The 72,089-nt window shown below is 35.8% G+C and overlaps 2 protein-coding genes across 2 annotated transcripts; one reads left to right on the plus strand and one right to left on the minus strand.

Moving 5' to 3' along the window:
• Positions 1-14,533: 14,533 nt before the first annotated feature.
• Positions 14,534-16,822, minus strand: LOC132270567 (uncharacterized). The gene is made up of 2 exons (XM_059771747.1): positions 16,476-16,822; positions 14,534-16,388 (listed from the first exon to the last, which is right to left on the minus strand). Exons 1-2 carry the CDS (start codon positions 16,820-16,822, stop codon positions 14,534-14,536), a joined length of 2,202 nt encoding a protein of 733 aa, XP_059627730.1.
• Positions 16,823-69,762: 52,940 nt separating this feature from the next.
• LOC132270568 (uncharacterized) lies at positions 69,763-71,193 on the plus strand. The gene is made up of 2 exons (XM_059771748.1): positions 69,763-69,915; positions 70,408-71,193. The coding sequence occupies exons 1-2, from the start codon at positions 69,763-69,765 to the stop codon at positions 71,191-71,193; spliced, it is 939 nt and encodes a 312-aa protein (XP_059627731.1).
• The last annotated feature ends 896 nt before the right edge of the window (positions 71,194-72,089 follow it).

Consider the following 72,089-nt stretch of genomic DNA (forward strand, 5'->3'; position numbering starts at 1 on the left):
CCAAACCGCATTACTCCCTTCATAGGAGAAACCTTAAGCAAAACCTGATCACCAACCTTAAACTCCAAAGCACGAGTTCGACGGTTAGCATAACTTTTCTGTCTGCTTTGAGCTGTACGCATCCGATCGCTAATAATAGCGATCTTTTCTGACGTGTCCTTAATAAATTCAGGACCCAGAAAGTTGTTCTCACCAACTCCAAGCCAACAGACAGGAGACCTACACGGTCTGCCGTACAAAGCCTCAAATGGTGCCATACCAATAGTTTTCTGATAACTATTGTTATAAGCAAACTCTGAAAGCGGCAAATATTCCTCCCAATTGCCCTTAAAATCAAGAACACATGCCCGCAACATGTCTTCTAAAATCTGATTAACTCGCTCAGTCTGTCCATCTGTTTGAGGATGATAAGCAGTGCTAAGATATAGTTCTGTACCCAAAGCCTGCTGAAAGCTCCTCCAAAATCCTGATACAAACTTCGGATCTCTATCTGATACGATGGACAATGGTACACCATGAAGTTTCACCATTTCTGCAATATACAGCTTAGCATACTGTTCTGACGTAAAGTTTGAACGAACAGGCAGAAAGTGAGCGGACTTGGTCAATCTATCAACAATGACCCAAATAGAGTTGTGATTGTGCTGTGAAGTAGGTAATCCCTCTATAAAGTCCATGGAAATACTTTCCCATTTCCACTCTGGTATGGGAAGTGGCTGTAACGACCCTGGCGGTCTCTGATGATCAATCTTAATCATCTGACAGGTGCTACATTTAGAGACAAAGATAGCTATATCTCTTTTCATGCCAGCCCACCAAAACTGGCGTTTCATGTCCTGATACATCTTGTCTCCCCCTGGATGTACAGAGAACTGAGAAGTGTGTGTCTCTCTCATCACAACATTTCTCAAATTATCAGCTGAAGGCACAATTAAACGTCCCTTGTACCTCAATCCTCCATCAGTCCCTATAGAATAAAAAGGAACATCTCCGGAGGCTAACTCCGAAACCCGATCAATACACTGTTGATCTGAGAGTTGCGCTTGAATGACCTGATGAATGATAGAAGGAGTTACTACCACACATGCCATAAAAGCGTCTACTAACTCATCAACAGTCTTCAAAGCATCCCACTCTGTTGTAAACAAAGCTGAAAGGCTGACATAGGGTCGGCGGCTGAGTGCGTCTGCTACAACATTCGCCTTCCCTGGATGATACTGAATAGAGAAATGATAGTCTTTCACGAACTCCAACCATCTGCGCTGTCTCATATTCAGTTCCCTCTGTGTGAACAAATACTGTAGACTCTTATGATCGCTAAACAATCGAAAAGTCTCCCCCAAAAGATAATGTCTCCAAATACGCAAGGCAAAAACCACTGCGGCGAGCTCTAGGCCGTGAGTCGGGTAATTAAGCTCATGAGGCTTAAGCTTCCTAGACCCATAAGAAACTGGTCGCTCGTCTTGCATCAACACACAACCCAAACCCTTCAGAGAAGCGTCGGTAAATACTAAATACTCGATTCCACTCTGAGGTGTGGCTAAGACAGGTGCAGAAGTTAACTTACTCTTCAATTCAGCAAAAGCAGCCTGACAAGAATCATCCCATACAAATGGTACATTCTTCTTAGTCAGATGAGTAAGTGGACCCGCAATTTTGGAAAATCCCTGGATGAACCGGCGATAATACCCCGCCAATCCCAGAAAACTGCGAATGTCTGTCGGTGAGGTAGGCCGTCCCCACTCCATAACGGCCGCAACCTTGGCTGGATCTACTGCTAACCCTTCTTCTGACACTACATGTCCCAGAAATTTGACCTCTTTCTGCCAAAATTCACACTTCTCAAACTTCGCAAACAACTGATGTTCTCGAAGTGTCTGCAATACTGTGCGTAAATGTCTGGCATGGTCCTTCTCCGACTTAGAGTAAACCAGAATATCATCAATGAAAACAATGACAAACTGATCTAAGTATTCTCTGAATACTCTATTCATCAAGTCCATAAAGACAGCTGGAGCGTTCGTTAAACCGAAAGGCATAACACGAAACTCATAAGATCCGTACCTCGTGAGAAATGCTGTCTTTGGAACATCTTGTTCTCTGACTCGTAGCTGATGATAACCAGACCTCAAATCGATCTTTGAGAAGTAAGTAGCTCCCTTCAACTGATCAAACAGGTCATCAATTCTGGGCAACGGGTACTTGTTGCGAATAGTGACCTTGTTCAGTTCTCTGTAATCAATACAAAGACGAAGAGATCCATCCTTCTTCTTGACAAACAGTACTGGTGCTCCCCATGGTGAAGTACTCCTACGAATAAATCCCTGGCTGAGCAGCTGCTGAATTTGATCCTTCAACTCTCGCATCTCTACTGGTGCCATTCGGTACGGCGCCTTAGCAATAGGCGTAGTGCCTGGAGCTAAATCAATAACGAAATCTATCTCTCGACTCGGTGGCAAGCCTGGAATTTCCTGGAATACATCCTGGAATTCCTGTACTACCGGGATGCTGTCAAGAGATACCGCAGTCGCTTCCTGTGAGTCCTCCTCAAGAACGAATAAATAAGTGCTAGGCCCTCTATCAGGTTGTGGTACAACAAGAAGATACATCTCCTGTCCTGGTATAGAAAATCCAATAGACTTTTCGTAACAGTTAACCTGAGCATGGTACTGAGATAACCAGTCCATCCCAAGTATAACATCATACGAATGCATATCTAACACTAACAAATTTGCAAGAAATCGAAGTCGGCCCATATCTATAAGGATATCACCGCTATACTCTCGTAAAATTGCGCCAACTCCCAATGGTGTATAAATATTAAGAGGTTGGTCACATAACTGAGTCGTCATACCAGATAAGATAACAAAAGATCTAGACACAAAAGAATGTGATGCACCAGTGTCAAACAGTATACGAGCAGTTCTACCATGTATAGAAAACATACCCTCAATAGCCTGAGGAGCCTGCGTATTATGTGGCATGAAGTTATAAACTCTGCCATGGTGCAACTGCTGTGGAGGTTGTCCCGGAGGAAATGGTGGTGCTGGAAGTGCCGGAAAATTCTGAACTTGCCCACGTGGCATCGGTGGGGCCGGTAGAGGTAACGGCTGATTAGGTCTCGGCTGCCCATACTGTCCCTGCTTAGCTTTGGGACACATCTTGGCCGGATGCCCAATCTCTCTACAGTGATAACAACGTCCCGTAAAAGGACCTGCCTGCCTTCTCTGTTGATTTCCCGACCACTGTTCCTGTCCGGTCTGAGGTATCCCACCTTGTCTACCCTGATTAGGGACTCCATCCCTCTGCACATCTAGGTTTCCTTTGTTTTTCTTCCAAGGTTGATGTCCTTGAAATCTGCCCCGATCATTGGACTTGGCACCACTGCCGCTTCCTTTCTCCACTGTCTGGTAGTCTCGGTTAGTCCGCTTATCTCCCTTGGACTTCCGGTAATCACTCCTCATCTGGCAGTGCTGTAAGGCGGCATTAACCACCTGGATATAAGTAGTATATGCCGGACTACCTAAGATCACCACTTTAATCGGCCATATCAACCCCTTCACAAAGCGGTCTCTCTTCTTTTCTTCCGTATTGACCTCCTCTGGTGCAAATAATGACAAATTTATGAACTTCTGTTCATACTCAGCCACAGTCAGATCTTCCTGTTGCAGATCCAGAAATTCGGTCTTCATCGCTGATCTTACTGACATAGGAAAATACTTGCCGTCAAAGCGAGTCTGAAATTCAGCATATGTCAATCTGGTCCTCTCATCGACAGTAGTAATAGACTCCCACCACTGCAATGCATTGCCTATCAGCATAAACGTAGCCAGCATCTGTTTCTGCACTTCGGTACAGATTACCATCCGAAGATGACGCTCGCTCTCCTGTTTCCACTGATATGCTAACAAGACATCTGTGGACCCCGCAAATGTCGGTGGATTTCCCCGGATGAACGAGTGACGAACTTTGTCCCATGACATTGGCTGTGCCACTGGTTCAGGAACAGGTACTATCGGAGGAGGTTGCTGGTTTCGTAGAGCAGATGCTACTCCTGCTGCCACCGCTCGTGCAATGATATCAGCAACTTGAGGAGAAAATTCCTGATTCTCATTTTGAGTTGGGGAAATACTGCGATGACGGTTCGCATTCCTTGTCCCACGCCGAGACATCCTTCTATTACATTCAGAAAGAATCTAACGTCAGTACATTATCATGGACCGACTAAAAGAATACAAAGAACCCTAATACTTAGGCTCTAATTATCAGAATACACAACGCGGAAGTATAGTAATCACAGATCCCTAAGACACTCGAACCTGGAATGCTCTGATACCAACTGTAACACCCCCACATTTCCCACGCATAAGTTGATCAGGCTTATACACGAAAAACGAGGGATATCAAAAACAATTGGCAATATACAAGCATGGAATACAAAATGATGGAAATAAAAGAATTTAGACAGGAAAGAAACATTAAATAATACAACATCCATCCATCCTTTATTTGATACAGTACTTCATTACAACTTGGAAATCCTACGTCAGGGATCCCTAAATATAACCCTGAGAGTTCAACGTCAAAAGTAGATAAAAACTGAAACTGAAATACTACATAAAACTTCTACCCTGCACTGGATCGTAGGAGTAGATGAGTTCGGATGATGGTCCCACACTGCTAACCTCAGCCTTGAAACGGATACTGACCGTATCCTGAAATAACAACAATGGTGGGTCAACCCCACGAGCAAGTCCTCTCTACTATGACCCAAATCAGAGAATCAAATAAATTAATCATTATGAATCGGATGAGTACTATATCTGTATACATCCTACGGGAACTATCCGATGTATAACATGACCTCAACCAGAATAGACGGAGATCACTTAGACTCACACTAGGTGGTCAAGTGTCGCCTTTCCCTACCCGGGAAATCAGCTATTATACATGGTGCACGGTACTGACAACACAGACTATAACGAACTACACAGTGATAACACCTCGCAAAGTACTGATGAATATACTGAGCATATAAATTAGGCAACACATGCCAACAATATTAATAAATGTACCGAGAATGTCAATTTAGGCAACACATGCCAATAATATTAATAAATATACCGAGTATGTCAATTAGGCAACACATGCCAATAATATTAAACCACATACCCCGACAGCCACACATCTGTCTATCGCAACGAATGCATAAGGTATAAATGAGTCTAAACTTATTAGTCAGCTCACATGGTTCTATATGGCAACACATCCATATAATATAAATGCGACATAATAAACAGTCCATTTATTCCCTGAAATGCACACAGCATAATAATCATGGTTTATATATCAATTAACAGTATAAACATCCTATAAGATATCATGGATAATTTATCTGACTAAAACCATGGCCTTATTTAATTTAACAGTAATGTTTGATACCATTAAATACGATAATAACACTATTTATATTTAACAATGTCGTTAAATAAATCACATTAGTATCCGTACTGCGAACGAGCCAATAAATGCTTAGAAAAGATTAATCGGCCATAAAAATGAGTAACGGGTGTTAAAATAATAATTTCGTGGCCCGTTAAACCCGTAATTACCAACACAGTACCTAAAAATCCAAGTTTAAGGTTCTGGAATTTACAAAACAGGCCCTAGGGGTATTCTGGTAATTTCCAGCAGCTGTAGGGACCCCACACGCGCCCTCACGCGCCTCCCAGAGCCTCCCCACGCGCAGCCCAACCTTCCCCACTCTCCCACGCGCCTCCACGCGCGTCTGGCATCAGCCACGCGCTCCCACGCGCGCGCACGCGCTGCCACGCGCGCACTAAGGGTGCCTTGCTGACGTGTCACTTCCTGGTTGGTTGGCTGCATCCGGATTCCGTACTCGCGTCACACCGGATCATCTCACCCTATCTTCCCTCCATCCAACGCCCACAGATCCGGGTGTACCGCGGTATCATGGACCGCGATGCACCGGATCAATCAGACTCCACTAATGGCCAGGATGCGCGCGTACACCCTCCTATGGTGTGCCGCGTCGCACCGGATCACTCCGGTCGTCTCCCCCACTGCCGGCGACCGGAAAACTCGCCGGAAGGTCGCCGGAAATTGCAGAAAATGCCCGGAAAAATCTAGAAAATTCTAGAAAAATCCCTAAAGTCTTATTTAATTATTTTTAGCCATTATTAATTTCATAGGACATTAAATAAATATATACCATCCTATATAATTAAAATTCCATTAATTTAATAAAATAAAATTAATAATTTATTAACCCCCAAACCTTGGCTCTATGCATAAAAATAAGCTAAACAATTAATTTATTAATTCAAAGGGGAAAAGTAGATAATAACTTGCCTTTTTGGATTTAAAATAAATCCGCCGGTCTGCGCGTAGTCGGGTAAAATTGCCTACACCGGTCCAAGCTTCTTTCTCTTTCTCTTTTCCTTTCACTCTTATAAAATAGCTCTCTAGAATTTATACTTTGCTTCTAACTCCCTTTATTTTTTTTTCTAAGGCAAGCTAGTTAATTTATAGACAAAATATATAATATAAATATTACAAATATCTAATTTATAATAACTTCTCACCCATTTCTCATATTCCTACCTATATGGCTTTAATTCCAACCATAACCATTGATGCAATCCTATCCTAATCTCTAATTTCATCATGACTTTGGTTTAATACTATTATTATTATTATAAATATTATTATTATTATTACTAATATTATTATTAATAAACTTTTATAATAATTATTATTATTATTATATTATTATTATTATTATTATTATTAAACTAATATAATTATTATTAAACTAATATAATTATTATTATTACAAAATAATACATTATATCATCATAATACTATATAACACAAATATAATACTTTAATTAACTAATAATGATTAATATAAGCATAACCAACAAATAAAATTATTATTAATAATACATGCATAAATAAATTTACTATTTTAACATACACAATCACTTTACATGCACAATTAAATGAACATAATATAATAATGTAGTATGCACAAATAAATAAAATTAATTAACCTAACACAAAATTAATTTAAATACATTCTTTAAAATTACGGGGTATTACAAAAGTGGTACCTTCGCAAAAGGGATTTATTTTTGCAATTGAAAATGGTATTATAACCCACACCGCTAATTAGGTTGCACATTACATCCATAAATAATCCATTAGTGCCATAAAGAATACAAACTTTATTCCAATCTATCTAACTTGAGGGAATGAATAATACAAAATATACTCCAACATCACTTAAAACGTTGTTTCTTTGCTAATTTTTTTATTTTTATTTTTATTTTTTTTATTTTTTATTCTATAAGATATCCTAAAAACAATTATTCTCTACCTAATAGGTAAAGAAGCTGCTTTTAAGCCAGTTCCATTATGGAATAGTACTTTGCAAAAAGTTCTCCTTACCTGATTAGTGTCCTTAGTTCTTCAAAGTTTTTCTCCCGGAACGGAGCTCTCAACGAATGCAACTTCCACTAGCGTTCCTTAAGCAATTTGATAGAGTTTTATCTTCCAAGTCTATAATTAGGAGTTATGCAAGCAAATCGTAGCGGGTTGAAGTGAGAGAGGTTAACAACATAAAATATTTTTACAAGGGTTGGCATGAATTTATGGAAGACAATTCACTAGAGTTCGAAAATTTCCTAGTATCTTATTATATATATTGAGGAGATTTCCTAGTATTTTATTATATATGAAGGAAGAACATTTGCTTGTTGAAGACAATGGCAAGCAGCAAAATCCTATACGTCGGAGGGGTCTCATGGCCTCACGAAGTGTCGTGAGGAGTTAAAAATGGAATAGTTTCAAATATGAGGAGTTAAAAATGGAATAGCTTATAATGCTATAATGAATAGAAGCCAAATAATAGCAAAATAAATACAGGGTACATTTGTAGAAACACAATCAAAACGTTTATTGACGGAAAAATAAATACACACTTGAACACATTGAAAAATAAATACACACCAAATCTCGATGGAGGTGACGACGATTATATCCCAGGTTAGTTTTACATAAAAAAAAAAATGAACCATCGATGTGAGGAGTTAAAAATGGAATAGTTTTGAGAACGATTGAGAATGTAAAACAACTACTTTCAATCCATGCATCTCTTAACGAGTACTTTCGTTCTATATACTTTCGGTCCATAGATCAACAACTGAGATTTACTAGTGCTAATGTTATGGTTTTGTGCATATACCATATGTTTATTTATAGAGCCCAATTCACAGACATGTGAATGAATTTTACCCATATCATGATTTGACAAAAGGGACTTACACATCTCTCTCTTTGGCATGATAGGGGTGTCTTCATAATAGTTCTCGTGTTATACACCTAACACCACTATTTTTAACTTTACCCATGTGATGATAAGATGAGAAAGTGGATTGGTTTTGTGTATCTACAAGAGCTGATTTTTTCAATGAGAGTCATATTCTGTGACTAGCCATGTGATTGAAAAAAAAGCCAAATAATTTGAAGTGGCCTTAGACCATGGCAGATAAAGATGAATGGTCACATCATCAAAAAAAGCCTTAGTGTTTGAAAAAGTTATAAATAGTGGCATTGTTGTCATGAGGCAGAGTATTGACATCCCTATTTGTAATTACAATTTACTAATCTAATGTTTTTATTTTAACAAAACTATTATAGTGTTAATTTATTTTTTAAATAGATTTCTAAGTGCACTTTGATTATGTAGTATCTTTATTTTTTCTCATATTTGATCAAAGCTATTAAAAAATCTATATGTCAGATGTTGCAGGAATGAGAGCATTTCCATTGCAAAGAAGATGCATAAGGATCCAATTGAAGTTATTCAAGCCATTACTAATGATCTAGACTTATAAGTTGCTTCAGAGTTGTTAGATTATTCAGATACAGGGGATGATGACTTTGTAATTCCACCTCCCCGTTATTGCTCAAAAAAACTTAGTAGTTGAGTTAAATTTTATGCAGTATTTATATGAAATGTATGAATCTTTACTAATTTTATGCAGTATTTTTATGAATTCCACCTCCCCGTTATTGCTCAAAAAAACTCAGTCCTTGAGATTTACTAGTGCTAATGTTATGGCTTTGTGCATATGCCATATGTCTATTTACAAAGCCCAATTCACAGACATGTGAATGAGTTTTACCCATGTGATGATTTGACAAAAGGGACTTATACCTCTCTCTCTTTGGTATGAAGTGGGGTGTCTTGCATAATAGTTCACGTGTTTATGCACCTAGCACCACTATTTTTAACTTTAGCCATGTGATGATAAGATGAGAAAGTGGGTTGGTTTTGTGTATCTACAAGAGCTGATTTATTCAGTAAGAGTCCTATTCTATGTCTAGCCATGTGATTGAACAAAAAGCCAAATAATGTAAAACAGCCTTACACCATGGCAGATAAAGAGGTATGGTCACATCATCAAGAAAAAGCCTTAGTGTTTGAAAAAGTTATAAATAGTGGCATTGTTGTCATGAGGCAAAGTATTGACATCCCTATTTGTAATTACAATTTACTAATCTAATGTTTTTATTTTAACAAAACTATTATAATGTTAATTTATTTTTTAAATAGATTTCCTCCTATAAATTATTTATATCATTTGGATAATCTTTAAATTATTTCATCCATCACTTTTTCAAGTTGTGCATGAATGGTGTCTGCCTATCACTACAACAAAAAATTCATTGTACATTAAAAAAATTCATCATTTACTAAAGTTCCAAAACAATTCACCATTTATCAATGTTCCAAAACAGGAACAAAATCCATTTGTCAAGAATATCATCAATTTCCTAGCACTGCTGTTTAGCAAATTTATAAACCTTCTACCACTTGAGTTTCAGTCTGCACTTGTCAAAAAATCACCTCATTGTCCATGGTACAAAATCCAAGCAGTAGCTGCATCACACTAGTCTCAAATTCAGTATGCTAATAATAAAAGGGAAAGAACAAGATTGTCATTTATGAATCAAATAGATATCATCATCATTGACAAACAAAATGTAGCGAAGAAACTACTACCAAAACGTACGAACAAAATAACATACATAAATAAACAAAACCAAGATAAGAGAGACTAGTGCTAATTTGGGCATTTGGCAACTTAATTCCGCCTACTCCTGATAAACAATACTGCTTTCCCATACAATTAATTTGGGTAATGGAGGTCTAAATCCCCGTGACCCGCCTAATTTAATTCCAAAGGTTTTGTATTTTCATGTAAATTTTGGTATACACCCAGAAAGACCAATTAATTATATTGGATTCTCAACTACAGGTATAATTTAACTTGATTATCAGTGAACAAGATATGTAAGTAGTAATCGACTAAATAGTAAAGGGAACCAAGATCCAGTATAGGATATTTTCAGCAAGGGGTAAGAAAACATGGTCATAAAAGAACTGGACAAAGAAACTGTAACTATATTTCAAGATTAACAAGTTAAACATCACCTTTTGAGTCTTTAATTTCTTTAATAACCCTACTTCGGGATCACTCCTACACCAATACAGTTTTTTTTTTTTTTTTTTTTTTTTTTTTTTTTTTTTTTTTTTTTTTAGTAGTATCTTAAAGCCATCATCCATACGAAGACAGTTTTTGGTTTCTTTTAATTTTCTAATATAGTTGTCAAATTAAATTAAATTTAAAACGACGAACCGACATTATTTTTGTGGTCCAAAACAAAATCCTCTCTCATTAATTAAGGTCACATAATTCTAAAGTTCTAGCTTGTCTACTGTCTTTAATGAATGGTTGAATTTTAGGAAGCGAATATCTGGTTTCTCACTACAAAATAGGTCAACTTCTTATAATAAGCTATGAAATTAAGTGATTCCTATCAATTATCCATTCCACAACTGGTTTTAGGAAAACACTAACCCCACCATAAGTGTGACTCATCCTCCCATTCCAACCACCTAGTAATGAGATGGTGTCTAGACATTTATAATTCACAGCTACTCATAATTGATCACATAAATTAATATCAATGCACTAGATGAAGCAAGAGTAGGCTCAAATGCTTACACAATAATAGAAGAGACGACATATCAAAACGTATTATGCTCTATAAGTAATTATAACCCTTATACCTAGGGCTGTAACTTGGGCTGGCTAACCCAGCCCAACCTAAGCCCAACTCAGAAATTTTAAAATTGAGGCTTTAAATTCATAAATCGGGTTTATGTTCGGGTTGGATTTTGTCAAAATCCAAACATATTCGAGTTGGGATGGACTCAACCCGAACCCTAAATTTTTTCCACCATTCTAATTACATATTATGGCTTTTTCAGTTTTTTGTTGTTTGGAATCCATATTGTTCATAAGCATGGGCAAGGGACTTGAGGACTTGGGACCTGTTTGGACCTTGTAATTTAGCAAAATCAATGATGGGAAACTTGAGATTAAGCTGAGACTGGTATATTTTGAACATTAGGCAAGGCAATTTAATATTTTTGTAGGTACATAATAAATAAATAAAAATAATAATTCAGTGGGGCAACATGTCTGTGCCGCCAATATCCAAGGCATAATGCACACATATACACCTTGGTCAACAAATATTAGCAATCCATATCAGCAATGTACTCACATTTTTTGACCAAAACAAAAAAAAAGTAGCCTATCTCGAACACAAACAAAACTCCACTTGACTTTTAGTAAAATTCTTTAGCAGCTAAAATCAGTCTTTCATTTTTCTCACTTATTATCGGCAACGAAATTAAATAAAATCTTAAAAACCAATTCTAAACAATGGACTATACTAATTAAATATAATATAAATAAAAATAAAAGTTCATGAAAATATTACATATATATATATATATAGGAATTGATGAAAAAATACATACTCTGAAAATTTTAAGAGTCGTGGCTTAGCATTGATCGTTTGGTTTAGAGAGCGAAATGTTGTAACTAAGAAACCCTTGAGAGAGAGAGAGAAGCGAACGGGGCGTTTTTATGTATGTATGCGTCAAAGAGAGAAGGAAAGAGGAAGACGACGCTAACGTGGAAGAATATGATTCGTTTGATGGAGACTGACAGCGCGGAAGACGAAAAAGGGTCTGCTGATAGGGAGAGTTTAAGGACGAAAAGGGATTGATTTTTGATACGGAATGTTAAAAGACGAGTTTGGACTCTGGCATTCTCTATACTTTCCCAAAAATCAGAAAAAGTTTCTACGTCATTCATTAATACACGTATAGCGTGGGCAACATGAGAACTTGCATTTACGCTTATTACGGTTTAAATGTATGAAGAACGTGAGAACTTACATTAACTCATTAAACAACATATCAACAACTTCTCCTCCACAACAATTAATCAAAACCTCCACATACGATAATCCCATACTCCCATGCTTTCAACATTTTAAAACAAGAAATAAAAATGGCCCCCACATGGGCCGATGTAGCAATAAGGTAATAAAGTTCAAGATACACCATAAAATTGGTCACTTAAAGGCATGTGACCCCCCCGAGTATGAGTATAAAAAGCATTACAAATGTGCAATCATAAAAGAATTTTATCGAACATAAAGACCATATAACTTACAAATTTGATGTACTTGATAGCCATGCAATCGACGCTCCCGTTGTTGTCTTTTCCCAGCCCCTAGTGGGAAGACTACATTTGAAGTACATGCAAATCAATTAAAGAAAATATAACACCAAAATATTGTATAAGTGGAGATGGTTAAATGAAAAAACTCAAAAATAAGGGACATATGAGCAGATAACTTTTTTATTAGGCGCTAGTAACCAAAAGCAAGACTCTAAACAAAATAAATAAATAAATGGGGTAACAGTAGTCAACCAAGATTATAGCAAAATCCTTTTTATTACTGTTTCTTTATTTTTTTACTTTTTTAATTGATTGGACTATTTGGACCACCAAAAATCAGAAGGAAGCCCAAAAATCTATTTGAAACAATTTTTCCCAGAAATACATACTTCCCTTTGAAAAATCAATAAAAAAGAAATTCTCAAACAATTTGCATGAAATCAAGTCCATTGGAAGCTTAAACACACAATTTTTCTTCTATCAATTTAAATCAATAAATTTTCTTACCGATTAAATCAGGTTTGAAGGAAAAGATAGGAAAAATTCTGCATACAAAACAAGGATCACAGCATGTTAAGATCAACTTCAAAAATCCATACTAATTTCAAAATCCAATTAATTTGAGCCAAAACAAAAACCTGTAAACTCATTAATAATAACTGATATCACATAATTTGAAGTGATTATTGTCAATTATGCTCGTGACTTTGAAACGTATTCGTTCACGTGATCTTTTACAGGTTTTGGACATTTAATAGAGAAACAAACAAGTCTTTTTCTTTGTCATTCTATAAAAAAGAACAAGTGATAAATACCAAAAAGTGCCATACATACCTCATCGGTTCGCAACACAACAAATTGGTCTCTGCTGGTTATATGTGACAACACCTCACTTCAGGGACGGATATAAGTCCAAAATCCTTAATAAAGTAGTCCCCAAAGGCTCTAGACATTGCCAATCTGGGGCATTCCTCATTCGGCAGCCAAATTTTGTGCACCACAGGCTTGTCGTTTAAACTGAACACTCTCCCTTTGTACTGATTTATCCATTCAGCCTCATCTGTCAAACAATGTTGATAATGTAAACGCAATGTTCATATAATTTTTGAGACACAGAGAAAGTGAGGAAGAGAAAGACTCACGAGGTAAATTGTGGTTGAAATAACAGTAAGCTGAACAGGCACCAAGCTGCCATCTCCGGTTGTGATAGCCAATACAGCACAAGAATCACTCACATTTGCTATAAATATATGTTCACCCAAAATATTTCAATTTAGGATAATAGGAAGATCAGCTATGGTACAAATTTTGGGGAAAAATATATCTGCAACAATTCTCTATTAAAAAAAATATAAAAAAGATAAACACTAGAATTGAACTTCAAAAAGCTATTTTTATTAATTGACGCTCTCTGGCACGCATACGATAAATTAGACACCTGAGAATAGTTTATGCGAATAAGTATATTGCGTGCTCTGACATTGTGAGGAAACAAGTCATAATGACTTTAATACGATGTTATTTTCCTAGCCTTCCGTAATCATGTAACATGTAAGCCCGTCCATTGTCACATAATCCCATAACCTCCTTGCTTTCACGACCCTCCAGCTGCCAGAAAACTCACACACCTATGATTTTTAAATAACACTCCACATGAGACTCATACGAGGACCCAGGAAAATAATTTCAATACCAAAATAAACCACCAAACGAATAATACAGATTCAACTTAGAATAAGTTACATTATACTTAGAAATGTTTTCTAAATAAGTTAGAAATACTATCACAACATAGTTATACTAATGCAGTAGGGGAGCTCCAAGGAATTAATAGTAATTACAAAATAATTCCATATTTAAGGCCTTAACACCTTAGAATTAGCAATTATATAACTATTCTATCCAGGTATAGGAGCCTTGCACTTTCGACGATTATGACCATTCTCGCTGCATCGCGAACAGTGTAACGACCTTACATTTTGAAATTGTGATTCGATTCGTTTAATACGAGGTCGTCCAGGGGGACGTGTTACTGCAGGAGGCCTAAGATAGGAAGCACCTTCACCGTCAGCAGCAACAGCAGCTGGATTCGGCATATCATGCATGGGGACAGAAGACATGAGATGTTCGCATAGTTTTTGTTGTGTTTCAACCCTAAAGCATGGATCAACCATCTCATAAATATTTAAAGATAATTCATGGATGGCATAACATGCATGCGAACAAGGAATCCCACTCATGGTCCACTTCAAACAACTACAAGAATTTTCACTGCCAAATACCACCCTGAATGGTTTTCTGTCTCGATCATATATTGTACACTCAGTAGGCGAAACACGCATCGACTGAAAACCAAGTGCTAACTCTTGCTCTTTTTGGATTTTCTCCTCAATACGATCCCCAACCGGGATAGTCCACTTCTGAACGTCCAAACTCTTTTGGTATAAAAATTTGCTGAGTTTTTGCATGTGTGTATCCATCAGCCTTGTGATTGAAAAAAGCCTCTCTTCTTTCACCCATGCATTGAAGGACTCTGCTTGATTGGTGTATAATTTATCCCAACGCTTGGAAGTAAACATAGCATTTGACCAATGTTCAGGTGAATTCGCCAAAACCCAATCGCACAACTCCCCTCGAAATACCCGCATGGCAGCTAATGCATTCTCATACTCATCTACAGTTCGAGCATATGCAATTTTATCGAGTAATTTTTTCACATGCTCTTTACCTGAAGCCCTCAATCCTAAACTTTGTCTCCCAAGAATGGATGTAGAAAAATTCGCCGTTAGGTGACGAAGACACCATGAGTGGTACTGGGAGCCAAAAATATCTATAATACAGTTTATTAGGCTCGGATGCCTGTCGGTTAAGATTGTCACAATGCGACCATCTAGAATCTCTTTCACCTTACTCAAGAACCAATGCCAATTATCATCATTCTCAGAAGAAACAACAGCATACGCCAAAGGCCACAAGCCATCATTCGCATCGAACCCCGTTGCACCAAGCATTGTTCCTTTATAATTGCCACTCAAGTGGCAAGCATCGATTGCTAACATGGGCCTGCAATAGTTGATGAAACCTCGTATAAAGCACCCATAAGCTACAAACACTCGCTTAAATCTCCTATCATCCGTACACTCCCACGATGTATTTATCCCGGGAATATATTCTGTTATTCGTTCACACAACCACGGGACTAAAATATAGCTATCCTTGGGATTTCCCTCAATGATATGATGTGCACACTCCTTAGCTCTCCACGATTGCATGTAAGTCATTTTAGCAGAAAATTCACCGTTTATGTCTGTGGAAATAGTCTTGGGGGTGCATTTAGGATTGTCCCTAACCTTGTTCACAATAGCTCGACCTATTTCCTTCGACCAAAAAATGGCTTTATAATCTGAAATGTCTTGAGCAGTGTGAGTGTGAACATCATTAAACCGCTTGATTCTCACTATATCACCACTTCCTTCACAACCAGCTGACAATTTCCATGGACAATTATTAACCTCGCACACAACTCTATAATATTTTCTGATATTGTCCAAGTACTTGAACCGAAAATGATTACGAAGACCAAAAAAAACGAGTGCATCTTTGAAATCATTTGGGCTGTCAAAAAGCTGATCCACGCAAAGAATGTCATTAATGTGTCGGAAAGAATCCCGATGTGCATTTATCGGAGGAAATGAAGACGTTGACGCAACACTTTGCAGAAGACCAATTGGCGATGTGGCTTCAACAAATTTTCTACAAGTGGATAAAAAGGTATATTAAAAATCACATAACCTATGTAGCGCATACATCAATGTATTACTTTAAATATATGTGTCTTACCTCTCACTATGATCAGTAGGAATTGTGCATGATGCAATTACAGGCGCTACATCTTCCATATACACATTTAGCATGGGACCACTCACTACAAGCATCACTCTAAATCCAGATTCTCCCTTCATCCTCAAAAGTTCATTCTTGTTAGATTCGGTGGTATAATATATGACTTTACCACTCATGTTTGAAGATGAACGTTGTTGTAACTCATTTACAAATGATTCATATGTTGTTGTTGTTGTTATCATAAAAGGGTCTGTGACACCGCCGATGTATGTAATTTCCCCATTCTCATTTTTGTCAATTTTCCCATCAAATCGACAATAGCATATAATTTGTCTCTCATCCATTTCTCCAACAACTTCGAAAATTGACTCATTAGTTAAAAAAAAAAAAAAAAAAAAAACTAAATATGAAGTTCAAAAAATAATGAAATATAAAACAATTAAATATCATAATTATATAATGTAATTTAGAGATCTATTTACATCGAAACACTACCAATTCCCTCAATAAGGATAGACGGTGTCAAGATTAAACTTTTCCTAAACACACACTACAGACCTTTTTCAATCAAAATACAACCACAAAATCAATGCCATTGATTACTAGATAATTGTATCACTATGTGTATAACAAGCATATATACAAGATGAGGGAGATTATGAGATGAATAGAGAGTTAAATGGGACAATATAAATTGAAAATAAAAAATTGAGAGTTAAATAGAGAGAGAGCAGAGTGTTGAATATTTTTCACACACATAATTTATATGTGTAAGTCTTGAAAATGGGGAGACAAGTACAAGGGAGTGTTGGAATAATAAATTAACACTAAATACATTTTTTTGATAAATTAATACTAAATACATATATTAAAAAAGCCTCATTTATAGAGTTTGCTAGCTTTTGCATCAATCCTATCATGTGCGTAGATGCCTAAAGACACATTACACAGAGGTATACTCTACATGCCATTTGAGAAAGAGGAAACAATCTTGAATAATTCTTGATCTAAATTGAGTTAGAATAATTAATTATACATAAAAACTAATTGGACTACCTATGTGTTGGTGGCTTTGAATTTTAACTCCTAAATTCCTAGTTAAAGATTTAAGACTATGGAATGAAGAAATAGAATATGTGTGTGTATATATATATGTATGTAATGTGTATATGTATATACACACACAACACTAGATCAAACTTAGAAGAAGTAATTTAAATATATAGAGAATGATATCGTTAACGAAGGTTGGAATTTGAATAACGGACCAACAAATGATTTTCACACATCACCCATTATGACAAAGAAATATTATTTAATATAAAATACCCATCTATTACGTTGGATTATGATTTATAAACGTATTCAAATGAACACTTGCTGCTCATTGTTATCTTTGGAGTTTAGGAGATAAAAGAAAGCTTTTTAAGGTTATCCTTTCCAACTTTTCTATTTCTTATACACTTTGTTTTCTTCTGCTTAACGAAGTATGCCTCCAAGATCACATGTTTTTGAGTCATTTTGACAAATCCATTAAGAGAATAATAATCCACATCAATGGAGCACTGTTTATTTAATTTGCTTTAAAACTGAGGTCCACATTCCACAATGATGAGCAACAAATTAAGATAAATGGGATGATGAAACCTATATGCTACACACTCAGACCAGCAGGAAATGATTGAACTATTGCCTACTTTGGTGTCCAGGGCAGGCTAAGAGGTCTCCATCTAATTTAATTATTTAAAAATTACTAAAATTTAAAGAAATTTTAGTATAGTATTGGTTATCTAATTTTAAATGATTTAGCGACATTAAATAAATAAAATCTAAAGGTCTTAATCCACCAAAATCCAAACTTGATCTCAAATTTTTTATAAGCATTTGATATCAAATTTTTTAGATTTCCATGTTGAGACTAATCCTAAAAGGCTCGTAAACTGATCCAACAAGTCCACCATCAAATACTTATATATGTTTTTTTCTTTTTTCAAAAGCAAAGGAGCATAGATTAATGACGAAAAGAAATAAAATCCAATTGCAATATGTTCAATATATACACACAGATATATATACATACGTGTGCATGTGTTAACGAGTGTGTGTGAAAAAGGAATCAAGACAAATGAATTGAACAGAAAAAGTTACGATTTGCTTACTAATCAGACAAAGGAATCTGAGCCATGTGTTATCATTTAGGGCTTAAGACTTGCTTCGATTGATGGCAAACTGGAGGAGGTTTGATTGAAAGTGTATCAATCTTTAATGAACAATACCACAAACATAAATATGCATATATTTCAGATTCATCAACACAAATAATCCTAGTTAGTTGTTAGGATAATAAGACTTCAAAGCCACACAAGTGGCATAATTCGTAATCCATTTAATGATAATTTATATGAAGTAAATTAAGTTTCTTCAGGTCTCTGACTTTTAAGCTGTTTCTCAACTGTGCCTTAGTTTTATTTGATTATAGGTTTTTTGTTCAGTAGTTGATTAATGCTAAGGATCAGCTGATATGCTGAGTTGGTGGTATGTTGCACCGTGGCAGAATACTCTAATTGGTTTAATATATTATCTTGCACCAGTATGTATTTAGTAGTTCTGCTTATGTGAACAAATGATTCTTGTATGTGAACAAATGATTCTTGGGGACAGGCAGTAAAACACATTACCAATTAGGTTCTACTGAGGATTTAGTCTGCAGTCATCAAAGAGCCTTGAATATATAGCTTGAATGAAAAAAGCTACCAAAACAAATAAAATCATTCTTCTTTGGCCCTCTGACTATGTGGGCATGGAAGATTCCCGTAAATAGTCTGGTTATCTTAAAATTGAACAAATTGTTAAGTTTCAGAATTCTTTCTAATAGGAATCATTTATTGATTTTTGTATTACTTACTTTTTCCACTTCTATTAGCACCCTTCCCCATCCAAGCGACTCAGCTTGAGTGGTATCTCATGTCGCTTCCAAATAAGGATTCAATTTCCATATAAAAAATAATAGTAAAAAATTGATAAATTCTGACTCTTTTTGTAGGAGGATACAGATATAGCTGATTTTACATAGATATTATTTTCTAACGGAGTGAATTGATAATACTCATAGATATCGAGCAATATTGTGGTGTGTATTGGTTGTAACTGACAATGTGAATTTAAAATTCCAAATAGATATAACCATAGTCACTATTAATGGTTTTAACTATATTTTGATATTTCCATTAAAATGGTATCTCTCTTTGATTTTAGATCATGTGTGTGGTTATGAAATTATGTGTTGATTTGTAAGGTTGCTTTCAGATTTTGACGAAAATAAAATGAAATGTTCTATAATTTGTTGATGTAATGAGCTTAAAAATTTAAAATTATATGCTTTGAATATATATCTATATCAGTCCATGGCAACTACTGCTTAATGATAAATAAGCCGTGAAACTACTTTAATCATATGGAGCTTATTAGTTGCATCATGATTACTACTAGTTTTGTGTATGTGTTCCATTATGTACTAGTGAATGTGTGGTATTTAGGCCTATGACCAGTGTGTGTGTGTTAAAATCATGTATAAACATACATATATATGACAAAGTCATGTTATGTTTAAATATTTCAGCCCAACTCTTGTAAAAATCAGAACAAATTCATGTTGGTTTGGATGACTCCTAAAGGTTTTTTTTTTTTGGAAGGTTAAACAAGTATTATTATACCATTTCTCTCATGCCTTCTCTTTCTCCTTCCAAATCGAGGTACGTTAGGGTTTTCTCTCCCCTAATGGCACACGTGTTCTATGGACCTGTATTAGAGTATAGTTCACACTATGATTCTTAAGATTGTTGTGCTTATTGAAGGTCTAGTGCTGTTTCAATCTCCTCCTAACAGGACTTAACATAATCATAAACTAGATTTAGCTCAGCCATTTTGTCTTGAAGTTTTTCCTCAATCTCATTGGGAAGCTATTCATGTAGTGGCTAAAATATGTTTGTTTTTTTATGATCCAAACACACTCAAATAAACACCAAACAGTGACCAATAGCTAGCCGCAGAAGTTACAATAGGTGTAGCTAGCCTATGACAAGTGTGTTTGTGTTAAAATCTAGGTCATACAATTCTTGTTAACAAGTGTAAATCTAGCTCCCATTCTCACGATTTGTTTGTAATTTAATTTTGTTGCTTTTGCGCTCTATCTACCACTTTATGCGACTTAGTATAAAACCAAATATAAATATAAACTTACTGAATTTTTCTGTTAATATCAAATACCATTAAAGCAAACTTACAAAATTAGACCATCCCTCACAAGAAACAAAATTTTAAGAATTTATTAATCATTCTAATCGATTGCAATAGGCTGCTAACATAGTTAATTGAGAGTCGATAATTCAAAGAGCATTTCATTTTATTTTTGTCCAAATCTGCAAGCAACCTTACAAATCAACACATAATTTCATAATCACACACATGATCCAAAATCAAAGAGAGATACCATTTTAATGGAAATATAAAAAAATAAGATGTTTGGATACAATTGAAAATCAAAAAATAAAAGTACATGAAGCACCAGATTTAAAATTGTATTCCTCATAAGTATAAATAATTCTTTGAGAGTACGCTTTCATGAGTACAAATAATTCTTTGGGAGCTCTGAGAATTAGTGGGGTAAAACCATATATATCTCGAATGCGAGAAAAATATATAATGTAGCTAAAAGAGCATAGGCAGATTTAATAAAGCAATCCCCACAAAAATCTCTAAACTCTACCATGTTTGAAGGCTTTTCTCTTAAAAAAGACTTTAGTAGTACTACACTTATTTGTTTCCCATTGAAAACTTTAAATCACCCATTAGCTGTTTTGATTTTGATTTTGATTTTGATTTTGATTCCTTTCCTGGTGCAAAGAGATGTAGTATCCGTATTCACCTTCACATAAAGGTGGTGTCTTTGGTTTGATTGTAGTGCCAGAGTTTTGGACCAAAAAAATCAGATCCACCTTAGAGAGAGAGAGAGAGAGCTCTCATGTAGCCTTTTCAAAACAGAGCAAAATACAAAGAAATATTGTCAGTGTTCCCTCAACCTCTTCACTCCTCATTTATGAAACCTATCTTTCTTTATTTATTTGACATCAAAGCTCTATCAAGTGAAATTCTCAACTCAACTCACAATATTATATATATATATATATATATATATATATATATATATATATAATATGTTTTTGGAGTAAGTGTTGTGATTCTGTACACAATAGGAGATTATTTATTAACTATTATTAGAAAATCGAACAGATAAAATGAGAAACTTTGGGAATACCCCCCCCTAAGGTAGTGTATTTAATTGTGGCATTCATATTAAGTCATCAATTTAATATGTACGTTCCACAATATATTTATATATATGCACAGGTGTAGAATATATTAGATAAAAAAATAAGCATGATGCATCTTAATGTTGATATTTATACAAAAAGCAGTGTTACTCTTCAATTTAGTTCTAACTTCTATTTCTACTTTGATTCCAAATAATGCAAAGAAGTGTCATATTCTGATCTGGTATAGAGAATGCTACTCAAAACCTAATTCTCAGAAAGCTTAATTTCTCTATTAAGCTCTCCCCTTCGCACTTCTTCAGCTCTCACTGCTGTTGGGGAAGTTCTTGAAAAATCAGCAAACTCTCTCTCATCTCCCAGAGAAATGCTGCCCAGAATTGACGAGAGTGGCAGGTTTTGCAGCCCCAGAGCCGCCAGAGAGCTCACCTTGTATGTCCCCCTCTTACCAATTTTTGTTTTTCTGTGTGTGTACATATATAGAGAGTTCGGGCTATTTGTTTTGGTTCTTTGATGGGTTGAAAAGTGCTTGAATTTCAATGTCAGGATAATTATTTATGCGGCGTGTTTTGAGGGTTATGACCCAATTCGGCTATTCGAGAAGAGAATCAACGCCCGAAGATGTATTATTATTACCAATGCTATGTCTTGTTTTATGACAATATGTTTATCTTTTTGGGTTTTTCTGCATCCCTTTTGATAAAACTGAATAAGTACTTAATTTATTTATTTATTATTATTTTTATAACTGGTGTTTAGATAACTACCTACTGCTTTATATTGTCTCTTTTCCATCTCGTTAGAAACTAAATAACTTCCAAAGCATCAGTCTTGGACAGAATTTTGATCGAAATTTACTTCTTTCTTTCATTTTCTCTTTCTTTTCCCGTAAATAAAATTTAGACGTAAAGGTCATATAATAGTTTTCCCATTATTGTTCTTGTCTTGTATTTTCAACTGAATTTGGGCTTAGGTATAAAGCAGCTTGCACTCTTCACCGGTTAGGGGGGGGGGGGGGGGGGAAGAAATTTGCTGTTTAAACCAATTCAAATTTCATGAACAGATGGTGAAGAAATCTTTTCCATTTCTGGTCATTGCATGGCAATATCTTAGACTAAATTTTTTATTCGTTCAAAAATGTTAACATATTCAATCAGTGTACTAAAAAGAATTATTTATCTAATTTATTCAAATGTTGGTAATTATCAGACACCAAGGCCGTCACTGACATGCTCTAAAATGCTATGTTTCCCTAGTGAAAACATTTACCAAAGACTTCCAACCTTGTAAGCTAAGGCACAAATCATAGCATAACCATGAAGATTTGTTACTTCATCTCTGAGTCACAGTCCAAAGATCCAAACAGAGTAGCTTCTTCCCTTTTGTTTTATATTGAGAACTAAAATCTTTATTAGTGATTCTTAACACCCAAGATATTAATTATGAAATTATTATAAAGCATTTTCATTTAATTGAACCAAACTCAAATTTTATATGTAATTACATTTCAACCACTAAACCACAACAAATATAGTATGTATGAAAAACCTGTTTTTAATTTAATATTGTAGAACTAATACTAGTAATCTTAAACAATTCTTTTATCAAGCAAATGCAAATGGGAATGTAGATTTCACAAACATTTGATAACAAGTGTCCCTACCCAAAGACTATCACATGCATGCCTCTTTACAGTTTACATTTATTGATTGTATCATAAGGTCTCCAGAGCAAATGACTTATGAAGACAGGATTTAAGCTTGTTACCTTGGCACAATCTAGTTAGCTAACTAGTGAAATCCAACAAAAAGTCTGAAGGCACCAAACGTACTGCCACTTGCTTCCACATGGTCCTAGTAAATTTAAAGAACATGAATTATTTGGATTTAGGGACATTGAATCTCTACTATACACAGGCAGGCATTAACAGTACAACGTTTAAGTTTTAAGATCAGATTAATGTTCTATAAAAAAAATTCAGCAGGTAAGAATGCGTTATATTGTCGAAGAATAAAGGATATAAAACAAGAAGCTTAAAAAATGCAACCAAAACTTTCAATAACAACTGAGAGGAAGCAAACAAAGAACTCTTGCAGCCCAAGAGTACAAACAATCTCTCATAATAATTTGGGTATGACCCACCCAACTAAGAAAACCCTAATTTTAGAAAACCCAATAGCCTACAATAGGGAAAAAACACAAATTCAAGAACCATTACAACAAAAAAGCTTAAGAAACACCGAATCATCATAACTCAATACAAAATTACAGCCGAAAAAAGAAAAAAAGAAAATTTCAATTGAAACAATGAAAATGCACTGACAAATGTAAGGTTTTGAAGCTCACCGAGAACCCTTGATCCCTCTTCTGAGCCAACTGTTGCTGCACTGAAAAGAAGAGTTGGGTTTCTCAATTCCTAGAGCGATGAAGCTAGAGAGGAGAGAGGGTGGAGGGACTGGCTTAGAAAGAGTTGTTGAGAAAGAGAGAGAGCAACGATGAGAGAGAAACGGCTCTTGCACGAATGAGAGAGAGAATTCAGTGAGGGTTAGGGCAGAGAGAGAGAGGGGTTTGTTGATCGCTGCTGTTTACAGAGAAGGGGGGAGAGATAGGCCGGCATGAATGGAATGTGACGAGGAATTAGGGCTTGAAAATAGGTAAGTGTACAAAAGGGTATTTTAGGCAACATATAAAATAGGAAGAAGGGTATATTAGGCAACAGAAATATGAAACAATATTTTTTCATGTGCCACCTCAGTTTTTAGGTCAAACACATTTTAGGGAAACTTTAGGACTTTGACTCAGCCTCTAAGTAAATATGGTGCCCTAACCCCATTTATATGTAATAATCCCTTAAAAATTTGGTCTAATTTGATATGAAATTCCAATATATATATACACACGATCCGATAATTGAACGAATTATTTCTTATTAAATTTATATATGATTTTATAAGTTAACAAATATCTGATAACTTATCAAATAGAGCTGTATTTTTATTAAAAATATCAAAATAAGTTAAAAGAAAAAAAAAGTTAGAAAAAGAGAGAGAGACCAAAAATATGAACAGAGAAAAAAAAAAAAAAAAAAAGAGAAAAATTAAATATTGATTTCTTAGTTAAAGAAACAATAAGGGAGTGGAAATTTCAAAGGAGGAAGAAAAAAAAAAGTGAAATAACTAAGAGTTTCAATATTATACAAGATTAAACATTATGAAAACAACATTTTTTTATATTAATGTTTCATCAACTGCATACCATATGAGTTATTAAATATATGTATAACGTATTATATATACTATATATGATTAAATTGGGTTATTAATGAATCAAATTGCTCTCAATTCATATCGAATTTGTAAATTATTGAATTCAAATTAATAACGAATTATTATATTAAAATTTCAATTTATATTCAAGTTATTGAGTCCGGATAGAAATTCATTCTATTGATAGCCTTCTAGTGACTAAATAGAATTAGATGAATTAAAGATTTTTATTTTTTATAACTTCTCACCCTAAATGGGTGACTGCACGTGTCTGGCATTATTTTCATAATTATTACTTACACTTGTTTGAATAATTCATGGATTCTGAAAGATGTAAAATAACTTTTAAATCTTGAATTTGTCACGAGGCCAACACGTGCATCCACTTATTTGGTAAGAAGAAATAAAAATTGAACAATTGAAGGAATTCTATTGTTAACTCTCTTTATTGTCCTTTCATCAGTACAAGTAAGAATATGGATGATATTTTGGTCCTCTCCCATCAACACAGATTTAATTTTGCATACTAACACGTTCTAATAGGAGGTTGATATCTTTTATAAACTTAACAAAATACAAAACATGAGTTATATCTATTTTTTTAGGTTAAACCCAATAAATTTATTTTTTTTCCTCTCTTTGCTCTCATCCGTGTATATTCATCTATATGTTTCTTTTTACTTAACCACCAATGTATATTCATCTATATCTTTCTTTCTTTTAATTTTGCATACTAACACGTTCTAATAGGAGGTTGATATCTTTTATAAACTTAACAAAATACAAAACATGAGTTATATCTATTTTTTTAGGTTAAACCCAATAAATTTATTTTTTTTCCTCTCTTTGCTCTCATCCGTGTATATTCATCTATATCTTTCTTTTTACTTAACCACCAATGTATATTCATCTATATCTTTCTTTTTACTTAGCCTCCAATCATTCCAAACCTATATCTCTTTTTATATTGATAAAAAAATTATGCACTCACTTTGTTTATGACAAATCACTTGACTGCATTCCGTGGCTAATTTCTTGGGTTAGTCCAGTGTGATTACTCAAATTTTTATTAATTTGAGTATATACATTGTACAAATAGGGTAGAAACCGTAGAATTGAGTGAAGAAAGGAATAACTTTCATATATAACATGCATAAAAAACACTTGAGGTAAATTTTTAAAAGTGAGAAATAGAAATAATTAGTTCAAATTTTTTAAGGATAGTTTTATATCTTAAGAAAATAAAAAATAATAGAAAAAGCTAAAAAAGACAATTTTCCATGAGTTAATTAAAAATAAAATTCAAAATTGAGTAAGGAAAAAAATAAATCTGTCGGGTTTAACCATTAAAAATGGGTATAACCCATGTTTTGTATTTTTTTTAAGTTTAAAAAAAGTGTCAACCTCTTATTGGAACACGTTAATGTGCAGAACATAATCTGTCTTGATGGGACAAGACTAAAGCATTGTCCTAAGAATATTTTATGGATTCTTGAATTACCATGAATTCTTGAATTACTGTAAACATATGCCAAATAAAAGATTCATAAATTTATTCTATATTTTTCTCAAACTACCAATTTCAAATATTATTTGGCATATGTTTATAGTAATTCTTGAATCTTTGGAGTAATAAAAAAACAACTCCCACATGCATATTCTTTGTCAAATCAATTGTGAGACAACATAGGTCCCATTTTAAGAATATCATTTTATTTAAATTATGTCAAACATAGGTGTATACTTGGTCCACTTTCTCTATCATATTGAAAATGTCTTTTTAATTAATACTTTACTCTCATATCTTTTTAAAGGTAGTTTTGTCAAACAATTTATATTTTTAATATCTCCAAAAATAAGAAATACAGTAATACCATGAGAATTGGCCGGACATGCCTATGACATGATGTGATGCACCTATTTTTTTTTTTTCTTTCTAATATTATATAAGATATCATAATTTTTGAAACCCATTAAAGCAAGTCCTAGTGTGCTTAATAACAGTAATTACATAAATAACTTCAAAAAATTTCCATAAGTTCCATGAAAATGATAACAAGAGCAGAACAAATAGTACCTCTAATTTTTTTCGGTAATTAAGTGGAATAATATCCCCAAATTACAATATAAATGACATAAACAATGATATCATAAAATTAACAACATGGATAAGACTGTCTCCTCACATCTAAGTAAGACTTGATATTGATCTTCTAAATAAGGATGTTAAAAGGACATAACCAAGTGTCCATCCCATATTTGTTCCATCCAAACGGCAATTACCAAATCCGTCCCACTTTTGGTTTATTCTCAAACTAACTCAAAACAAATTAAAGAGTTCAAAAAAAAAAAAAAAGAAGAAGGTTAAAATAGCATAAAGAATAAGATAGTCATTTTATATTATTTGCTTTAGCTTAAAGCAACCAATCTTTTTGAGTATCTGATTAAAGTGATTAGATAATGTTTAACTTACCAAAAATTATAAACAAATTCGGGGATTCTCTAAGTGCTATTGTAAAAAGCGCGAATAACCTCTAACATTTAACTCAACCACTCTCAAAACCCTAATTCCTTAACCTCTAACATTTAACTCAACCACTCTCAAAACCCTAATTCCTAGTCTTCAATTCTCTTTTTCTTTCATCATCATCTACCAAATTTAGCCAATCCGTACAAGTCCTTCCCATCATTCATATTTGATTCAGGTAAAATTAATATATTTTAATGTTTTAAAAATATTTTTGTGTTCTTAAATTATATTAGTTTTGGATTTTTATTTATTTTAAATTTTCTTTTCTTTTTGCCTTTTTTGTAACAAAGTATTTGTAAAGACAAATGGATTTTATTGTTTTGTCGATCAAATAAATGAGGAGATACTTAACTTGAGCGATTGTTGAAAATCAAATGCAACAATTGTTGCGATCTTTTTTTTTTTTTTTTTTTTTATTTATTTTTATGAGCTACATTGATTGGTGGAACAATTTTTTGTGATTGGCTGGAATGGCTTACGGACCAATCATTGAAGGCCAGTGTCTAGCACTCCTTTAAATAATTTGTTGGTTTGCACTGTGAATTTATTTATTTTTCTTCCAAATAAGATGTTCTTGTACTGATTGCTAATTAATTAGGATTAATTATTGACTTGTTTATTTTTCCTCTATATAAGATATTCTTTTATTATATGTAGTTCTATTCTCGTATTTTTAATGCCTTTTAGAACTTTTTTTTCTTATTCTTATTTTACTTCATGGTAGTTGAGTTTTTGGGTTTCTTATAGATAATCATCCATAAAGGTATGAAGTGTTGAAAGTATGATTTTTTGCTTTATGACTTTTTATGGAAGCTAATTAACAATGTGTTTTATAGACATTATTGGCAATAGAAGTGCTACTAGATGTGGCAATACCAAATCGTCATTGAAATCTTGTTGGGTTCAAATTTATGTTCAAACAGATCACAGAGGCAAGATCATCGCGATGCTTACAGAATGGTACATATATGTTATAACATTTTTTTTATTTACATCATCAAATTTCTCAAGATGTGTTATGATTTCTTATTTCTTTTATTCCATATTTAAAGGATGGCGTTAGTGCTACATTTATGGTTACCTTTGTTTTCTCTTTCGCATGGACTTTATACCTTAATTTTTTTTTTTCCTACCCTGGCAAACAGAAAGATCTTATGATCATCAAACCAACAAATACATGAGGAGGAGCACGCTTAAAGCAGAGAGACAATAACAGAAATATGTGGCTGCTTTCTTTGTGTGTTTAGTTGTCACTGTGTTAGACGGGATATGGTGCCCAAACCGAGAGAAGTAATACCAAATTTAAGGTTTAAAAATCAACTTTACGACTTCTAATTTTGATGATGTAAAATTAAAACTGAATACGTGAAGTGTAACTATAGAATATGGAGAATTAAGAGGGACAGAAAATAAACATTTTTGCTAGTAATCATTGAATCAAGGTTAAATGGAGATCGAAGTGCAGCATCCCTGGTGCATCTAGCATGATGTAGGTGTTCCAACCCAAATGCAAATTATTCCCGTGGACATAATCTACTCATTATAGAATTTTGTTAAATAAATAAGAGATGAGTGAAGAAGAAATGAAAAGTAAAGACAAACAAAGCTCAAGGAGTAAGATTGTGACTAATTTGTGATCCATGCAAAGCCTCAGTGAAAGATGTCACTAGGTCTTTTACACCAATAACAAACAGTACCAAGATCAAGTATCAATTACAAAATACTGTTATATGGACATCATGATGCATAATATTTTCCAGCCTTCAACAAGTTCCAAGTTCATTGGATATGCATTAAACTTAGCTACCAATTCCAATTGTTCTGCTCTTCTCTGCTTCTGTGTATAATAGCCATTGTTTGTTTGAAATAGTTAGCGCATACATTGTTAAGCCACTTTGAAAATATATACACTACTAGATGGATGGTTGATCATAGTTATTTCATAAATGGTGATTAAGCCCATTTAACCTTTCTACATTTCTGTTTCCGGACCTGGATCCCATTTAGGCTAGGTGTGCCGCTTTGGGTTGGTCGGACGGACGGTCATTTAGGTAAGGTTCAATGAGTTTTTTCAACCGTAGCATGTCTTCGACATCGTCAGCTCCTCTTGGAGGAAGAGTGATAGTTAACCAAGAAGAACAGCATATTGATAGTGGTCAGAATGATCAGTGGGATACTTGGAATATACCCAAGGTTCCCATTAGGGATATTTACAAATCTTCGACTTTCAATCTCAAAATAGGATACTCCATCAAAACCGTTGAACAAACTATTTCTCTCAAAAACCCTTTTGAAGTCATCCAACTTTTGCAAAAAAGAGCCATAGTAGAACATAAAAAGAAGTACAAATTCCTACATATAAGGCTTGTCCAAGTTGCAGTTAAACCTCTTACCTCAAGAGGACTTAACACTGCTATCATGCTTACTCTAAGGGATTGTAGGCATCTCGATTTTGAAACCTCTTTGTTAGGAGTTTGCCAAACTAGTCTTTTTGATGGCCCACAATACTTCAATTGTTTTCCAAATTATTCAGTAGCTCTTGATGATCCAACAATCCTCCATACTTTAACCCTCAATGTTTCAAGTAGTGGTTATAAAATGATGGATGGAGCTATACCCTTCAATGTTGTCTATAGAATCCACTACAAAGTCTATACACCCAAGTCAGCCCCCATGCTCTTCGTGAGTCTCCCAAAGGAGAAACCTTTCTTCTTCATGCTAGTGACGAAAATTCACAAACTTATGTTCCGAGAACCATCACTTAGAATGAAGTCACCTTCCCGGTAAAGTGGACTCTCGAGCATGCAGCTCCTCCTTCAAAGATCGAGCATAAAAGGTTGGAACAAATATCTCAATTTTTTGATGGCACGGTAAAGGTTAAATTTAATTCTAATAGGCCCAACAGACTTACTATCCAAGAAATAGAAAGATCTAGACCTTCTATCCAAGAAATAGAAAGTTCTAGATCCTCTTTTTCTCATGCTACTTCCTCAAACTATTCAAAAGCCCCTTCCCGAAAATCATTTTCAGGAATGCCTACAAGGTATCCAAACCTCGTTGGTGTCAAAAACAAAGAAGTTGCTAACCCAGTTTACCAGGACAATGTTAGCATACAGACTGAGGAAGAAGACATCCATCCTCTTCGCAGCACTCCTTTACCTACACAAATTAGTTCTGAAAACAAAGGTCTACAAAACCCTCCCCTAACCGAAGATCATCATGATTTCCCTCCATCCCCAAATGATTCTCAATTTGAAGATCCCGATCATTAGGTTCATCAGCTCTATATGATAGAAAAGGTTTATGAGATCGATAAAGACTTCTTACGCAAAGATTTCTACTCTGCGATCAATGATTCCAAAAGACAATGGTATTTCCAAACCTTTTCAGCTCAAAAAACCACCCTTATTAGAGAACAGTGGTATGCTTTCTGCATATAACACAAGTTCTCAGCCCCTTTTTTCACATGGTTTGAAAAATATTGTCTCGACAACAATATTGATTTTCCTTTCTCCACAATCAAATCCTTAAATGTCACAACCAAATCCACCATTACCTGGCAAACATCACGTGGTGAGGCTCTTGAAGCCATCTATCCCCCAGCCGAGGCAATCGAATTCAAGACAAAGGCGTCAGGAACGGTCACACTTACTACTTCTCCTTTCAAGACAAACGCAATCGCCAATGACAATACCACATCCATGACCCGTGATGTCAGAAGCATCATGGAACAAAATAACTACACAAACCAACACCTCTAGACACTTGGCGATCAGCTTTCTCGTGTGGAAACCTTGCTTCAGAAAGAACAAATTATCCCCATTCAATATGATAATGCTTCCCCTTTCATACCCTATGAAATCCCCTTACACTTGTCTAAACAACTATCAAAACGTAGTGCCATTGAAGAAGCACAGGACATGATTAAGCGTATCGAATCCCTTATGACCTCCACAACTACGATTCCTGACACGCCTGAAAGACCTCTTAGAGCCATCAATACTCTTGACTAAGAAATTGGTACTGATACTGAAATTGATGAAATTACTGAGGTCTTCCAGAACCAACACGTCAATACTTTAGAACCAACTTCTTCTCGAAATTATTATCCCAGGCCAACTTTCCCTGACCTCCAGATCGAAGAACGAGGCCAGTTTTCCCAAGCTGCTTATCATGGTGGTACCATTTATGAATGACACATAGATGGCAAAACTGAGTATCATATTCTCAATACACTTCAAGAAATGACAATGGTCAGCACTGCTTACAAAACCAAGAATTACTCTTCTGATCATGCTATAGCACAACTCCTAGTAGGAGGATTCACAGGCCAACTCAAAGGATGGTGGGACAACATCCTTACTCCAGATAAGCGACAAGCCATTCTTAACTCTGTTAAAACAACTCCTGAAGGAACAATTATCAAAACAGAAGAAGGTGCAGATATAGAAGATGCAGTTGCTACTCTCATTTTCTCTATCGCCAAACAGTTCCTCGGTGACCTCTCAATTGTTAGAGACAAGAGCTCAGAAATTCTAGCCAACCTTCGATGTCGCAAACTTCAAGATTTCAGATGGTACAAGGATGTCTTCCTCTCAAAGGTCCTCACCAGGACTGATTGTAACCAAGCCTTTTAGAAAGAAAAGTTCATTGCTGGACTCCCCAATCTTTTTACTGAGAGAATTCGCAAGCATTTCAGATCAAAACACAATGGCCATATTCCTTATGACTCCCTCACCTATGGTGACATCATCAGTACCATCACAGCTGAAGGAATTGCTCTCTGCACCGATTTCAAACTCCAACAGCAAATCAAGCATGAGAATGCCACTAGCCGAAAGGAATTAGGAACTTTTTGCCAACAATTTGGCTTCGAAAACCTAACCCCTCCTTCCAAACGAAAAAGGCACACCCGCTATCGCAAGCCTTTTCCCAAGAGATACGAAAACAGGTCACGGTATAACAAGAGCAAACCCTCATTTGCTGATAAATATCTCTCCTCTGAGAAAAATAGACAGAAAAATGCCCCTCCTCCAAAACATTTTCAAAAGAAACCTGCCACCTCAAAAGTAGATATAAAATGCTTCAAGTGTAGCAAGATGGGTCACTACAAATGCGATTGTAAAGCCAAACAGAAGATCAATGAGCTCGATCTCCCTGAAACCGTCAGGAGCCAACTGATGCAAATTCTTTTAAACTCTTCAGATGAAGAATCCGAACATGATATCAATGGTATTCAAGAAGATGACTATCACACTGATACAAATTATGATTCTGATTCTTCCAACCCATCTTTGGATGACCAACCTATCAAAACCAAATGCATCTGTATGATTACTGAGGACCAAGAATTCATGTTGGAACTCATTAACAAAATAGAAGATCTTGATCAACGCAAGGAATGCTTGACTAAATTCACCAACAGCATTGGCCAAAGAAATGACAAAGCTCCCGTTATTATACCAAATACTTACAACCTTACTGATATCTTTGAAAGATTTGGTACACAACCCTAGATACCAATTACGATTCAAGATCTCCATAAAGAAATCAAACAAACCAAGCAAGAGATTTCATTCCTAAAGCAAGAGGGCAAGGCTTTGAAAGATTCCACTGCTCATGATATTCTTACCTTCAGAAGCCAAATCCTTTTTCAACAATCCCAGATAGATGCCTTACTACCTAAGTCCTCTGCAAAACTTGAACAACAAGTTTATGAAAATCCCACCAAGGACAATCAGACTTACATCAACCTTCTGACCTAGATAACATTTCAGAAATGGCATGTTAATCTAAAAATTGTCATCAACAAAGATTATACCATTCATACAGTGGCTCTCATTGACTCCGGTGCTGATCTCAATTGTATCAATGAAGGACTTGTCCCTACGAAATACTTTGAGAAAACCAAAGAACGGCTTCAAGGTGCTAATGGTTCACGACTCACTATTCAGTATAAGTTAACCAAAGCCCATGTTTGTAATCAGGGTCTTTGTATTAAAACACCTTTCATCCTTGTCAAAGACCTCAATACCCCTGTTATTTTAGGAACTCCATTTATTTATCTTCTTTACCTGTTCAAAGTTGATAGCCAAGGCATTTCAACAAGTCTAGTTGGACAAGAAATTTGCTTTCCTTTTGCTCATCCTATAGACACCAAGGATCTCAATACCATTAAGGATTCCTATGTTACTCAAGTCCCTGCTGTCAACAGGATTGAAAGCAAAACAAAGCATTTAGACTTTCTCAAACAAGAACTAATCTTCAAACAGATTGATGAACGACTCAGTCAAAAAAGTCTCCAAGACTCTATTCAAAGGTTCAGATTAAGACTTGAAAGTCAGGTTTGCTCTGATCTCCCAAACGCTTTTTGGCACAGAAGACAACACATTGCTGAATTACCTTATGAAAAATCTTTCAATGAAAAGGATATCCCTACCAAAGCCCGTCCTAGCCAAATGAGTCAAGAACTTCTTAATTACTGTATGAAGGAAGTACAAGAATTATTAAAAAAATCCCTCATCCGAAAAAGCCGTTCCCCATGGAGCTGTACCGCTTTCTATGTCCAAAAGAATGCTGAAAGAGAAAGAGGTGTTCCCAGATTAGTTATCAATTACAAGCCCCTCAATGAAGTTCTTCAATGGATCAGGTATCCCCTGCCCAATAAAAAGGACCTAATACAACGTCTCGTTCATGCAACCGTTTTTTTAAAGTTTGATCTCAAGTCAGGATTTTGGTAAATCCAAATTGCTGAAAAAGATAGATACAAAACAGCTTTCACGGTTCCCTTTGGCCATTACGAATGGAATGTGATGCCTTTCGGATTAAAAAATGCCCCTTCAGAATTCCAAAAAATTATGAATGATATTTTTATTCATCTTACAAATTTTTCAATTGTTTATATTGATGATATACTAATATTTTCTTCTTCTATAGATGCTCATTGGAAACATCTTAATGTATTTGCTCAAACCATCAAGCATAATGGATTAGTCCTTTCTTTATCAAAGTTAACTTTGTTTCAGACCAAGATTAGGTTCTTAGGTTTCCAGATCCACCAAGGAACTGCCATCCCAATCAACAGATCCATCCCACTTGTTGATAAATTCCCTAATGAAATTAAAGACAAAACCCAGCTTCAAAGATTTTTAGGGTGCCTAAATTATCTCTTTGAGTTTTTCAAGGATCTTTCTCTTCTTTGTGCTCCACTACGCCAAAGATTAAAAAAGTCCCCTCCCCCATGGTCCGATGAGCATACAAAAACAGTCAAAATCCTTAAAAGCAATGCAAAAAACCTTCCTTGCCTATCTATTGCTGATCCAGAAGCCTTCAAATTTGTGGAAACTGATGCATCTGAATTAGGATATGGAGGTATCCTAAAATAAAAAACAGGTGACAAGGAACAATTAGTTCAGTTCGCCTCTGGCACATGGAACCAAGCACAACAAAATTACTCTACAGTCAAAAAGGAAATTTTATCTATAGTTTTATGCATTTCAAAATTTCAAAGTGACTTACTAAATCAAAAATTTTTAGTTCGTGTTGATTGCCAATCTGCAAAAACTGTTTTAAAGAAAGATATTCATAACATAGCCTCAAAACAAATTTTTGCCAGATGGCAAGCTATTCTTTCTGTATTTGACTTTGATATTGAATATATAAAAGGAGAAAACAATTCTCTTCCTGATTTTCTCACCAAGGAATTTTTGCAGGGAAAAGCAGGAGCTTAAGGGCGGTTACTATGCCTCCCAAGACAAGTAGAGGAGCCTCAGTTGCAAGCAAAAAACCCCACAAAACAAAAGATTGATATGCACAATCATCCTCTTCTCAGAACCCTTCCAAAAAAACCTGGTATGATAAAGTCGAGGAAGATGAAGAAGCTATATGTGCTAGTCCATCCCCATTAATTACAAACCAGTTTTCAGCCCTAACCACAATTCCCTAACATGTCATAGACATGTCCCCAATCCAGTATGACCCCATCCAAGCATACTTACAATCCCAACAACCAGTTTTTCCTCCCCTTCAAAAAACTTATGCTGCAATTTCTTCAGCATCAGATAAACAAATTTCCTCAAGATCTGTTTCACAGCAAGAGGTGGTTAACAATCCCACTCTAAAAACCAAATTCATCAAAAACCAAATTCATCAACCATTTGTGTGATTGAAAAAGAACTTTTTAACCAAAACCCAGTTTTACTTTCTAAAAATTATTTTGTCAAAGGTTTTCATTATCCAACATCAGATTTTCAGAAAACACAAAATTTATATGAGTTTATTTTAGTGGACACTGATTCCATCAAAATTCGAACTCATTCAAAACCAAGTGATGAGTCTTTCATTTCTCACACCACATGTACCATTCAAAAAGTCCTTACTCCGGTAGCCTGGGGTAAAAACATCAATGCTCCGAGGCAATTTTCTCAGCCTCCCATCCCTCAAACTTTTAATTACTAGGACTATCAGGATGCCTGGTACAATACCTTTTATTTCCAAAATCAAGATTATAGCCATTCTTGGCTTATCCTTTTTCAAAAGAATTTCAATCTAAATGTCCCCAGATGGTTCATTGACTGGTGGCATATGTTTGGTCCCTGCTAAGAAATCATCCCTGAAACGGTGTCCAAGGGATTTTCAATTTTTAATGAAAAATTCCAAGCTCCTCCTGAGCTTTCCGAATTTCCCAAATCATTCTTATTTTTTACAAATTTCGCATTGTCATGGATAGTTCTATGGCAATTCCAAATCCTCAAAACCCCTTCTAATCTTCCTCCTCTAGGAAGGATTTTCAAAGTCAAATGGTGGGGCCAATTCTCTATCAAAGATGTTACTCCAGAAGCAATTTCTGAATGGTTCTCAAAGCACCCTGCAATATCATGTTCTGGCTTAGGAGAGTCTTCGGCTTTCATCCTATCCAAAAGCCAGGCCCAAGCAAAACTTTCTTCAACAAAATCGCGAGATGAGTATGAAGCCTTCCTCATGGAAGCTTTAGCCCAAGTCAATCCCATAGCCTTCTCAAAATTGGGCTCCAACAGAAGTGAAGGCTTAGGCTTTTTCCATGGTTCCCAAACAGATTTGGCCCAACCCAATGAAGATGACTGTTTTGATATTTTTATTCAACAATTCCAGTAAACAATATTCTCAAAAATCATCATTTCATTTCAAAAAAAAAAAAAAAAATAGCTTTTGACCTCGGTCATTCAATGCCGCTGCATAGCGACAAAAAAAAAAAAAGAGAGGCAAAATCTACAGTTCAAAATTTTATTTAACAGTTCTCCATTTTCAGGTTTTTAGCACCTTTCGATGTTCATGACAGACAAACTTTTCAAAAAAGGAATCCAAGGCAAGTCAGTGGCCATCACCTCAATTCAGCCTGTCAGGCTTTGCACATGGCCTCCAGCATCATTCAGAAGACATCACCTCAAATCAGCCTTTCAGGCTTTGTACATGGCTTCCTGCTGCATCCTTATCTCCAAGGAATCCAAAGCTCCCCAAGGCTCATTCGAGGCCCTATAAATAACAGCTCCTCAAGACATTGGAGGCAGGCTCATTTTTAAGTTTAGATTTTAGTTTCCGTTTCAAAAGTTCTCAGTTCAAATTGTAATTTTTAAGTTTAAGTTTTTAGTTTTACTTCATCCAAGGAGCTCGGCTCAGAACAAAAGTGTTGTATTCAAAGATCAAAGTTGTAAGTTCCATATTTTAATCAAAAGTTCTTCAAAGTTATTCATGTTCTGTTGTTTAATGTTAACTTGCATATTTCCATATTTTATTTCATTATTTCGTTGATTATTTAACCTTTTCAATATTCTGTTTTTCTCATAGTTCATATATATATATTATTGTTTTATAATAATAATTATACATATAATTTCTTATAAAATATAGTTATATATCTGAAATAAAATAAAAATATAAAATTAAAAGAACCTGATTACGCCCTGCTATAGTGCTAACGGACTCAGTGGTGTCTATCTCTCAGGATACAACGGCTTATCTTCCTTCGGTAGTAGCACTGCAAACCGAAGAAATGGGCGAATTGGCTCGATGTAGTACTATCTGACTCGAACTCGAACTCACTGACTAAGGCTCGAACCTACAGACTAAAGCTTGAACCCACAAGAAGAGACAAGGAAGAAGAGAATTCAGAAATGAAAAGAAGATTTCTGAATTGGTGTGTTTTACAAATGATCCCAAGGGGTTTTTTTTTTTTTTTTTTTTTTTTTTGGCAGCAAGGTGCCTTTCTAGAAGGGTGCAACCATTGGTTCATAATGGTTGAGAAAAAACTGAAAGGTGGTTTGATTTAAATTCAAATTGAAGCACTGGTTCGAACCAGGTGCCCACCTTTGACACACTGGTTTGGACCAGTCACCCTTTCAGATACAAACCAATTTTAAATATAAGCCCAGCCAAAATTAAAGGCCCAATTTCATTTAGTAAAAAATTAACCACATTTTACAAGCCCAAGCCCAAGCCCAGGCCCAAGCCCGGACCAGACGGGGTTGGTTGGGGCGCTTGTATGTATGGTAAACGGTTTGGACCCAAGCTTGCCTAGGTCCTCCCCCTCATAAAAACTTGGGTGTCCTTGGACCCAAACCCAAATCCCAAATATGGCTTATTTAAACTCCAATTGGTTTTATCATTTTTTCTATGTGGGACAAGCATTTCTCACATTTTGCATACCCATTTAGGCTTATCAAACACTTCAATTTAGAAGTAATTTCTCATTCACCCAGAAACGGATTTGAGAAAATAAATAAACCACGGGCAATTGATATTGACTTCTGTGAGAGTTGCGTGATGGGCAAACAAAAGAGGGTCAGTTTCAAGAAGAGTGACAGAGAAATCAGAAAGGAAAAACTTGAGCTAGTTCACACAGATGTTTGGGCTAGCCACTGTCTCATCCATTGGCGAAAAATCATACTTTGTGACTTTGATTGATGACCACACGAGGAATGTATGGGTTTATTTTTTGAAGCACAAATCTGAGGTATTTGATGTGTTCAAAAAGTGGAAGGCCATGGTGGAGAATGAGACAGGTTTGAAGATCAAGCGGTTGAGGTCAGACAATGGTGGTGAGTATGAAGATACCAGATTCAAGAAGTTCTATTTTAATAATGGGATCAAATTAGAGAGGACTGTACAAGGAACCCCACAGCAAAATGGGGTGGCAGAACGGATGAACCGAACATTGACAGAGATAGACAGAAGCATACGCATACATCCGGGTCTACCCAAACAATTTTGGGCAGAAGCTGTCAATACAACATCCTACCTAATTAATTGTGGACCATCGGTGCCTTTGGAGTATCGAATAGCAGAAGAGGTATGGAGTGGCAAATAGGTAAATCTTTCATGGTTGAAAGTTTTTAGTTGTATTACATATGCGCATATTAGTGACCATGCTAGGGGAAAGCTCAACCCCAAGTCACTAGAATGCATCTTTATTGGGTATGGTGGAGATGAGTTTGGTTATCGATTCTGGGATAATTAGAACAAGAAAATCATCAGAAGTAGTGATGTGATTTTCAACGAAAAGGTAACGTATAGGGATAGATATGCAACACAGTGAACTAGTCCTGTACAGCGTAAGCCTGAGTTTTTTGAGTTGGATGATGTCTATAGAGCATTGATGCGGAACAGACAGATGAGGGTTCTTGGCCAGAACTTGTTCATTGTCATCTCTCAATAATAATTTAACCACTTGTAATAGAACGATATCGTGTAGGATAGCTCTATGTAAAGAGGATGTCGAACTCACAGAGAGATAAGATTTGATTAGTCTTTAATTTTGTTTATTGGTTTATAGGTAACTTGGTTGAAAAGTTTGTTGGTTGTCACGATTTAATAAACTAAAATTATAGCGAAATATCTAACTAAAGCAAATTAAACTAATTTAAATGATCAGAGAGAAAAAGTATTAGGGCTTTGACTTCACCACAACCATCATATTATGGTTAATTATACTAACTCTGGGAATTTAACAATGATATTTTTCAAAAGAATTGAACTCAATAACATTCATTCAATTCGGGTATTAAAGAAAAATGTTTTACAAGATTAGCTAACTATAACCTATCTGCAGTTAGCATGGACTATCTGCCTATCTACTCTACCTACTTTAACTACTTTGCGAATGAACCACCTTTCCTAAGCATAGATTATGAAAACGTTCTTTTGTAAAAAAACATTGAAGTACCATTATATGACTTCTATTCTTGTGTCCGGCAGGGCTTTGCCAGATACTGCACAACAAGATAAGTTAGGAATAGAGAATAAACTATTACATCTAAGACAAGAGAATAACAGTTTATAATCTATTAAAGCGTGAAAACGACTTGAGTTGTCTCAAGTGCTCATAGTCATATAATTAAGAAAAATAATCATACATTAAAATAATCCCAGAGTTAAAACAATTAAACCATAATATTAGGTTGGGTTACATCAGTGCCCTAAGAGAGGAATTAGCTACTCATGACGAGGCTGGATATCATCTGTGTTGAGTTCATCTCCATCGTCACGGACAACATTTCTTTCTTCTAAGGTTGTAGGAACCCTAAAAGCTACCACACATTCAGCCTTCTGAATAACACCGTCAAAAGAGATTAAAATTTTGAACCTCTTCTATCAAGGCTTACACCTTATTTTATAGAAGAAAATAAGTATTTGGTGGGCTTTTAGGTCTTCTGGCTCAACTGGGATGAGATACAGCTGGTAAAGAGAGTAATCCCGTAACTTTTAATCTGACATGTCATGGAAGGCTCAAGCTTCAGGAACGGATGCTCGAGCTTTAGGGTTCATGCTCGAGCATAAGGAACAAGGCTCGAGCTTTAGGGTTCATGCTCGAGCATAAGGAACAAGGCTTGAGCCTCTCTGGATGGATGCTCGAGCTTCAATAAATGGTGCTCGATATTCACATCGACACTTAGCCAATTTTCTTTAACTATATTCTGAAGCGTTTTTTTCTTCAACACTTAGAGTATTTTTGGGGTTGAACTCTTTTAACATTGCTCGATCCAAGCTTCATAGGCTCGAGCACTAGGTACCTGGCTCGAGCATTTGGGACTCAAGGTTCGAGCATCAGTGAATAATGCTCAATCCTTAGTGGATAGTGGTCGATCTTGGAGGTGAGGCACGAGACCTGGGAGCATAACCTTTCAATTAAATCAACTCTTTTATTTTCAACGCCTCATGCTCGAGCTTGAGGATCAATGCTCGAACACCTTTGGTTAAGGCTCAAGCACCCTTTGGTAAGGCTCGAGCATCAAGGTTCAAGGCTCGAGCATTTGGGGCTTGTTGACTTTTCTTCTCTTCTTTGTTGTGATGCTTGAGCCTCAACACTTGGACTGGAGCTCTAGGGCTTGAATTTCTTCAAAATTCACCATTTAAGCTCTCGGTTTGCTCTGAATGACCGGCAACGACTCTTTAAGCTTCGATATCATCATAAAGTCCAGGTTTTAACCATTTATCTGGGAAAGTACCTACAAATACACATTAAACATAAATTAGTTTAATTATGGATAGAAGTATCACTTTAGGCCTTAACATATACGTATTTAGGGGCTCAAATATGCATATATTTTGCGCTCATCAGAACTCACAGAGCATAGTTTACCGCAGATTCTAACTCCTAAGCCTGCACCCAAAAGGTCCACGCGACCTCATATACTGAATCGGAAATATATGGATTATATGTTGCTCACGGATAATGGTGAGCCTGAATGTTATGATGAAGCATGTCAAGTTGAAGATACTAGCAAGTGGGAGCCTACAATAGAAGATGAGATGAAGTCCCTTATCTCCAACAAAACATGGGAACTAGCCAAGTTGTCTATGGGGAAGAAAGCTCTTCACAATAAATCGGTGTACAGGGTAAAAGAGGAACACGATGGTTCCAAGAGATACAAGGCGAGAATGGTGGTCAAAGGCTTTTAGCAAAAGTAAGGCATTGACTACATAGACATTGTTTCCTCGATTGTGAAACTGAGTACCATTCGCTTAGTTCTTAGCATAGTTACAACAGAGGGGTTGTACCTTGAGCAGTTAGATGTCAAAATTGTTTTCCTCCATGGTGACCTGGATGAGGAGATTTACATGCAACAACCGAAGGGTTTCTCAATCAAAAGGAAAGAGAAACTAGTATGCAAGTTGAAGAAAAGCTTATATGGTTTGAAGCAAGCCCCGAGACAGTGGTACAAGAAGTTTGATGGTTTTATGAAGTGACATGGCCATAACAAGTGCAAAGCTAACCATTGTTGCTACTTCAAGAGGTTTAAGTCAAGTTTCATTATCCTTCTACTTTATGTTGATGACATATTAGTAGCAGGTCCTGATTTTGAAGAAATCAACAAATTGAAGTAGTTGTCTAGTGAATTCGAGATGAAGGATCTTGGTGCAATAAAGCAAATTCTTGGGATGAGGATTAATAGAGACAAATCATAAAGGTACTTGGTAGTTGTCTTAGGCTGAGTACGTTGAATGGATTCCAAAGAGGTTCAACATGAATAATGCTAAGGTGATGAGTACTCCCTTAGCTAATCACTTCCGATTATCTCAAGATCAGTGTCTGAAGACAGAGGATGATAAAAACTTTATGGCTAAAATTCCATATGCCTCAGCCATTGGAAGTTTGATGTATGCCATTGTGTGCACAAGACAGACATTGTATACGCAGTGCGAGCAGTAAGTAGGTTCATGAAGGATCCGGGCTAGCTATATTGGGAAGCAGTGAAGTGGATATTGAGATATCTACGGGGTACCACATACTGATGCCTATGTTTTAGAAGGGGCAAAGTGAAGCTACATGGTTATGTAGATTCAGACTTTGCTGGTGAGGTGAACCACAGAAGAAGTACTACCGAGTATGTGATAACGGTGGGTACAACTACAGTTAGTTGGGTTTCGCAAATACAGAGGATTGTAACGTTATCTACTACAGAGGCAGAGTATGTGGAGATGATAGAGGCCAGTAAGGAGATGATTTGGTTATAAGGTCTGTTGACAGAGTTGGGATTCGAACAGGTGAATAATGTTTTGCACATTGATAGTCAGAGTGCGATACATCTGGCAAAGAATTCAACATTTCATTTAAGGACCAAGCATCTAGGACTTCGGTATCACTTCATCAGATTTTTGTTAGAAGATGGGGTGTTGACACTTGAGAAAATACTTGGCACCAAGAATCCGGTTGACATGTTGACCAAGACAGTGACCATGGAAAAACTAAAGTTGTGCGCAACTTTAGTCGGTCTTTTAGCTTGAAGACAAAGAGAAGCGCACCGACATACGTATGACATGCATGAGAAGAAGATGGAATGGGTTTATAAGTAGTCTAGCCTCCAAGTGCGAGATTGTTGTATTTTTTGTGGAGTCAGATCACGTTATTACGTGAAAAGATTTTGAGATGCTAATTATCTCTATGTTTTGGCCACTGGTGTGTCTGAAATGGTTCTGAATCCTTCTACTGGTTCCACTGAGTGATAGCCAATCAAAGAAACGTTGAAGATTAGCCACTATCCATTGGGAACCGGTAGCCAAACTCTTTACCGGTTCAAGAATCACGTCAGATTCTTCACTGTCTTCTTGAACCAGTTTAACAATCAAAGAAGATTCATCTCTGGATATCCTGAATTGGTAGCCACTTCCTGTACCGGTTCAAAACTGATGATTTCTAGTAAAATTCGGTTTATTGATCTGATTTAACTTCCTTATTGGTTTTGGACTTTACAAAAGGCCATTTCTTATAGGACAAATTATTGGGGGGTATAGATATCAACCTTAATAAGTTTTTAAGGTATGTGAAAATTAGAGAGAAATCATAGGTGTTGTATGATTAATTTGTGCTAACATAAGATAGAGCAATTGAGAGGGATTGAGAGAAAATTCTCCATTGTAATTATTCATCTTCTTCATAGTGCATTTGTTTGGTGTGCTCCATGGACATAGCCCTAAGATTTGGGTAAACCATGTATATCTTGTGTGATTATTTTTTATTCTTCGTGATTGGTTGTTTTTTCCTTGAATAACGTTGTTTATATATTTGCGTTTCCACCACAACAACTGGTATTAAATCTGGTTGATTGTGAAGAGCAACTCCAACACCTTTCTTTTGCTTAGTGTTAGGGGCCTCGCCGATCTTTGCTTGAATGAGATTAGGTTAGGTCGTATCTAGTGAAATGAGGAAGCGAGGAATTAGGGTTAGATTTGGACTTAGGGATGGACTGGTTTGGAACTTTGGGTTGGGTTTGGTTATGAACTGAAATAAAATAAATGGCTTGTGTTATGTGGATGCCCAATTGTATGGATTAAAAAATATATAGCCTTTGTTTGGGATATAGGCATTGGTTAGACTTCTGTTATATGGGCACTCTTTGAGGCCAATTTGATATAATGCATTAAGGAAAATAATTACATAAAAATAAATGTACAGGCGCTCTTACAGCACTCCCGCTCTCAACTAATTTTAAATTCCCACTCCTGCATTATGTGACTTAGATCGATCAATAATCACCTGACGGTTCTTCAGCTTTTATACATGAGTGATTTCTTAAACGCGATCAATAGCGCATCTAAGAATCTCTCGATACTTCCCATGGCTCTCGAACTTCTGTTTGAGGACTATTTGCCGTGGTGGCCGGGTAAAGGTTTGTGATGGTAGTGGTATGACGACGTGTTAGCCGAAAGTGCAGGTGGTCGTTGGTCGGTGGAGGGGATGATGATGTACGATGGTCATCAGAAGAAATGCTGCACAGAAAGAGTAGAGGTAATGAAGTGGGGGGAAGAGGAGATGGATGAAGGGGATGAAGGGGAAGTGGAGATGGACGGAAATATTTTAAGGGTTGAGGGGCATTTTAGCCCTTTAGTGTATGAATCCCGTATTTGTAATTATTTTTGTTAAATTTTTTGTACTTAGTTTCTTTTTCGTATTAATGGTATTTTAAATAGTGTAAAAAATACTTACTATTTTTTAAAAATTATCCCATTATTTTATAAGTGAAATTTGTGTGTATGACATGGTAGATACAAATTATATAATTATTGCAAAACAAAGATTATTTTGTGAAAATCAAGTTAATCACAAAATAAATCCAATTGATTTTTAGTACTATTATTATTTTGGGAATTTCTTATTTTATTCTAAAATGTTTTGAGTTCTTATTCAAAGTGTTTTCTAAGTATAAATGTGGTTTGAATTTTCATTTTGAGATATATTTTTGTAATTAGCATATTTCGGTAACAAAACAAGTCCTAGTCGAGTTGTAATTTCAGTTACCATATCAGATTCGACATTAACTGTGGAATTCAAAGGTTGTTCAGGAGAGGAAAGTACTGTTGATCATCGAAAAGGAAAAAACAACATGTTAGGACATCGTTTCCCACTTAGGACATAAATACCTATATGGTATATTTTCCAGAGTTTCCAAAACAGAAAATCCAAGTTTAAATTGGATTCTGTCAAGTGGGAACCGGTACCTGGATTTGGGAACCGGCTCCAGAAGCTGAGATTCGAGAAACTCCATTATGTCCTTTGGGAACCAGTTCCAAGAATCTTGACAGCAAAAGGTTTTCAGTTTCCTTGTTCTGTTTGATTCCTTTTTTATCCAACTTTCCTTCCAAGTCCTATGCATGAATTTTCCTTTATTTTCAGAAGGAATAGGACTTTGCAAACCTCTATATAAACCATGTCATACATATAGGATTATTAACGGCTTTTATATTATCAGTTTATTATTCTTAAAAGCCTTAGGAAGATTTTTGTCTCACAAATTCTTAGAGAATTTTCTGTTTGTCTTTCTAAAACACATACACATAAACACATAGTGAGTTTAAAGTTGTGGTGTTTCTAATCCTGATCATGATCATACAGTTGCATCTACACTGATCAGACAAAAGCAGATCTACTTCTACATCGAACTTAGATGATTGAAGGACATAAGTAAAAGTGATCACACTTTGAAAGGGTTGGAGCATTCGAGGAGTGTTGTCTGATCTACCTGCAACTCTTCTACAAAGATCAAGCATAAGCCTAAGGTCAAGTTACTGTTGGACGGGGAGTCGCAAAGCCAGATGATTGTCAGCAATTGGTATTTGGTAGAACGATAAGGTGTGAGCCAGAGTCAAACTTCAGTATACTTTGTTTCAAGCATAGTGGATCGGTTTACTTTGGACTGCACAGTCCATGAGGTTTTTCCCATACAAAACTGACGTATTTTATCAATTGGGTTTTCTCCCTAAAAATCCTAGTGTCATCTCTAACTTTATATTTTGATTTATTTTATCTGCATGTGATTAATTGTTTAATTGTTAAAATAAGTAAAGTTGGAAAAGATACAAATCTGTTTTAAAATTATCAAAACTTTCTAAATATTTCGCTGCGTACAACTCACAACATTGGTATCAGAGCCAATCTATACACATTGAGTTGATCATTGTGGAAAGTTTTGATTTATTTCAAAAATTATTTTCATCATGTCTAAAAATTCTAGAAGGTTCCTTAAAAATAGAAAGAATGAAATTTGTAATAAAGGAGATCCTTCTAAATTGAAAGATAAGGAAAATAATAAAGATGCTTTTATTGTTTTTATTGCTCATGTTGATGATGATACTAGTAATAATTCTTCTTTTTGTGTAGGAAATATTACCTAATTTGAGTTATTGAGCAAGGATGTTAAGGAGCAATCTAAGAAGTTAAGAGAATTAGAAAGCATTAAAGATGCCTTGAAAAAGGAAAGAGATACTTGAAGATAGATAATGATTCCTTGAAGAAGAAGGATGAACAAAAACAGAAATTGCTTGAGGGGAACAAATCCGAAATTCAAAATCTTTATGACAAGGTAAAATTCCTTGAGAGGAAGGTATGTCAAGCTAATTCTGCTAGAGAATCTTTTATTGCCAAATTTAATTTTCTTGAACTTGAATTGAAAAAATCTTAGGAAAAATTAATTGCTTTTGCTTCTGGGCAGATTAAGCTTGATAATATGATTAGTATTGGTAAGCATGAAAGTGATAAAATTGGATTAGGTTTTAATGAGGCTTCATCTAGTAAAAAGGGTCAAACTATTTTTGCTAAACCCAAGAACTTGAACGTGCCTATTATTATACCTAAAGTTTTCTAAAGCTGAAAATTTGCCTAAGAAAGACGTAAAGAATGAAACAGAATTTTAGGAAATGAGATTGAGAACTGTTTGGATTAAAAAATCTGATTTGATCAATTATGTGCTTGTTGAGTCCATAGAACAAGTTTCCAAAAGGACTTCACCTTCAAACTAAGTCCTATGAAATTCAGTGATCATGGCTTGTGTTTAATAGAAAATTTTGTTTCCATTGGATCACTTGCTAAGGTTTGGTTTAGGTTTGAGTTACTGATCATAGTCGTCATGATATATTTGAGAAAATTTTTCCATTGAATTTATGATCTATCTTTGAATGCAATTTTGGACACATGATTTTTAATTAAAATTAGATTCTTTGTTTGTAATCTATACAATGAAAGTTGATTTGTATTGATTAAGAGATTTTTAGATTTGAATCTCTTAAGTTCATAACCTTTTGTGCACTAGTCCAAATTTGGAAAAATTTGATTGAAAGTCATTGAATTGTTGACTAGGGTATATTGATCATAAAAGCTATAAAGGTTATTATCCTAAAAAAAATAGGAGCTTGAAAATAAAATGAATAAATTCAGCTTGAAAAAGAAAAGAAAAATCTGAAAAATGCTGAATTCTTTGTTTAGGGAAAGGCTACATATTGAGAAGTGTTTGAAAGCTCCCATTAAACTTTGAAGTGGAGCTAAATGAGTAAAAAGAAATGTGGAGATAAGTTGAATTGGGGAATTGCTGTCTACTCTTTAGAGTGAAAGCCACCTTACTTAGAAAAATTGCTCAAAGACAATTTTATCTTGGTGCTTTTCGATCAATATGGTTTAGACAATGATTTATTGATAATTGATTGAAAATTGATGAGATGGATTGCACACACAAACTTGAACTTGCTAGATTGATTTCTAAATGTTTTATTAAAATTTGCAAGCTAAAATTCGTGTTGTGATTATTCCCTGAGAGTTGAAATTGATTGAATATTCTGTGGAGTTGAAATTTTCATTCATAGATATTGATAAGCACTGAAAAGTGCGTATTTAAATCCCTTAATCTTGAAGATTCTAGGGCCTTTATCTATCTTATTGATTAGAGAGGGATTTTACATTTTGAAGGAGTTCTTCGTTTGTCGAAGGTTTTCCACCAAGAAAAAAAGGAGGAGGTTGAACTCAACCATGGAGAAAGCCCTTGAGGGTTGGATGACACCAATCATGAGTGGCTAGACTATTCTCTCGGGGCTAGAGACAGCCTTATGCATGTTTCTTAGACTTTGATTATTGTAATTAATGGGGATTTGTGTTATAACTATTGTTTTGACCTCTTATATATATAAATCTTGTTTCTACATGATTTGTGTAGTTTAATACTTCCAATTGATCTTTTAATTCTATTCATATGTCTATGTATGTTGGAATGAATGGTCATGTGCTTTACACTTGATTCTTCACATTTGATGCATGTCTATGTGTGTTAAATTGATGGGTTTAGTATGGGTCAAGGTATGGAACTTAATGGATTACTCTTGTGGTTTATTTGATGGTTCATGCTTATTTCTTAATGGATTGTGCCACCTCCTTAGTTTAAGTAGTTTAATTTTTATGTCATTAGCATAGTTGTAGTTTAATTGCGTCAATTTCCTAGATAGGTGGACATTTCATTTTTGTTGTTTGATAATCCATGCTTATGAGTAGAAGTAGTATATTTCTCTAGATTCTTTAGTGTTCATTGATTGTGGGCTTATGAAAGGATTAATGGCTTAATTTGATATGTTGTGCTATTCACTTGATTGTTTAGACAATGTATGCTTACTTGGCTATCCAAGTTTAACATTCCAATCAATTGCACACACCTTGTTTACAACACATAATCCCCATAATTTATTAAATGTTGAATGTCTAGGAAAACAATGCTTAGTGGTGAACTCTATGTCCCAAGAACCTTATCTCATTCTCTACTTCTCACTTATTTTACTTATTTTACATTGCACTACTCTAGTTTACATTGTAGTATAATTAAACTAACAAAACTCTCTTTGATCATTCAACCTACTAATCTAACATTAATTCCGGAATACCTTCTCTTTCCCTTAGGATGATCTCCACTCATTCTTGTTACTTTAGTAGTTAGTAGTGGTAGTGGCATTTTACAAATTTAAGCTTGGCTACATCTTTATCACACATTTCAAGCATTGGTCTGATGACACACCAAGTTTTGGCACCATTGCCGGGGATTGAGCAACACCATATTTGGAATTAATTAGGAATTAGTACTCTTTTGATCTTGTCTTTACTTTACTTTATTTTGTTTACTTATTGTGTTTGTTCTTGATTAACTAGGTATTTGGAGCCAAGGAGGCAAAGCAAAGGAACTTCAAAGCAAAGAAGCAAGCTAAGCTAAGCAAAGCATAAAAAGTAAAAACAAAAAAAAAAAAAAAAAAAATTGCAAAGCAAAGTAAGGCAAAAAACTAAAAATATTTTGAAGTTGCTTAAAGACCTTTTGTGAGCTTTCCTAACTCTCTTTACTTAGTTAAATCGTCGGCCCGCGTGGAGGCAATTCTTATTTGTTTAGTTAAATCGTCGACCAGCTTGGAGACAATTTATTTTTTGCATTAGTTGAAAGCATGGGAGTATAGGATTAATGAATGTGGAGGTTTGTTGTTGATTGACTTGTTGCGAAGGAGAAGTGCTTGCTACTTGCTAGTTGTTGAGTTGTTGTTTGTTTTGATTTGCATTGTGTGTGCGTGGTCATAAGTCTTTGAATCCAACTCTTGTCTAATTGAATTTTCATCTTGAATTAGTTGCTCGGGATCCTAAGGGAAGGGGTAATTCAAGTGACTCCATTTCATCAATGGATGTCCAAAATGAGGACCATGTTGAAGACCTTGGTCACATCGACCAATAAGGCATTCTTCACCCTAATGTGCATCAATATGATAACATTCAAGTACCATTAGGCATGCCTAGACCGTTCATTTCACAACAACAACAAGGCCAAGTTCCAATGAGAATGCTAAGGCCATTCTTTGTACCACCACCCCAACCTCTCGTTGTTCAAGCAAATCATGGGGTGATGAGTGCTGAAAAGTGCGCATTTAAACCCCTTAAGCTTGAGTATTCTAGAACCTTTATCTATCTTATTTTCCCATTTTAGACTAATTTCATGTTATTGCCCTTTTCAGGTGCTTATCCCCAAAATAAGTCAATTCAGCCAAATTTGGGCATAAAAGAAGCTATCTCAAGCTGAATGGAAGAAATGAACAAAGTGGATGTGAAGTGGTAGAAAACAGCAAGTTTCGATCGATCGAACCAATCTTCGATCGATCTCACAGTGATCGATCCAGCCTCACCAAGATGGATCAAACCCCTTGTCCTTATCTTTAAGAATTTCCAATCTTCGATCGATCTCACCATTCTTTCGATCGATCGAACTGCTTTGATCTTATCCCCACCTACCATTTTTGTCTTTATCGCAAAATATCCCAAAAATATCTCAAATTTGTCGTATTCCAAAAAGGCGCCGCCAAGGATTGATCAATCTAGTCATACTTCGATTTATCTGGCCAGAGTTCGATCGATCTCATTAGAATTCGATCGATCGAACCTCCTCAAGTTTGAAATAAAACAGAGTCCAGCTCATTAAAAGAGGGCTCATGGTGCAATCATTAGAAGGGCCCTAGTGCACGAGACCTGACCGTTAGGTGTGACACTTGAGCTACCTATATAAGGATTTTGAGCCATTTTACACGTATACAACAATATACGACTTTAGACATTTACACAATCTTAGAGAAGAGGCTAGAGATTGGAGAGATATACACCATTTGGGAGTTCTTCCATTCATCTAGGGTTTCCATCAAGAAGAAGATCATTCCTACCATAGAGATAGCCCTTGAGGGTTGGATGACTACAACAATGAGTGGCTAAACATCTTCTTGGGGCTAGAGTTAGCCCTAAGCTTGTCTTCTAGATCTTGATGTTTTGTATTTTATGGGGATTTGTGTTGTAATCTTGTCTTGACATTTGATTTATATATGAATCTTGTTTCTACAATGATTTGTGTTGTTTAATACTTCCAATTGATCATTTTATTCTACTCATATGTTTATGTATGCTAAAATAGATGTTCATGTGTTTATCTCCAGGTTTTATGTAATTGATGCATATCTATGTGTGTTGATACTATGAATCTAGAGATTGTCAAGGCATAGTGCTTAAATAGAATACTCTTGTGGTTTGTTTGATGGTTCATACTCATTTCTTGATGGATTGTACCTCTACCTTAGTTTAATTAGTTTAATTTTCATGTCCTTAGCTTAGATGTAGTGTAGTTGCTTTACTTTCTTAGATGTGAGGATAATCCACGTTTGTTGTTTGATGTTCCATGCTTATGAATGCAAGTAGTATAATTCTCTAGTTTGTTAATGTGTTTTGATTGTGAGCTTAAAGGAAGGAATATTGGCTTAGTTTAATATATTGTGCTATTCACTAGGTTGTCTAGACAATATATACTTAATTAGTCATCCATGCTTGTTGATTCAATCAATCACACCTTTTAGTATTACAACACATATTTCCCCTCATTCATTACACATTGAGTATGTAGAAATGTAGTGTTTAGTGGTGACCTCTAAATCCCAAGATCCCTCTCTCTTATTCTCTACCCTTTATTTACTTTAATTGCTTTGTATTGAATTTGTTTACATAGTAGTTTAATTAACCAATCAAACCATCTTTTTATCACTCGACCTACTAATCCAACCTTGTTTCCATTTCAAATACGCAACTAATCCCTTAGGACGATCCCTACTCACCCTAGTTATATCAGTAGTTAGAGGTAGTAGTGGCATTTTATAAATTCAAACTTGGCCACACTTCATTGCAATTTGGGTGCACTGCAACAGCACAAAACCAAGTTTTGGCGCCGTTGCCGAGGATTTGGCAACGCTGTATTTTTGGGAACAATTAGGAATTAGTACTCTTTTGATTGTATTTTTACTTACTTTATTTTATTTTTAGTTACTTATTGTGTTTGTTCTTGATTGGCTAGGTGGATTGAGCAAAGGGAGTCAAGCAAGGGAGAATTGAAAAGTAAGGAGCTAAGCTAAGCATAAAAAGGGCTAAAATTTGAAAAATTGCAAAGCATAACGGAACTTGAAATTGAAAACTAAATTGAAGTTGCTTAAGGACCCTTTGTGAGCTCTTTCTAAACTCAATCTTTAGTTAAATCGTCGGCCCACGTAGAGGCATGTTTTTACTTTCTTAGATAGATCGTGAGCCCACGTGGAGGTAATTTAATTTTTCTTGCATGTTGTTCAAAGCATGGGAGTATGGGATCAATGTATGTGGAGTAGTGTTGATTATTGATTTGTTAACTTATTATTTTTGGAGTCACTTGGGACATGGTTACTATGTTATGGCTAGAGTTTGGCTCTAGTGCAGGAGGTATGACTTCTCCCCAATTGAGATAGTGCGCACTTAGGGTGGTCTTCCCTGCGGGTTAATGCCTGGAATAATTGTTGAGGTCTCGGCAGAATTTCGAGCGTGATGTCCAAGTCCTCCACTAATTGATTTTCCACTTTTAGATTTCTAGTTGATAACCTAAAGAATCTATGTCTTGATGTGTGGTATTAGAAATTCTAATTATACTAAACTGCTATATTTAGTTGATCTCATATTTTAGATTTTTAGTTGATAATCTAGAGAATTTGTGTCTTGATGTGTGGTATTAGAAATTCTAATTATACTAAATTGCTATATTTAGTTGATTTTGCACTTTTAGATTTCAAGTTGACAACTTTGAGAATCTATGTCTTGTTGCTCTGTATAGCATGCATCTATATTGGTTAAATTGCATAGATATGGTGAATTATGCTATATTGTTCAAATGTAGCTTAGGAATGATCCTATAGATTCATTTGGAACATAGACGTTAGGTGGCATGACCCACTTTTGTCTTTTTCGTATTTTAGATTTCAAGTTGATGACTTTGAGAATCTATACCTTGTTGCTTTGTATAGAGTGCTTCTATGTGGTTAGAGTTGCGTGGATAATGTGATTTATGCTAGAAATGATTTAGGGTAGCTTAGGATGCTCCCTGAGTCTCACCCTTGACATAGACGTAAGGTGGCATGAGCCCTTTTGCATATTTCACTTTAAGGTGATAAAATTGTAAAATGCTAGGTCGATGCATGCTCATCTCCTACGAGTAGCTTTATGTTGCTCACCCCAACGTTACTGGGTTATATTTCAGGTGCATGATTCAAGGTTAGAGGTTCTCATTATGCTTGGATGATTTAAGGACTTAAAGGGTTCAATTCTTGTGAAGGTTAGCTTGAAAAGCCGATTGTAACCTTATATGTCAGATGTGTATATTTAGTTCTAAACTTGTAATGTGTGCCTAAGCACACTTTTTGATTCTCATTTTATGTATATGACATGAGGTCAATGGCTAAACTTCTTTCGGAATTACATTTATGTCATGGATGTCAAATCTTGCTTTTAACGAGAATATATGAAAAATCGCGCGTTTTAGTATGCTATTTTGCACCAGAGCGTGCATTATGTGTGAAATTCATCCATTAGCATTCATTTATCATGTAAGAAGTGTGACCAAGGGCAAATGGCATTTTAAAACCATTTCATAATTTTGAGTTCCAAGTTTTCATTCCAAGCTTCATTTTTGTCATTTTGGCCGTTGGGGGGTCGTATTTTGCATCGGCGGTATTTTTAAACCATGGATCATTGTAGCGCGTCCTAATAGGTAAGTTACATCTATGTGCATAGTCGTTTTTGGGAAAAACTCTTTCGTTGGTGAAATGAGCCTCTTATGGATTCATTTCACACTTTTGTTGAAAAATCTTTCTTAAGGGCATTTTGGGGATTTCCTTTGGGAAATAATTTCCGTTCTTGACTCCGTCACATAGAAAATGTGATTTTAGGGGGAGTTTCTTCAGGACATTTTTCCAAAAAATGTCATCTTGATCTCGAAAATCGCGCTCTAAACTCATTTTTCTTTTAAAACACCGTTTCTGCTGCATTTTGGGTATTCTGTTCAAGCTGAACCGGTTCAAGAATAGTTAAACCGGTTCAAGATGTCATTTTGGTTCAGTTTAGGTGTACTTCCAATGCTGAACCGGTTTGAGGAGGTTGAACCGGTTCAAGTCTTCCAGAGTTTTCAGTTTTGGACTTCCAAGTTCAAACTGATGTAACTTCTTCGTTTTAATTCCGAATTGGTCCGTTCTTGAGTCTAAATTGACCGCGTTGAAGTATGCTTTCCAATAGTACCAATTTCAGATTCATATTCTTCTCCTAGCTCTAGATATACTTATTTTAGTGAAGGATGTCAGTTTTGGTTCGAACCGGGATAGGGTTCATTTGGGATTTCTCTTCCTTTGGCCTTAGGACTTCAGGTGAAGTTACTAAAGGATGTTTTTGGATGTTTTTAATCTTATTTGACTTGTTGAAAGTCAAATTCCTTCCTTTTGGGGTAAAATGACCATTTTACCCTTGGTCCTTCTTTTGTAGGGTTTTGATATCATTGTCTCCGTTTTGCTTCCGCTGAGTCTCAAAATTCCTCGAAGGGCCGTTATTATGCCTTAGGGATGATGTACATCTCTAAGGACTTGGTTTTGGTTTGCTTCCGCATTTTGGATTCGTTTCGGGTCATCACAGGACACACTGGGTTGTAAAATCCAAGGTCGTCACAAGTGGTATCAGAGCGTCCGGGTTCGAATACCTTGGATGACGGGCTTTGGGTGCATATCATGCTTTTGTTGATGTACTTTGATATGTTCACTTGCTTTTTGATAACATGTTTACGTGCCTTTTGATAACATGCTCGGTGTGATGACATGTTTTCTACGCTCATATGCTTATGTGTTTAAAAGCATCATAGTTTGATACGTGTTTATGTGTCTAAGTACCTAGGAGTTTTCATTATCTGTTTAGCATGTTGTATAAGCCTATCTGCTTATGCATGATTGTATGTTGCATACATTGATGTGATAATTATTTGATACATTCATTGAGCGAGTTGCATTCGATCATAATAACTCGTGTTATTATTGATCTTGTTTCCTTTTTACACATATAACGTCACAGTCTTGACTCATAGAGAGTCTTCTCGCTAGGGCTCAGGTGAGTGTAGTGTTGTAGTATCCGTCTGGCGAGATGAGACGTAGGCCACGGAGGCATCGTTTCGTCTCATTTTCTTTTGCCTTTTCGTAATGTAGTCATGGTGGTGTTAGAGGTGTCGGTGTTATCTCTTAGGACTTCGTGGTGGTCTTGACGTCATTGATGTCATTGAGATCTTTGTTTCTAACGTCATGGGATGATGAATCAGGGCTGACTCGAATCCTTCCTTTGGGAGTTGGGAAGTTTCTTGTGAGCCTTAGGGCGAGGTTCTCGTGTCTTGCCTTCTTAGGGCAATGGTTTCGGGATTTGGATAGGTGTTAACCTAAGATCCTTCTTGTGTTGCCTTGGATAGCTCTTACGAGCTACGGTTGCCATGTGAGTGGTTTCGTGTAATTAATTGCATTGGTGCAATTAATTACTCTCCCTCGTCTTTGAAGACTTAGGGCATTGTGTTAAGGTTCTGGTAGAATCATGTAGAGTTTCCATCAAACTCGTTGACTTCTTGGTTTGGGGGACGATTCCTTTCCTCGTAGTGAGAGATTGGACTCATCCAGGTTCGGTTTTACGTTTTCTGCGTGGTGTCTTTTGAGAGGCATTCCATTAATTTTTATTGATTTTACGAACTTACCATTTGTATGATCACTTTTACATGTTTATGAGCCCTATTGTTTTTAGGCATGCATTAGAAACATGTTTAGGATGTATGACTATGTGGTAGTCTATGTGAGAATGTATATGATGCGCTCGTTTATACAGTATATGCTTACCATGTTAGTGTCGTTGGTGGTGTATAGCGTTTCGCTATTTAGTTAACCTCTATGTGATAGATGGTTTATTTGGTTTATCTTATGTGTGGGTGTTTAGTACTATGATATAATTTGATTTATGTCATTTAATTTTGCGAGCATATACTATGTGAGTATTTGGTTTGTACTGTTTCATTTTTCCTGCACTTATGTTGGGGTTTTGTGACCTTGGTTGTAGGGATTGCCATGAGTGAGCTACGTAGACTTATGTTTTGAGGTTTTAGTTGTCTAGTATAGGGATTTTGACCCAGCATTTTGTCTTCTGTATGTAGCCTTACAATAGGTCTACTTCAGATCTGTGCTTAGGGTTTCATTCTTGTGGGTCCAATCCATTGGCTTGAGGGCACAGACTTGTCAGGCTGTGGGTTCGGGACTGGTGTTGTTGTTGTAGCGTTATCAGATATGGGGGTCATTAGTTACGCCAGCGTTGGGGCTTTCAGGCCTTAGGCGTAACGGTGCCAATGACATTGTTGTTAGAGTTTTGGGATTAGCTACCCTAACTCTCGTGGATGCCTGGCTTCCGTAGTGCTTTTGATAATGATCATTTCCGACATTGATGTCATTTGTATCGAAAATTTTCTTTCTGTGGCATGTTATGAACTAGTACTTTATACTGTCATGCTACCTTACTGACGAGTAAGTGTGGGCGGGTTCTAGTCATTGTTCGTACTGCCGTGTCATTCTTAACCATCGGTCTTGATTCGACTTGTCGTTGTCTTGGGATTCTCACGGTGATTGACATTGGGTTAATATGCCGATTCGTTGGGAAGTGTCACTCAGTCCTTGGTTTTCGCGTTCCTTCGGATAATCTTCAGGCTTTTGAAGTTGTCCTTTAGCACCTTATGGTGTGTCCTTTGGTTTGATGTTGCTTCGATCTTGTTCGGTTCTCTTTTGTTTGTTCCTGATTTCAGGGATGAAATTTCCTTAAGGAGGGTAGTTTGTAATGACCCGGTCATTTTCCTTCGTTACCTTTTCCTCAGATTTTCACGGATATTTTTTTTCCGTTGCTCTTTTCCTGTCTGAGTTCAGTTTTTCATCACTTAGTGTCATCTCGAGTGCTCTAGAATGATTTCAGAGACTTTTTTCTTTGGATTGACAACTTCCTTTGAGGACTGCGTCATTTCCACATTTTCATTTTTCGGACACTATTAATTTTTCGTCCTTTTTCCTATTTCGTCTTTTCCTCGTTTGTCACTTTGTTGGCATAACCACACTTTTTGTGTTCGGAATTGGTTTTTGGCTTCATGTATCTTCATTCTAAATGGGTTCCATGAAATACGTATCTTTACTTTTGCAGAAAAGTACTCTGGTTGCTCCCGGTGTCCGTAGGGGCACGGATGCAAAGTTCTGTGAAAACTTATTCTTTTCTTGGGATGTTTTTCATAAATATCTTCTGAAGATATTTTATTTTAGGGGTTTCTAAGAAAATATTTTTGGAAGATATTTTCATTTTGGGCTAGTTGTGCTGTTTTCACTTTTTGGAGGGGCCATTATGCAATTAATGAAAGTTAGTGCTAAATGCATTGTTTTGAGCCTGGATCCTCATACGGGATTCATTTTCACATTTCGTCGAGTTGTGTACTCTTAGAATTTCGTTCTGGTCATTTTTCTCCAGTTTCAGAGTTTATGGCCGCGGTTGTCGCCGAACTTGTTCGGGGCATATCTCTCTACTCGGGATCGGTTTTCGATGCCATTTCTCCATTGTTTATATTTTCTCATTTCGATTCTTTTTCATTCACAGAGTTTTTCCATTTGAGCGCGTCTGCTCAAATTTGACTTTTCCGGACCCGGCGGGGCCGATTCGAGGCACTTTTTGAGATTTTCTATAAATCGGGGGCCTTAGAAAGAAAAATCAGATTTATCTCTCTCTCTCCTCTCTCTTGGCCGAATCTCATGGCAGCCATGGCTGCCATCTTCTCTCTCTTCCTTTGAGCTTCTTCCCTTCAACGAAAAGTCATAGTGCCTTAGTGTTTTATGTTTGTCTTGGCGAGACCTTTGATTCCACCGATTGGAATATCGTTTTGGCCATTTCTTGAGTTCGGGTTTGAAGTCAAGTTGTGATTTTCATGGGGCTTCCTTCGGTTTCTTGTTCACCGTGTTGTCCCCGACAAATCCTAGAAGTTTTGTCGGATTCGGAGCCGTTTCATTTCGGTGGGGATTTGAGATTTCATCTTAAATGAAGGTAGGGGATGTTTTAGGATTGTGTATGTGTTTTATTGGGTATTTTCCACGATTATACAACTTATATGTTTGCCTTGTATTAAATCTAGAAAGTTAGTAATAATTATTTCTTTGTATAAGTTTTAAATCACATTATGATGTATAACTTAGATTTAAATTGTGGCATGCTAGAAAGCTTAGTTTTAATATGTTTGTTAACATATATTTAATTGGGATTATTTGAATAAAAGTTGCACTTTTTATTTAATATTTTTCTTTGTGAAAAATTAATTCCCATGGCCGTATCTTGCATGAAATTAAGTTGTAACATGCTTTTAAATTAAGTCTTGGCATGTTTGGTAACATACTTTAATTTGAGAACATTTCGACAAGTATGAAAATCTAGAGATTTTAAATTAAATGACTAATTAAAATCTATTTAATGGTTCCCTTGGCCTAATTAAGTTTTTAACTTGATAATCATGATGACTAGGACTTGTATATTAGTATATATTGAATAGGGACCATTTGAAGTTGCTTTAAAATTTAGAAGTTCAATTATCATGATATAATTAAATTCTACCTTGTTGTACCATTGGCCTACTTGAGATTTTAGTGAATGTGTGTGGATTCCATGCTATGTTGCTTAACATGTATAAATTGCGGGCCATTTGTTTGAGATTTGAAACCTAGGGAAATTAATTAGGTATTTGATTAATTTCCGTTTCTATTGCATTATTGATTAAATCATGTATTTGACATTGATAATATGTTTAAAGCATGATTTTAGACTTATAATGGATTTATGAGTTATGTTTCAATATTGGATTATATTGTTATAGCGTGTAGCGAATCGTACACTGAAGATTCGACAAGTGATGTTATGATAGTGCGAAACGAATCGCGCTCTGAAGATTCGACATTTTTTATCCTATAGTAGTTGTGGATTTAGAGCATGTATTGTGTGGCTTCAACCAACTTGTGCATGAAGATAGTTTTGTGTACTATTTATTGCATATATAAGTTGTTAACTTATTATTTTTGGAGTCACTTGGGACATGGTTACTATGTTATGGCTAGAGTTTGGCTCTAGTGCGGGAGGTATGACTTCCCCCCAATTGAGATAGTGCGCACTTAAGGTGGTCTTTCCTGCGGGTTAATGCCCGGAATAATCGTTGAGGTCTCGGCAGAATTCCGAGTGTGATGTCCAAGTCTTCCACTAATTGATTTTGCACTTTTAGATTTCTAGTTGATAACCTAGAGAATCTATGTCTTGATGTGTGGTATTAGAAATTCTAATTATACTAAATTGCTATATTTAGTTGATCTCATATTTTAGATTTCTAGTTGATAATCTAGAGAATCTATGTCTTGATGTGGGGTATTAGAAATTCTAATTATACTAAATTGCTATATTTAGTTGATTTTGCACTTTTAGATTTCAAGTTGATAACTTTGAGAATCTATGTCTTGTTGCTTTGTATAGCATGCATCTGTACCGGTTAAATTGCATAGACATGGTGAATTGTGCTATATTGTTCAAATGTAGCTTAGGAATGATCCTATAGATTCATTTGGAACATAGACGTTAGGTGGCATGACCCACTTTTGTCGTTTTTGTATTTTAGATTTTAAGTTGATGACTTTGAGAATCTATACCTTGTTGCTTTGTATAGCGTGCTTCTATGTGGTTTGAGTTGTATGGATGATGTAATTTATGCTAGAAATGATCTAGGGTAGCTTAGGATGCTCCCTGAGTCTCACCCTTGACATAGACGTAAGGTGGCATGAGCCCTTTTGCATATTTCACCTTAAGGTGATAAAATTGTAAAATGCTAGGTCGATGCATGCTCATCTTCTACGAGTAGCTTTATGTTGCTCACCCCAAAGTTACTGGGGTATATTTCAGGTACATGATTCAAGGTTAGAGGTTCTCATTATGCTTGGATGATTTGAGGACTTGAAGGGTTCAATTCTTGTGAAGGTTGGCTTGGAAAGCCAATTGTAACCTTATATGTTAGATGTGTATATTTAGTTCTAAACTTGTAATGTGTGCCTAAGCACACTTTTTGATTCTCATTTTATGTATATGATATGAGACCAATGGCCAAACTTCTTTCGGAATTACATTTATGTCATAGATGTCAAATCTTGCTTTTAACGAGAATATATGAAAAATCACGCATTTTAGTATGCTATTTTGCACCGGAGCGTGCATTGTGTGTGAAATTCATCCATTAGCATTCATTTATTATGTAAGAAGTGTGGCCAAGGGCAAACGGCATTTCAAAACCATTTCATAATTTTGAGTTCCAAGTTTTCATTCAAAGCTTCATTTTTGTCATTTTGGCCGTTGGGGGGGTCGTATTTTGCATCAGCGGTATTTTTAAACCGTGGATCATTGTAGCGCATCCTAATAGGTAAGTTACATCTGTGTGCATGGTCGTTTTTGAGAAAAACTCTTTCGTTGGCCAAATGAGCCTCTTATGGATTCATTTCACACTTTTGTTGAAAAATCTTTCTTAAGGGCATTTTGGGGATTTTCTTTGGGACATAATTTCCGTTCTTGACTCCGTCACATACAAAATGTGATTTTAGGGGGAGTTTCTTCAGGACATTTTTCCAAAAGATGTCATCTTGATCTCAAAAATCGCGCTCTAAACTCATTTTTCTTTTAAAACACTGTTTCTGCTGCATTTTGGGTATTCTGTTCAAGTTGAACCGGTTCAACAACCGGTTCATGATGTCATTTTGGTTCAGTTTGGGTGTACTTCCAATGCTAAACCGGTTCGAGGAGGTTGAACCGGTTCAAGTCTTCCAGAGTTTTCAATTTTGGACTTCCAAGTTCAAACTGATGTAACTTCTTCGTTTTAATTCCGAATTGGTCTGTTCTTGAGTCTAAATTAACCGCGTCGAAGTAAGCTTTCCAATAGTACCAATTTTAGATTCATATTCTTCTCCTAGCTCTAGATATACTTGTTTTAGTGAGAGGATGTCGGTTTTGGTTTGAACCGGGATAGGGTTCATTTGGGATTTATATTCCTTTGGCCTTGGGACTTCAGGTGAAGTTACTAAAGGATGTTTTTGGATGTTTTTGATCTCATTTGACTTGTTGAAAGTCAAATTCCTTCCTTTTAGGGTAAAATTACCATTTTACCCTTGGTCCTTCTTTTGTAGGGTTTTGATATCATTGTCTTCGTTTTGCTTCCACTGAGTCTCAAAATTCCTCGAATGGCCATTCTTATGCCTTAGGGATGATGTACATCTCTAAGGACTTGGTTTTGTTTTGCTTTCACATTTTGGATCCATTTCAGGTTATCACAGGACACACTGGGTTGAAAAATACAAGGTCATGACATCACCCTAGCTATATTAGTAGTTAGAGGTAGTAGTGGCATTTTATAAATTCAAACTTGGCCGCACTTCATTGCAATTTGGGTGCACCGCGACTGTACAGAACCATGGGGCTTATGTAGAGCCACCGATTGTGAATCCTCCACTTGCTTTAAGAGACCATTATGCCCCAAACGAGTATAATGCACCAACATACATTCAACTCCCTCCATTTAGAGCACACCATTATGAGATCAAACCACAAATAATTTAAATGCTTCCTAATTATCATGGACTACCTGATGAAGAACCTTATAAGCATTTGGATGAATTTCTAGAAGTGTGTTTCACCGTGAAATACATAGATATGCCAGAAGAAGTTTTGAGGTTAAACTCTTCCCTTTCACCCTAAAGGATAAAGCAAAATGCTGGTTTAACAATTCGAGTCCTTTTTCTATAACTATTTGGGCAGAGATGGAATAAGAGTTCTTGAAGAAGTACTATCCGGTGTCAAAGACCATTGCAATAAGGACTTCAATTCATGAATTCTCATTAGGGGATGGGGAAATATTTCATGAGGCATGGGAATGATTAAATAATTTTCTTAAGAAGTGTCCACACCCTGACATCCCTAAATGGCAATTAGTTCAATATTTCTTTGAAAGTTTGTCGGACAACCATAAAGGTATGGTTGATGCATCTATGGGTAGTTCTTATCTTGATAAGCATGAAGATGATGTATGGCACTTATATGAGAGCATGAGTGAAAACTTAATGCATCGATCTTTATCATCTAAAAATGGTAGAAATGTAGGTGGACGGAAGTATGTAGGCTTGTATCAAGTTAATTCCAATGATATAGTCGCCGAAGTTAAGTCTCTATCCCAAAGGTTTGATCAATTTTAGATCAACCAAAACTCATCTCATCAAGTGTCTTCCTCTCCTAATCATGTTAATTATGCTCATCATCCTTCCAATGAATTCTTGTGTTTTGCATTCTACTTCCAATTGTCCACACGGACATGCGCATAGTGAACACCATGAGCAAGTTAATGCCGCTTTTGTTAACCAAGGGAATAATATTTATGGCACTCACTATAATCCTGGGTGGAGGAAGCATCCAAATTTCTCTTGGAAAAGTCAAGGGGAAGGCTCAAACCCCCCCCCCCCCCCCCCAAAAGAATATGGAGAATTAAGAGGTATAGAAAATAAACATTTTTGCTAGATATGTGATCATTGAATCAAGGTTAAATGGAGATCAAAGTGCCGCATCCATGGTGCATCTAGCATGATGTAGTTGTTCCAACCCAAATGCAAATTATTCCCATAGACATAATCTAATCATTATAGAATTTTCTTAAATAAATAAGAGATGAGTGAAGAAGAAATGAAAAGTAAAGACAAACAAAGCTCAAGTGTAAGATTGTGACTAATTTGTGATCCATGCGAATCCTCAGTGAAAAATGTCACTAGGTTTTTTACACCAATAACAAACAGTACCAAGATCAAGTATCAATTAGAAAATACTGTTATATGGACATCATGATGTATAATAGCTTCCAGCCTTCAACAAGTTCCAAGTTCATTAGATATGCATTTAACTTAGCTACCAATTCCAATTGTTCTGCTCTTCTCTGCTTCTGTGTATAATAGCCATTGTTTGTTTGAAATAGTTTGCGCATTCATTGTTAAGCCAGTTTGAAAATATATACACTATTAGATGGATGGTTGATGGAGTTATTTCATAGATCTATTGTTGTCCAATATGTGGTCTAAGTATACCATATATTATAGTATTATTATTTAAATATTATCTAAAAATATAATATATAAATATATAATTATTATTATAAAACAATAATATATATACATAATTTCTTATAAAATATAGTTATATATATGGAATAAAATAAAACTATAAAATGAAAAGAACCTGATTATAAGTCGAGGCTAGAATTTGATTCTATATCCTTAAGACATATTTGCCCTGCTATGGTGCTAACGGACTCAGTGGCGTCTATCTCTCAAGATACAATGACTTGTCTTCCTTCGGTAGTAGCTCTACAAACCGAAGAAATTGGTGAACCAGCTCGGTGTAGTACTCTCTGACTTGAACTCAAACTCAGACTCGAACTCACTGACTAAGGCTCGAACCCACAGACTAAAGCTCGAACCCACAAGAAGAGAGAAGGAAGAAGAGAATTCAGAAATGAAAAGAAGATTTCTGAATTGGTGTGTTTTACAAATGATCCGAAGGGGTTTTTTTTTAGGTAGCAAGGTGCTTTTCCAGAAGGGTGCAACCATTGGTTCATAATGGTTCAGAAAAAATTGAAAGGTGGTTTGATTTAAATTCAAATTGAAGCACAACCCACAGCTTAAAGCTCGAACCCACAAGAAGAGAGATGGAAGAAGAGAATTTATAAATGAAAAGAAGATTTTTGAATTGGTGTGTTTTGACAAATGATCCCAATAGGGTTTTTTAATAAGGTAGCAAGGTGTTTTTCCGGAAAGGTGCAGCCATTCTTTCATAATGGTTCAGAAAAAACTGAAAGGTGGTTTGATTTAAATTCAAATTGAAGCACTGGTTCGAACCAGGTGCCCACATTTGACACACTAGTTCGGACCAGTAACACCCTTTCAGATTCAAACCAATTATAAACATAAGCCCATCCAAAATTAAAGGGTCAATTTCATTTAGTAAAAAATTAACCACATTTTACAAGCCCAAGCCCAACCCAGGCCCGGACCGGACCGGGTTAGTTGGGGCATGCGCGTGTATGGTAAATGGTTTGGATCCAAGCTTGCCTAGGTCCTCCCCCTCTTAAAAACTTGGGTGCCCTTGGGCCCAAACGCAAATCCCAAATATGGTTTATTTAAACTCCGATTGGTTTTATCATATTTTCCATGTGGGACAAGCATTTCTCACATTTTGCATACCCATTTAGGCTTATCAAACACTTCACTTTGGAGTTAATTTCTCATTCACCCAGAAACGGATTTGAGAAAATAAATATACTACGGGCAATAGATATAAACTTCTGTGAGAATTGCTTGATAGGCAAGCAGAAGAGGGTCAGTTTCAAGAAGAGTGGCGGAGATCTCAGAAAGGAGAAACTTGAGCTAGTTCACACAGATGTTTGAGGGCCAGCCACTGTCTCACCCATTAGCGAAAAATCCTACTTTGTGACTTTCATTGATGACCACACGAGGAATGTATGGGTTTATTTTTTGAAGTACAAATCTGAGGTATTTGATGTGTTTAAGAAGTGTTAGGCCATGGTGGAGAATTAGACAGGTTTGAAGATCAAGAGGTTAAGGTCAGACAATGGTGGTGAGTATGAAGACACCGGATTGAAGAAGTTCTGTTTTGATAATGGGATCGGATTAGAGAGGACTGTGTAATGAACCCCACAGCATAATGAGGTGGCAGAACAGATGAATCGAACATTAACAGAGATAGACAAAATTATGCGCATTCATCCGGGTCTACCCAAACAGTTTTGGGCAGAAGCAGTCAATACTGTAATGACCCGGTCATTTTCCTTCATTTCCTTTTTCTAAAATTTTACGGATAAATTTTTTCCATTGAATTTTCTTTTCTGAGTTCGGTTACTCATCACTTAGTGTCGTCTCGAGTGCTCGAAAATGGTTTCTGAGACTTTTTCCTTTGGATTGGCAACTTTCTTTAAGGACCGAGTCATTTCCACATTTTTATTTTTATTGACACTATTCACTTTTCGTCTTTTTTCTGTTTGTCACTTTGTTGGCACAACCTCACTTTCCATATATGGAGTTGGGTTTTGACTTCATAAGTTTTCATTCCAGTTGATTTCCTCGAAATGCGTAACTTTACTTTTGGAGAAAAACTCACCGGTTGTTTCTTTCTCCCGTAGGAGCGTGGATGAAAGGATTCCTCATAAATGTTGATGTTTCTTGGGGTGTTTTTCATAAATATCTTTTAGAGATATTTTGATTAGGGGTTTTTAAGAAAATATCTTTTGGAAGATATTTTCATTATAGGCCAGTTTTGTGGTTATCCCTTTTTGTAGGGGCCATTGTGCAATTAACAAAAGTTATTACAAAATGCCTCGTTTTGAGCCTGGATCCTTGTACAGGATTCATTTTCACTTTTTATCGAGTTGTGTACTCTTAGAATTTCTTTCCGGTAGTTTTCCCTAGTTTTAAGGTTTTCAGCCCCGATTGGTGCCGAACTTGTTCGGGACATATCTTCCTGCACGGGACTTGATTTTTGACGCCGTTTCTTCCGTTGTTCATTTTTTCTCATTTCGGTTCTTTTTTGTTCACGGTATTTTACCGTTTGAGGGCATCTGCACTGATTCCACTTTTTCGGACTCGGCAGGGCCCTTTCGGGGCCCTTTTAGGGTTTTACTATAAATAAGGGGTTATAAAATTAAAAAGTTGTCTTCCCTTCTCTTCATGGACATCCAACAACATCCATGGTAGCCCAATCGGGGCTGCCACCTTTCTTCTCTCAAATAAACCTTCTCCCTCTTGAATTTTGCCGTAGTGCCTTAGCATTTATCGTGGGCCTTGGCGAGGCGCTCCTTTCCCCCTTATTAGAAGCCGATTCTGACCATTTTTGAGTTCGGGTTTTGAGTTTGGTAGATTTTCATGATGCCTCAAGGGTTAAAGTTGCTTCCTTTGTAGTCCCTGACATAACATAGAAGTATCGTCGGATTCAGAGCAATTTCCTTCCGGTGGGGATTTGAGATTTCATCTCAAAATGAGGTAGGGGATATTTTAGGTTTAAATAAATGTTGTATTGATTATTTTATAAGCTTATACAACTTGTATGCATGTCTTGGTATTTTATCTAGAATTTAATTTAATTATTTTCTTTGTATAAGATTTAATTCTCATGGTTGTATATAGTTTAAAATTAAATTGTGACAAGCTATTAAATTAGGCCTTGATATGCTTATTAACATATATTAAATTAGGAGGATTTGAATAAGTATTGTAACTTTTATTTAATCTTTCACTTGTATGAAAATTTAATTCACACGGTTGTAACTAGCATGGAATCAACTTGTAATATGATATTAAATTAGGCCTTAGTATGTTCTTTAATATATGTGAATTTGAGAATATTCGGAGTTATTTTAATATCTAGAGAAAATTAATTAAGTAGGTTAATTAATTTTATTTTAAGTGTTTTACTCACATAATTGGATTTTTAACTTGATATTGTTGATGAGCTTGGCATGTACTATCATATATATTAAATTGAGAATAATTGAATAGGTTTTGAGACTTTTATTTAATTATTTTCTTTGTATGGAGCTTAATTCATATGGTTGTACTGATAAGCATCAAATATTGCATATGTGCATATTTAAACGCCCTTAACTGCATTAGTTAAGCCCATTATATGATCTGAGTATATAGATTAGCTGCATTTTTATGTTTTTATGTTTTTGCAGGTCTAATTGCAAAAATGGAATAAGAATAAGATTTTAAGTGTTTTTGGAGCACAAGTCATATCGGGCCTACATATCAAGTGGTTTTTAAGGGGAAATGACCTGAATAGGCGATGGATGCAATTAGAGCTAAAGAAAGAAGAAGAAGCCAAAATAGCATGCCTCGCGTCCAGATGCAAGAACTGGCGTTCGGACGCCACCTTTCAGTACCTTGCGCTCGGACACGATATTTGGCGTCCGGATGCATGACCATCAGGACCTCGCGTCTGGACGCCATTCTTCGTGTCCAGATGTAAGACTACGGGCCCCCATTTTAATTAAGTCCGATTTTATTCTATTTTGAGCGGAAATTCGAATTTTGAACGAGTTATTTTATTCTGAAACTTATGTAAGGGTAAAGGAGGGGCAAATGCTTATATGAAGTCAGTTAGTTTTAGTTTTTGAAAAGGAGATTTTGGGGGAAGAGGATTTTCTTAAGAGTTCTTAGTTAATTTTTGCAACAATGGTGAAAGAAGGGAATTTCTTCTCTTCTTCAATCGTGGAGGTTGCTGCCATATCCATGAGAGGCTAACTTCCTTTCTAGGGAGTTGATTTAACCTAGGCCAAGTAAACATGTGTTGATTTGTATATCAATTTGGGGATTCTTATCGTATATATTCAGATTCATAAATTAGAAGTAATTACATTAAATTGATGTGTTTTACATTGAATTGATGTATGTGATTATCATTTGAATATATATTTGTGTTGATTTGTTATCTTGTCTTAGAAATCATATTGATAGAATTATTACACTTGATTTCCTATAGTGACAATGGGAAAGAATTTATGGAATGGTTATATTGGCATGTAATTGAGTATTTATATAGGTTATGCTAAAGGAAGATAGACCATGCTACACCTTTAGATTAATGTAGTTAGGTAGATGGTCCAAACGAACTGAAGATAATCTATGATATTTAATTGATTTCATGTGCTGCAACATACCATTGAAGGACCTTGATAGGCCATACCTAGGGAAGATGGTTCATACCGCAACCTAGTTTAGGTGGATGAACCATGCTAACCAAAGATGGGTTATGCTTAGTCCTGAAATGTATGATCTTCTTGACGGTGTTGTGGTAGTTTTGTGCTTCTACACATCATTTTATATATATAATTGTCTATCCCCAAGTTGAGTGCAATTTAACATATTTATGAGGTTGAGGTGAAGTCAATTCCCTAGCCTTCTCTTTATAAGTTCAATCGATTCTAATCACATTATTTACTGTTTTATGAAATTTAAATTCATTGGTTAAGTGACAAACCAATGGAACTATCATTTCTGTTATCAAATTAGGAAGTAATTTTATAATTCTGTTTGCCATAAACTAGCAATCCTTGTAATTCGACAATCCCCTACTATATCATTAATCTGCAATGATGAATGTGCTTTTGTTTTAAGTGGCATTTTTAAGTGGTACACATTTATGCGCATCAACTTTTTGGCACCGTTGCCGGGGATTGCATACGACTTTGTAATCAGAATTTAAAAATTGCTTTATTGTTTGATTGTATATATATTTTCATGTTTTTGATGTTTTTGTGTTACTAGGGAGTAAGGACTTTCCAGGAGATTTAATTGTGAAATTTGAAGTCTTAAGGACTTTGGGTAAGTTTTTGAAGTTCCTAGTTTATTCCTTGTTTGGCCCTTATCGAGGCTATTGCAATTTCTTGTTTTATTCAGAGCATAGGTCCTTATTGTGGCCAATTTAATCTGTTTTCATTATTGTTGAATTGAGGAGAAAGGGATCAATGTATGTGGATGTATTGGTGAATGGTTGTTGTGATTGTTGTGTTTGATAGTTGATGGTAGGTCGTAGATCATCGTCTTTACCCCATCTTGAGGAACCAATTGATATTGCTTTACTTGAAAGAACTCTTAGGTAACAAAGAAGGAACCTTAGAGATCCTTAAGTTATAAGAGAACTTGAAATTGAAGTAAATAAAATGGCTAATGAACATGATAATCTCGAAAATGTTAATGCTGAAAATGAAAATTTAGCACCAATGACTCTTAGGGTTCATTTTGTACCTTCTACATATACATCTCCATCATGCATTGTCATGCTCGATGTTGAGGCTCATCATTATGAGATTAAATCTACCATAATTCAAATACTTCCAACATATCATGGGTTTGATAATAAGGATCCTTATAAACATCTTGATGAGTTTTTGGAAATTTGCTCTACCATCGAGATCAGGGACTTCCCCCAAGATGCATTTCATATGCTTCTCTTCCCATTCTATTTGAAAGATAGAGCAAAATATTGGTTGAACTCTCTTGTTGCAAATTCCATCACTTCATGGGTCCAATTACAACAAGAATTTCTTAAAAAGTACTATCCTGTGAGTAAGACCAACCACATGCGTAGTTCCATTCTTAGCTTTTCCCAAATAGATGGGGAAATATTTTATGAGACGTGGGAGAGACTTCAAGATTTTCTAAGGAAATGTCCGCACCACCAAATTCCAAAGTGGCAATTGGTGCAACCCTTCTATGATGGTTTAATAGAACCACATAGACAATTAATCGATTCTTCGTGTTGGCGCATGTTTATGTCCAAAAATCCAGATGATGCATGGACTCTACTTGAGAACATAAGTGAAAATTCTATGCTACATAGTTCTCGTAGAACTTCTACATCTAATGTGGTTAAACCCTTAAATTCGTGTCAACCACGGGCTTTTAGGGAAGAATCTTCTCAAGTGGATGCCATAGCCCACAAAGTTTTTTAGCTTGTGGCACCTCATCTATCATCTTCTTAGAATTCTTCATCTAGTGTTATGTGTGCACATTGCATAAACACTTTTAATAATGTAGAAGATTGCCCCACACCAGAGCAATTTTCTGAAGGTATGCCTGAACAGGTTAATGACATGTTCTCTCGCCCTGGAAATAATCCTTATTCCAATATATACAATCCGGGTTGGAGAGATCTGCCAAATTTTTCGTGGAGGCAACAAGCCTCATAAAATTCATCATTTCAAGGTCATGGGCAATCAACTCAATCTAATTCTTAGTCCATAAACCGGCCATTTCAAGCTTCTTCAAGCTACCATCCTTCTTCCTATAATGCAAATTTTTCTAATTAGAATCATGTTCCTTCTCAATAGTCCCGATTGGATAAGCTAGTAAACTCCAACAAGTAGATAATGGCTGCCATTAGTGGTATGCAATCAACTGTACAATTGGTTAGTACTCATTCCCAATCAATAGCTAATATTGAAACCCAACTGGGACAATTGGCTGATTCAATAAATCAGCTTCACAAGAAGGACACACAAAAACTTCCAACTCAACCTGTGGTGAACCTGAAAGGGCAATATATGATTGATGAAATCACTCCTCCGAGTGGATCAAATCTTGAGTAAGTTCGAGCAATCACCACACTTCGAAGTGGAAGAATTGAAGACAATAAGGTTGATGAAAAATTTGAAACCATTGCTCCCAAGGATTCAATTTCTTCATCCAAAAATCTAAAAGTTAGTCCAGAAAATCCAAATCAGCCAATCCAAAATGTTGAGACATCTTACCAGCCTAAGGCTCTTTTTCCTCAACGCCTCATAGAGTCCACACATTTTGGAAAAAAGAACGATTAAATTCAAGAAATGTTTGAAGTCTTTAAGCAAATAAAGATTAACATTCCTCTCCTTGATGCCATCAAGCAAATTCCACCTTATGAAAAATTTCTTAAAGATTTGTATACTCAAAAACGCACTTCTAAGATTAATATTCCTAAAAAGGTGAGGTTGACTGAGCAAGCAAGTGCTATCATTTAGCATAATACACCTTTGAAGTTTAAGGATCCAGGTGCCCCGACAATCTCGTCTGTCATTGGCGATAACGAGATAGAAAAGGCCCTCCTTGACTTAGGATCAAGTGTAAATCTGATTCCTTACTCAGTATACCTGCAACTTGGCTTACGAGAACTCAAATCCACTTCAGTTGTCTTGCAACTTGCGGATAGATCTGTAAAGGAACCTCGCAGTATCATTAAAGTTATACTTATCAAGGTGGATAACTTTTACTTCCAAGTAGACTTTGTGGTTCTAGATACTGAACTGGTCCATAATCCAATAAAACATATTCCTGTGATCCTTAGTCGGCCCTTCTTAGCTATGGCTAATGCTTCAATCAATTGCCGAACCGGGGTGATGGATATTTCTTTTGGAAATATGAAGGTGAAGCTTAACATTTTTAGTGCTTCTCAACATCCTCAAGGGGAATATGAGTGTTTCTCTCTTGACATCATTGATGAAATGGTTAAAGAATCTCTCCTATTTATTTTAAGTCAAGATCCTCTTGAAACTTGCTTGGCTCATTCTGACTTCGAAAATTACGACATTGATCAATCTATTAGAGAAGTCAATTCTTTGCTTGAAGCCAATGCAATCTCGGACTTTCCTTCTTGGAAAGTGTCAAAAGAACCTCTTCCATTAATTTCCAGCACTCCTCATGTCTCTTCACTGAAATCTCTACCTCAACTTGAGTTAAAGCCACTCCCAGTTAATCTCAAGTATATATTTCTTGGTGTAAACAAAACTCTCCCGGTCATCATTGCATCGGATCTTTCAGAACACTAAGAAAACAACCTTTTAGCAGTGCTACAAAAGTACAAAGAAACTATTGGTTGGTCGGTGGCTGATTTAAAAGGAATTGGCCCCTCTATTTGCATGCACCGCATTCTTTTGGAGGAGAACGCCAAGCCTTCCCGAGAGGTGCAGCGTCGGTTGAATCCTAACATGAAGGAGGTTGTCATGAAAGAGGTAATCAAGTTATTAGATGTGGAAATCATCTACCCAATCTCGGATAGCAAGTGGGCAAGTCCAACTCAAGTTATTCCAAAGAAGTCTGACCTCACTGTTATTAAAAATTCAGCAGGAGAACTTGTGCCACAATGCACCACGACTGGTTGGCGTGTGTGCATAGATTACCGGAAACTAAATTCTTGTAACACCCCCACATTTCCCACGCATAAGTTGATCAGGCTTATACACGAAAAACGAGGGATATCAAAAACAATTGGCAATATACAAGCATGGAATACAAAATGATGGAAATAAAAGAATTTAGACAGGAAAGAAACATTAAATAATACAACATCCATCCATCCTTTATTTGATACAGTACTTCATTACAACTTGGAAATCCTACGTCAGGGATCCCTAAATATAACCCTGAGAGTTCAACGTCAAAAGTAGATAAAAACTGAAACTGAAATACTACATAAAACTTCTACCCTGCACTGGATCGTAGGAGTAGATGAGTTCGGATGATGGTCCCACACTGCTAACCTCAGCCTTGAAACGGATACTGACCGTATCCTGAAATAACAACAATGGTGGGTCAACCCCACGAGCAAGTCCTCTCTACTATGACCCAAATCAGAGAATCAAATAAATTAATCATTATGAATCGGATGAGTACTATATCTGTATACATCCTACGGGAACTATCCGATGTATAACATGACCTCAAC

This window comes from Cornus florida, unplaced genomic scaffold, assembly GCF_030987335.1.
Source record: "Cornus florida cultivar Cherokee Brave unplaced genomic scaffold, ASM3098733v1 CherokeeBrave_3.0.0_Hap2_Chr08, whole genome shotgun sequence".
NCBI classification, from domain to species: domain Eukaryota; kingdom Viridiplantae; phylum Streptophyta; class Magnoliopsida; order Cornales; family Cornaceae; genus Cornus; species Cornus florida.

What these genes read in the sequence shown, in the direction of transcription:
- LOC132270567 (XM_059771747.1), bottom strand. Translation starts at nt 16,822, where the DNA reads ATGGATGAGAGACAAATTATATGCTATTGTCGATTTGATGGGAAAATT. An exon ending in CCTACTGATCATAGTGAGAG is followed by an intron (nt 16,389 to 16,475) that starts GTAAGACACATA and finishes ATCCACTTGTAG; the next exon opens with AAAATTTGTTGAAGCCACAT.
- LOC132270568 (XM_059771748.1), top strand. Translation starts at nt 69,763, where the DNA reads ATGGCTGCCATTAGTGGTATGCAATCAACTGTACAATTGGTTAGTACT. An exon ending in AACTTCCAACTCAACCTGTG is followed by an intron (nt 69,916 to 70,407) that starts GTGAACCTGAAA and finishes ACACCTTTGAAG; the next exon opens with TTTAAGGATCCAGGTGCCCC.